Here is a 72,089-nt window from a genome sequence, read left to right as displayed (position 1 = left end):
ATTATTCAGTAGGAATAGACGGGAATAAACAGATGCGAACACAGAATTCTGGCGGTAATTGAGAAAACGTGATCAACACATCCGTTCACTGACCCGCGAGAGGTAACATTGTCTTTTTCCCAACGAAGCTATTTTGTTGCTATATGGTTATAAATGCCTATTATTTCGCATCTGATAATTCATATTTAGATATTTACTAGAATTTATTGAGCTATACCATAAGCAACGTAATAACCATTAGTATGACGGTTGGGAAAATATTATCTCAGAACTGATATTTAGATTTATTCCACAAAAATGATCACATTTTTTTACATTAATTCCGCCAAAATGATCATAGATATTTTTTTAGATTTATTCCGCCAAAATGATCACACATTTTTTTACATTAATTCCGCCAAAATGATCATAGATATTTTTTAGATTTATTCCGCCAAAATGATCACATATTTTTTTAGATTTATTCCGCCAAAATGATCACATATTTTTTAGATTTATTCCGCCAAAATGATCACATATTTTTTAGATTTATTCCGCCAAAATGATCACATATTTTTTTAGATTTATTCCGCCAAAATGATCACATATTTTTTTAGATTTATTCCGCCAAAATGATCACATATTTTTTTAGATTTATTCCGCCAAAATGATCACATATTTTTTTAAGATTTATTCCGCCAAAATGATCACATATTTTTTTAGATTTATTCCGCCAAAATGATCACATATTTTTTAGATTTATTCCGCCAAAATGATCACATATTTTTTAGATTTATTCCGCCAAAATGATCACATATTTTTTAGATTTATTCCGCCAAAATGATCACATATTTTTTAGATTTATTCCGCCAAAATGATCACATATTTTTTAGATTTATTCCGCCAAAATGATCACATATTTTTTAAGATTTATTCCGCCAAAATGATCACATATTTTTTTAGATTTATTCCGCCAAAATTATCACATATTTTTTAGATTTATTCCGCCAAAATGATCACATATTTTTTAGATTTATTCCGCCAAAATGATCACATATTTTTTAGATTTATTCCGCCAAAATGACCACATATTTTTTTAGATTTATTCCGCCAAAATGATCACATATTTTTAGATTTATTCCGCCAAAATGATCACATATTTTTTAGATTTATTCCGCCAAAATGATCACAATTTTTTTAGATTTATTCCGCCAAAATGATCACATATTTTTTAGATTTATTCCGCCAAAATGATCACATATTTTTTAGATTTATTCCGCCAAAATGATCACATATTTTTTAGATTTATTCCGCCAAAATGATCACATATTTTTAGATTTATTCCGCCAAAATGATCACATATTTTTTTAGATTTATTCCGCCAAAATGATAACATATTTTTTAGATTTATTCCGCCAAAATGATCACATATTTTTTAGATTTATTCCGCCAAAATGATCACATATTTTTTAGATTTATTCCGCCAAAATGATCACATATTTTTTAGATTTATTCCGCCAAAATGATCACATATTTTTTTAGATTCATTCCGCCAAAATGATCACATATTTTTTTAGATTTATTGCGCAAAAAGGATTACGGATCTTACTTTTTTGCTTGTCTCCCATACGACCGAATTTTCATTCGACCGAATCCTACAATTTCGTGTGGATTGTAAATAAATGTTTCCACAATTTTTTCCAATGCATTTCCCACTTCTTTCAATGTATTTCAATAAGTTAAACCAATTATTTTAGGTCTACCCAACATACTTTCGGAATCGGCGCCAATCAGCTAAAATTAAAGGATATATATATATCCTTTAATTTTAGCTGATTTGATGTAAATTTACTAGGAACTTTGATTAATTTATTCGATTGAATGGCATACCGCACGCCCAATATTTATTTGTTACACTATTATTCATATTATTATTCGGTTAAATGGGACCCCGCCAACGTCGTGCTATTTTTATAAATATATTGGCTATATATTGATTCGGTCGAATGGGAATTCGGTTGTATGGGAGACCACCTACTTTTTTAGCTTTATTCCGAAAAAATGATCACCGATTTCACTTTGATATACGTGATATACGTGTTAATCAATCAAAGTTTATTTCAATAACATATGTACATGTATAAATGATAAGTAGTTGAATTTGATAAAGCCTTCATACTCTGAGGAACCAATAAAGAAGCGGCCAATGTAATCGAATACGTTAATGGATAATACTATTTCTATATAACTTTCTTCTGAAAAAGTCCGATGGAAGGGCTCACTACAAAGAATGTTGGTCGAAGTAGTCTTCCCACCTCGAAGACTAATTCCCCTTAGAAAAAGTGTGTCGGGACGTAGTGGTAGGGTTGCGGCAACGAAAGGCTAAAGGTGCGCGCTTCATTTGCCGCCCTGTGTGGACGGGTGGAGGTCGAGGCTGTCGGACGGGAGTAATTGTCCACTCAAATCCATTTACTTCCAGTAAGGGCGAAAGTGGTGCTGGGAAAGAGTCGTCTTCGGGGCCACATGACGATTTCGTTCCATTCGAAATGCGAAGCGCGGAGGAGAACTGCAGCGGGCCCAGAGAAAGGAACCAGCTGCCCCGTCTTCGTTCTAAAGATAGGAAAGAGGATAAAAAATAAATAAATATTGGATTCGCGCGGGCCACCGGCGAAGGCACAACTTTCTCCGGTGTGTACACGCGACACGCACAAGTAACCCCGGCGCGTATCAATCAACTTCAAAAAAGGCCACTTTGTAACTTTAAAAAACTAAATTGCTCGCCTTAAAAGATATAATTGGCTTTTCAAGTACACTTATAATGTTAATAAAAATTGAAAGCCGTAATCGTGTTTTACTAGACTTTTCGTTATACGTAAAATTTAAAAACAACAATATTAAATTATTGAAATCAGAAGCAAATCGGAAAAATAAAAATTCAAACATAAATTACTTTTTAAGGGTTTTTAATGTTTTTAACTATTTATCGATATAAAGTGTCTAATATCAGTAAACATACTACAAAACATTAATAGTGTGACATTGTTAATCAGTTTAAACTAGTCTAGAGGTTTAGTTTTACTTTTATATTCGAAAAAATGAGTCGAAAATGCCGCTTTATTTAAATTTGCAAACAATATATTAGACTAATCATGGAATTAAAACTTTTTTCTTTTTTTGGAAAAATACGGAAAATTATCCGACTTGCAACATTACAGTCTATTCCAAGTCAATTTTTAAAATAAATAAAAATTCAAAGCAGTAATCACGTTAAAATTACATCTTTCCGTTTTTACTATACATAAAGTAAAAATTGAACTCTTATTAAGTTATTATAAACAGAAAATATATAATATATTTCTTTTATCCTATTTTGATAATGTTATTAGCTTGTAACATGTACTTTCACTTGTCTAAAGTCAATTTGGAAGTCTATCCTGCGAAGGTTTCATTTCAGTAGCCTGCCTACATCTCATAAGATATACGTTATTAACTTGTACCTTAATTCAATTTATGATGATGTAATGAACGTCGAAGTAAATTGAGAGTATACGTTGGGTGCTATTAAAGGAAAACTTTGATTTTGAGCGGCTCAACGCTAAATGGAAAATGGCAAGTTGATAAGAGAGCTGAATCTAATATCGGGGAGAAATATTGATCTGCGTATACCTGTCTGCGGAATTCAATTTAAGGATAAAAAGTAATTGGAATTGGTGGAGTAGAAACTTGGGATACGAAAAAACAGCGATTATTTATTATTGATCTGTTTTTACGCCGTTGATAATGCAAAAAAGATTGATTTTACACTAGTGCGTATAAAATATAAAAATAGGTTGTTAGCTGGATTGGATACACACAGAAGCTATGTAGGTTTTGCAATTAAATTTCCAAGCTGTTGGTGACTGTTCCTTCCCTAAAAGCGATAACAGACCGATGAATGAATATTTATGGTCCCTTTGGAAATACAAATCCCTTTTGTAACAGGGAGGAAACCATTATCTGGATTTCACGGGAGCAAACGAAAGCGAAATCTACGAAAGTATTTTAAGATAACATTATAAAATACTATTTCCTATTATTATCCCTAAGTAGAGATAAATACCCTAGATAATACGATTTTGCTAAAACTATTGACGTTCGTATATTTTCGTTTATTGTATGCCAAACCGGAAAAAACTAAATAATATTTCTAGAAATATTTTAAAAATTCTAGAAATATACAAACCTTATATAGGCCTATTTAAAAAAACTTTCTATATATATTTTAAAGAGTGTTTTCTAGTTATTTTACGGCAAAACTCGAAAGAGAACACTATAATGGCGTTTGCAAGTTCTCTCTCCCCATTCTCTTTGGTTTCCCCTTTCCTTGCTGAGTTTAACGGTAATAGTAGGGTGAATTACAGAAACGAATCGAAAAGTAAATCCCAATTCGAATTTCAATTTGGTTAATCGAAAAATCGAATATTATTCGTTTGATCTCCATTAATCGATTTTTAAGAGGCGATTATTCGAATTTCCGATTAACCGTTTTAATCTAAAAGATAATCGTTTTAAAATTATTATTCGTTTTCAAAGATCATTGAAAAGTTTAGAAGTTTAATTAAAATCTTTGGCCTCTTTGCTTTTGGAATCAGAATTAATTAATTAATTAATTAATTGGAGTTATGCCGATCCACCCGATCACGAATCACCACAAACTTCATCCTCATCGTCCGACATTTCGCCGTAAACATTAAAATCACTCTCCCGCGAATCAGGTCTAGGCGTAGCCATTTTCATATTAAAATTTCAGTAATTTCTTGCGAAAATGCTTTAAGTTTAAAAATAATCGATTCGAAACAATCGAACACTATTCGAAAATTCTGTAGGGAGCTGTGGGCTCATGTGGCTTGAAGGGCTTGAAGAAATTGTCTTTGGGGTGGATTTCGAATTTAATTTTGAAGTATTTAATTTCTTCCGCTAATGGCGGTTGTTTTTATAGGAGAGCTACTAAACCGAGTATACCGGACTGAAAACAATATACACGGCTGCGTATCCAGGGCCGGATTAACACTATTGGGGGCCCTGTGCAAAGTAGAATTTCGGGCCCCTAAAAAAATTAAAATCTTACTTTGGTGCTGTATGAATTTAGTCTGAGATAAATTTTGCGAATGAACTTAAAAAAAATATTTAAATAATAATATTGAAAACAAATTGAAAACATATTTATTTCGAAGTCGGGGGCCCCTGTGCCATGGCACACTTGGCACATGCCTTAATACGGCCCTGTGTGTATCTTGCCTCGAAATAAGGAAAACGTCAAGTTCTGATGAACTAAAAATATTTATTTTAAAAATGGTTACATTTAAAACTTTGTCCTTTTGGGACCAATAAATTCCAAAATCTGCTTTGGCAAAGGACCTTTTTATTTTGGGCGTATGGGTTGAGGTTTTTTGTCGTCAACTAACTACGCACTCGTGGACAGAGAATGAGATATTTATAGGGGAGAGTACCTATTGTTGGACCTAGTGACGTAGTACGTCTGGTGGGCCAGGGTGGAAACGAAAATTTTCTTCGTGTGTGTGGTTTTTTCCCGATGGCTCGGCCATTTCTCTCTACCAAGGAGTGCGCCGTACTTTTTACAGTGGGTTATTTCGCCAGGGTTTTTCTGGACGTTAATAAAAAGTACACACAACGGATATTATTTCCAAAAAAAACTAAAGACAATTTATACACTGTAATGATAGTTTAAAATATTTTTTTTTACATTAATTACACAATATTACCGCGTACTTAAACTAACTTAGAATTAACTAACCTAATTCAAACACGAAGAAAATGAAGTCGCACGTTATTTTCTACAGGGCTTTCGACGACCCTCCTACTCATTTTAAAACGGCCATTGGTAATTGTCTTTACAAGTCACTAGTTAACTTAGCTGATTATTATTATCTTACTAGAGATATGTGGTGATAATGTGGTTTAAGAAAGATGTTGAAAAAAGCGTCACATTATTGTATACAAGGTGTTTCCGATAAGTATGTCGTAAACTCTAGGGCGTGTTCTAATTAGAAAATATCTAATGATGTGTCCTTAAGTGCCTCTTTTCAAAGGCGTGAACTCGCAATAAAAACTACCCCAAAAACCGGTACACAGCTGACCAACGATTTTCTTCCTTGAACCAAATTTTTTCCATAAATTCATCGGTTGTTTTTTATCGGTAAAATAAGAAAATTGTAACAAGTGACAAAAGTTTATTAATTGACTTTTAGAAGTAAAATAAGTCTTACAAGCTATTTAAAAGTATTGATACTGTTCCAAATAAAGTTAAAATTAGATTTTGGTCAGATATTTGTCACATTTTTTTTAATTTTAATGCATAATGGGGAAATGTTCATTGATTGATTTTATATGTATATGTATATACATATAAGCACACGTGGGTCACCGTGTGAAAAACGTATCAAACACAATGTCTAAATTAAATATAAAGGAAAATGTCAATAAATTGAGTTTATATGAGAATATAAATAATATTCCTAAAGGTGTGTTTAAAACAGCATAGTAGAAAGTACAAATACAAATGAAAATATCAATTGATCGAGTTTACATCTACTTATAACGTGGAAAAATAACGCGTTCTTAATAAACTTTTCAACGTTGTTGCCACAAAGAATGATCGATAAAACGGCTATAAATTGGGATCCAATTGGAAATAAGACACATCCAGTTTGAATCCAATTCCGTTTGGATTAAATATTTTTTATCAAATGAGAATACATTGTAATTGTATCAAATATGGCACATTTTGGATTCAAATTTCCAACAAACTTTAATTAAAATCTGCAATTTTTTTATAAAGTTTTGGATTCAAATTTGACCCTCCATTTTCGTAAGATTAAGTTAATTAAAACCAAACATATTTTCAATGGAGAAATTATAAAAAAAAACAAAGCTAAGAACTGTGATTTATTTGTATTAAAAATATGACCTTTACTAAATATATCTAATATTTAGACTGTCGGTGACTTTATTTGTTTGGCTTTTCAAGGTCACGCAGCTCTAGACATAGCACGCGTATTCCTTGACTGAAAATTATTCCGTAAGGTACCCCGAGGAGCTTTACGTTGGAAATTAGTTTTAATTACCGTTAAAAGAAGGTTTTTATTGCTCTGTCTTTAAAACAGGGCTTAATGAGAATTGTTAGACGCTAGAATTTCGTGGAAACAGATCAAATTCCTCCAGGGATGAATACCCAGTAATTATCCTGTTTTATTACTTTTTCTAACTTTAAAGTACGCGTGACCCAAGAAAAAATATGCTAATTATAGACAGCGGTCAAAGGTTATCGAGGATAAGACAGAGACTAGTTGACGTTGCTGTGACGACGAAAACAGGTGTTTCTCGGAAATTTATACGTCTCTTCGTGCTAATTTTAGCCTAAAGCCATTTCCAATTAATCCTTATATTCTATTAATTAGTTTTGGATTAATTCAGTTTATCGGTATCATTTCTAGCGGTGAGTTAAAAGGGAATAAGGATTTGGCATAATAATTACAGAGTAAAGGAGTATTTAAACAAAACTGATTAATCATTCCTTTAATTCAAATAGAGATTGGTAATTTTTAAAACGAATATAAACAAGAAAATAATATTTTATATTTAGGTACTTGGATAAAATATATTTGATGTATTATCGATTCGAATTTAAAATTCAAGTCGAGTTTACCAAATTACTCGCGCATTTTACTTGTTTACTAATAGTTTTATCACGTACTATTGAGGCGAAAAAAATTCTATATATTTGGAGAAAAACAGTTCTCTTTTCTGATAAAAGGAAAACTAGAGAATGAATGGAGAGGCTCCTTAGAGTCCTTAGAAATAAGTATTTTCTATCCCTGAGGCTTTCGGAACCTTTTCTTTGGCAGCGCCGAAGAAGAGCTGCCACGTCGTCGACTCAATTTACAAAACAGCGTTTTCGGTTTGCTAAACACCTTTCCCAGTTCGCCAAGCTAATCTATAAGGATTGGTTTTACTTCCTCCTACCACCTTTTTTTTCGCTAGTACGAAACTTTCTACAGTTAAATCTGGTACAAAAGATTGCTGAAGAATTCGAAAACTTTACTCAATCCCAGCTATCCATACACTGTCAATACATATTGGTATCGATAATATAAATTTGCCGGATTATTTCCGTTAATCCCAGCGCCGTTTCTATAAATGGGAGTTGTCAGAAGTATTTTAATTAGTTTCAGCCTGGTGGTGCTCTTATCCCTGAACAGTGGTGCGCGGCAGTTGGAACACTTCTACAGGCGCGTGACCTACTTTTGGTCTACTAACTTTCTTTTCGCGATATAAAGAAAATTACAATGTTCGACCAACCAAAAATGGATTTATTACAGTTTGAGTATAAACGATCGTTGCGAAACTTTTGTTTTATGATTAGGAAAAAGAGCCGAGTGGTTGTCAAAAGATCCGAAATGAGAATTAAAGGCGGGTATCGAAAACGGAGCGTGGCCCGAAGCGATGTCTTGATGGACTAAAACACAGACGAAATCGAAGCAATGGCCAGAAACAGTGTCAAAAGTTTACTTCGAACCCGCATACCATCCGTGGGACCTGGCCGTCGTCGGAAAAATGAAAGAAACGTGTCAGAAATCGGACGTGGAGCTCAATCGGAGAAAACACAGCCTCCCCGAAAAGAAAAACCACGAAGAAATAAAACTTGTCAACTATTTCACAAACATCCGGACCAAATTCCAGGTTCATTTCTCGGTGCTTATATGATTGTGACACTGCGCGAAAATAGCTAAAAATGGAATCATAAACCCAATCCCACCTTCACCCGGGAAAGAAATTGGAGTTCCAGAAATATATCCAGGCCGAGGTTCTATTAGAGCGAGCTATTTCCAGAAGAAAAAACTCGCTCACGCGAACTTGATATATTTTAGATTTAAGAGTGGAGGGATGTATAGCCCGCTTTCATAACTCACCGTTAGAGTGGGTATGAAAAGAATAAAAGATAAAAGAAACTAAAGGAACTATGGGATAAAAAAGGCGGCCAACTGTGTATCCAAAATATAAAATATTGAAGCGCTGTTAAGTCACTCCGACTCTGAGAAACTATATTTTCTTAGTATTTGCCGAACGAAACTAGCCGCTTTACAAAGCGGTCCAGAAATGGAAAGGTTCTGGTAAGTTTCTTCTATGAGAATAACAAGCTCTTCACGCGCTTCTACTTTAGTTTCACCTGTTTGCGCTTCACGTTTCGAAAGAAACAACTCGCTCTTATTCATATTAAAGGCAATTTGGTAATCTTTCAGACTACAAAAGTATAAAATTGTCAGATAAAATATTAATAAAATTATCAGATTAAATATTGATAAAATTACATGTTACAAAATATTGATAAAATTTCATGTTATAAAATATTGATAAAATTACATGTTATAAAATATTGATAAAATTACATGTTATAAAATATTGATAAAATTATCATATTAAATATTGATAAAATTATCAGATTAAATATTAATAAAATTATCAGAATAAATATTGATAAGATTATCAGATTAGATATTTATAAAATTATCAGATTAAATATTAATAAAATTATCAGATTAAATATTGATAAAATTATCAGATAATATTTTGATAAAATTACCATATTATAAAATATTGATAAAATTACATGTTATAAAATATTGATAAAATTACATGTTATAAAATATTGATAAAATTACATGTTATAAAATATTGATAAAATTACATGTTATAAAATATTGATAAAATTACATGTTATAAAATATTGATAAAATTACATGTTATAAAATATTGATAAAATTACATGTTATAAAATATTGATAAAATTACATGTTATAAAATATTGATAAAATTACATGTTATAAAATATTGATAAAATTACATGTTATAAAATATTGATAAAATTACATGTTATAAAATATTGATAAAATTACATGTTATAAAATATTGATAAAATTACATGTTATAAAATATTGATAAAATTACATGTTATAAAATATTGATAAAATTACATGTTATAAAATATTGATAAAATTACATGTTATAAAATATTGATAAAATTACATGTTATAAAATATTGATAAAATTACATGTTATAAAATATTGATAAAATTACATGTTATAAAATATTGATAAAATTACATGTTATAAAATATTGATAAAATTACATGTTATAAAATATTGATAAAATTACATGTTATAAAATATTGATAAAATTACATGTTATAAAATATTGATAAAATTACATGTTATAAAATATTGATAAAATTACATGTTATAAAATATTGATAAAATTACATGTTATAAAATATTGATAAAATTACATGTTATAAAATATTGATAAAATTATCACATGAAATATTGATCAAATTATCAGATTAAGTAGTTATTAAATTATTAGATTAAATTTTGATAAAATTATCAGATTAAATAATAATAAAATTATAAGATTAAATATAAATAAAATTATAAGATTAAATATAAATAAAATTATAAGATTAAATATAAATAAAATTATCATATTAAATATTTATAAAGTTATCAGATTAAATATTTATAAAGTTATCATAATAAATATTTATAAAATTATCAGATTAAATATTAATAAAATTATCATATTAAATATTTATAAAGTTATCAGATTAAATATTTATAAAGTTATCATAATAAATATTTATAGAATTATCAGATTAAATATTAATACAATTATCAGATTAAATATTGATAAAATTATCAGATTAAATATTAATAAAATTATCAGATTAAATATTAATAAAATTATCAGATTAAATATTAATAAAATTATCAGATTAAATATTAATAAAATTATCCAAATTTATAAATAAAGATAAAATTATCAGATTATATATTAATAAAGTTATCAGATAAAATATTGATAAAACTATCAGATTAAATATTAATAACAGTATCAGATAAAATATTGATAAAACTATCAGATTAAATATTAATAACAGTATCATATTAAATATTTATTACATTATCAGACTAAAAATTTTAGCATCACCCTGTAATTTAAAACGGAAGTGATCCGAAACTGAATCAGATAAAAATAATTAATTTCGAACAATTTACTGTCTAAATTCGCATTTGGCATATTCAACTACAACTACACAAATCCAAAGCATGAATTTCGGTAGAGCTAGGAAGACAAGAGACTCGAGTTCTGAACAACAAGAAGACGATCCCAGGAAAGAAGAAAAGAGAGTTAAAGAAATTGAGAGAGAGAGAGAGCGGGAGCGGGCTGTTTGAAAGAACGAGATAAGATGGAAAACTCCGGGACTCGCTGTGCCATTTATCAACCCCTTACCCTTCCTTATTGGAGGACAGAACACCAAAGACGGAGAAAATCCGAGCCATCCCATCCAACTTTCTCTCCCTGTCTCGCTTTGTAATAGCGGCAAGATTCCCATTCTCCGCTAGCCACTGTAGTCTACCGCGCTTATAGAAGTATACGCGGCAAACGGACCGTGAAAGCTAAAAGGACAATTGTAGCAGAAATGAAAAGGATTTCGAGTCGGATGAAGGGCGGACCCACCAACGGCGAAATCTCTCCTTCTCAGTGTACAGGCGGAGCGAAGACTTTTCTCGGGCCAAGAGACAGCGCGGGCTTCGAAACAAAAGACCTCCTTTACTCTCTTCCTCGACAAATCTTCCGCGGAAGCAACAGTACAACAGTTTGATCCTCGACCTAACTAACCTCAATCTTCGTCCGCGCAGACATCACCCGTTTCCCACTGTAGTCGCGAATACGGTGTAACCTTCGTATCAACAGCTCGTTAGGAAGCCGAAGATTTGGAACAGTCCACTCGCTCCGTTATCTTTCGCGTTTGGATATTTTATCCGAAACTTGCACCTTGAAATTGTCGCGGACATTATTCGCGACCGAAAATTATCGCAACGTCCCCTTTGGTTGATCAAATACGCGAATAGGTAGAATAGTCCATAAAGAAAAAGGATAAAAAAGCTAAACCCTAAACAATTTTTAAGAAATTTAAAAACATACAAATAGTTCATACCAATAGGTCTTCGAGCAAACATAAAGACCAAATAGATTTTCAAGTGAAAAACTAAGTAAAATAAAATAAAATAGCCAGAAATTCCAACGGTAGGAGCTATTTGTAAGTTTTGAAATTTCTTCAAATTTGTTTAGGGTTTAGCTTTTTTATTCTTTTTCATTATGGACTTTTCTACTTATACGCATATTTTATTACTTTTTGCAATGCAGTCCTACTCGACATTCGTACGTCTTACGACGAGTAATGTAAAACTTAACCACAAACTAAATCGGTTTAAAATTTTCCGTATTTTTCAGCAAAAAATAAAAAAAATTAATTCCATGATTAGTCTAATATATTGTTTGCAAATTTAAGTAAAGCGGCATTTTATCCTCTTTTTTTCGGATCTAAAAGTAAAACTAAACCTCTAGACTAGTTTAAACTGATTAACAATGTAACACTATGAATATTTTGTAGTATGTTTACTGATATTAGACATTTTATATCGATAAATAGTTAAAAACATTAAAAACCATTAAAAAGTAGCTTATTTTTAATTTTTTTTTCCGGATTGCGGAAAATTTTCCTCATTTTATTTTTCCGGAAAATTAACAACACTAGTTTAAAATAATATTGTTTAATTTTAAGGTAGCTTTGAAACGTTTTAATGTAAGGTCACCGCGTGTAAAGTATATCTTTTACTGTCAGTATTTTTAAGTTAGTTTCAAGGAATTTTAACCTAACACACGCAAGACACGTAGAAAAAACGTAACACACGCAAGACACGTAGCAAAAAGTCCACGTAGCAAAAACGTAACACACGCAAGACGCGTAGCAAAAACCTAACACACGCAAGACACGTAGCAAAAACGTATCACACGCAAGACGCGTAGCAAAAAGTCCACGTAGCAAAAACGTAACACACGCAAGACACGTAGCAAAAAGTCCTCGTAGCAAAAACGTAACACACGTAGCAAAAAGTTCTCGTAGCAAAAACGTAACACACGCAAGACACGTAGCAAAAAGTCCACGTAGCAAAAAGTCCACGTAGCAAAAACCTAACACACGCAAGACACGTAGCAAAAAGTCCACGTAGCAAAAACGTAACACACGCAAGACGCGTAGCAAAAAGTCCTCGTAGCAAAACCTAACACACGCAAGACACGTAGCAAAAAGTTCACATAGCAAAAACGTAACACACGCGCGCGTAGCAAAAAGTCCACGTAGCAAAAACGTAACACACGCAAGACGCGTAGCAAAAAGTACTCGTAGCAAAAACGTAACACACGCAAGACGCGTAGCAAAAACCTAACACACGCAAGACACGTAGCAAAAACGTATCACACGCAAGACGCGTAGCCAAAAGTCATCGTAGCAAAAACGTAACACACGCAAGACGCGTAGCCAAAAGTCATCGTAGCAAAAACGTAACACACGCAAGACGCGTAGCAAAATGTCCTCGTAGCAAAAACGTAACACACGTAGCAAAATGTCCTCGTAGCAAAAACGTAACACACGCAAGACACGTAGCAAAAAGTCCACGTAGCAAAAACGTAACACACGCAAGACACGTAGCAAAAACGTAACACACGCAATACGCGTAGCAAAAAGTCCACGTAGCAAAAACGTAACACACGCAAAACACGTAGCAAAACGTCCACGTAGCAAAAACGTAACACACGCAAGACACGTAGCAAAAAGTCCTCGTAGCAAAAACGTAACACACGCAATACGCGTAGCAAAAAGTCCACGTAGCAAAAACGTAACACACGCAAGACACGTAGCAAAAAGTCCTCGTAGCAAAAACGTAACACACGTAGCAAAAAGTCCTCGTAGCAAAAACGTAACACACGCAAGACATGTAGCAAAAAGTCCACGTAGCAAAAACCTAACACACGCAAGACACGTAGCAAAAAGTCCACGTAGCAAAAACGTAACACACGCAAGACGCGTAGCAAAAAGTCCTCGTAGCAAAAACCTAACACACGCATGTCACGTAGCAAAAAGTCCACGTAGCAAAAACGTAACACACGCAAGACGCGTAGCAAAAACCTAACACACGCAAGACACGTAGCAAAAACGTATCACACGCAAGACACGTAGCAAAAAGTCCACGTAGCAAAAACGTAGCACCCGGAACACGCGTAGCAAAAAGTCCTGAACTACATAAAAATCCCAACTGAACCTCCCCTTCTACGAAGTCCCTTTCTTTCACACTAACTCCCCTTCTACGAATTTCACCCTAACCCGTTAAAAAAGTGTAAAGGTCGGGACAGGCGCAAGAAACTCAAGAGTGGAGATAAGGGAAGCAAAAGAATGGAAGTCGAGAAATAAATTGGAAGCCGAGACCAGCCGACAAATAGATAAGAGAAGCAAAGAGGCGAAAGTCCAACGTCGAGTAAAATAAAAATAAAAATGAATTAGATTAATGACCATGTCAGGTATTTGGAATTAGACGCGTTTAGTTGGAAATCAGGCCCTGAACATTGAGTTAAAATTTCAAAGCTCTATAGCTAACCGTTCTCGAGTTCTTAGGAACATGACATACAAATAAATAAATAAATAAGGACAAACTTTAAGACTTATAGTTATAGATGATACTTTCATTTTAATATAATTTTTGAATCGTTTGTTTATATTTTGATAAGTTTATCTAAAAAAAAACGTTCTTATGACTTTTTAAATTCGTTTCGGTCTCGAATACGGCCAATATCAAATTTAAATAATATAAACGTGATTAATATTCGAATGCAAACTTAACAGATGTTGGAACTAATATATATATCTAATTTATCATAGTGTGCGCGTGAGCTGCCCGCTGAATAGAGTTATCCCGTGCACGATTCCACTCGCGGACTAGCGTGTTTGGAAGGGTTCGCCTATTTCTTAGTAATTCTATCATCCGTTGTATTCAAGACTGTTGTTGGATTGAAGATATACGCGTGTTTCCATTCCTCTCAGCTTAACAATTGATATTCCCGGTTCCGTGTTTTGTAGAATCTACATGCCTTGTATTGCTCTTGAGCGTGTACCAAGTTTCTGAAAGCATTGTACCATTATCTTTATTCCGAAGTCTAGGAAAACGAACTATATCGAGGCAAAGGTCATGAGGCCCATCAGTCTGATGTTATTCCTAAAATTTACGGTTACTGCCTTTGGGAAGTACAAAGAAACGATTTCGGCTTCAATGGGAAATGCTATTGTCTCTATGGAATGTGGTGTGGGAAAGTTAGCCTCATGACCAAGGTATGGTCGAAGTGGTTGATACGGTTTACCTGGGCGCCTCATTCTAAAAGGCATAGAATAACATACGTAATGAAGCCTCCAACGGTCGAGACGTAACTACTATAGAGTGCTAGCAGTTGATGTGTTTTTAAAAGTTAGTGACGTCACAGCCGTAGCTTCCGTAATGGTTGTCATGAAAACTCGCGTTTTTTATCAATAGACGTTTAACATTGGTGACGTCGCAGGGTTTCAAGCTGCTGGCACTCTATAAGTATAGTCATAGCGTAACATAATCGCAACTCTGTTTAGATCGAGCCATCGTACGTACAAATTATAAATACAAAAATTGCAATTTTTTTCAAACGGTTAGTTTTCTCGGAACATTTTATTTAAGTTAATGAAATTTACCAAACTTAAAAAACCGAAATACGAAATCTTGCTAAGCATATCTGTATATTACAAAACTAATATTAATATTTTAACTTAAAGGAAAAGTTCAGGTTGGGTAAGATTTGGATTTATTTGAAAGATCATTTTTAAATAAACTCAAAAATATCAGTCGTAAAATTGTATCTTTTTTTAATGACGAGAAATTAATTTTTAAACGAGCCAAATTTACCCGCCAAGCAATCTGCCATTTTGTTTCGCGGTGACGTTTTAGGACTTTAATAACGCGATGTTCGCGCTATAACAGCGCTCTGTTCCCCGCGCGCGCTTGCTACGCGTGCGGTCTGCGGAGGGAAGGCGAAAGAAAATGGCAGCTCGCTTGGCGGGTAAATTTCGCTCGTTTAAAAATTAATTTCTCGTCATTAAAAAAAGATACAATTTTACGACTGATATTTTTGAGTTTATTTAAACATGATCTTACAAATAGATCCAAGTTTTACCCAACCTGGACTTTTCCTTTAACTATTTGGACAGTGTAAAATAAAATACCTTTCGAAATAATAAAAAGAGCTTAGGCCTAAACTCAAAACAGGTGGCTCCGATTTGTCTTACGGAAAAAGCCCATCACATTACTACGAAAACCCATATAGGACGGAGGGCCCAAAAAAAAAACTTTGATAAGCCAAAGTATTGCCTACGCGATTGTACTCATCGCGATAGGCACTACAGCGAAGCTACGCGGGACTGAGACAAATAACATCGAAACGTGCTTTTCCCTACGAAGATTTGAAGTTAACAACATGTTTTAGCAACTCTTAGGCTTTCTCGAGATCTGGAAGTCTGAAAGGTGTATAACCCGGAAGAAAACACGCGTTCCAAGCCATTAGAGAAGAAAGAAAATAATAGAGCTTCGAAAAGGGAATAATTTGCGCCTCTCAGCCCGGCATGATTGACGGGCTTTTAGTACCCGCGAAAGAAAGAATATTTTAGTTCGTTTCGAGATTTTCTTTGAAAAATGGTGAAAATGACTGTTCTAGAGCGCGATGGCTATTACGAAAACAACTTTTGGGGTCCATCGAGGAAAATACGCGTTTGGGAGTGCTCGCCTCTTGGGTTAAGCGTTCACCGAAATAGGAACCAGTGACCAAACGAAAAAATCTTGAACCCATTTGGCGGGTTGTCGTGCAAAGAGAATGTTCGCGATAAAGGCCGGAGACACGGCTCGCTTATCGTCCACACACGAACGATAAAGGAGTTAGCCGCTATTATCCGCGTAACTGTAACGAAGGGTACGGTCTGCGTTGTCGGTGTCCATAAGACATATGCCTCGCGAGAAACAAACTTTATTTTTATTGTCTCCGTCAGGGGGCGGTGTAGACGTTTGTGACCTAAATGGAGTTTATCACCTTAAACGCTACTTGTAAAAGGTCAAAAGAAAATTAACGCTTTGAATAGCTGCTATATAGAAGAAAAAATATCTATCGACTTTTTTCGTAACGCAACGGACTTGAATGGTTTTGGTAGATAAAAAATAGGAGTAAGACGACCCCTATTCTCGAGATAAGCCCCCATTCGGGCTATTCTTAAAGAAAAGCAATTTTCAGGTTGTTATAGGACACACGGAAATCGTTCGATTTGAAAGGCGAGGGCTATGCATTTAAATATGTAACCAAAAACGTATGACCGAAGTACCGCACTTCATCTTCAGCTTATGTTAAACACGCGTAACATACTTTTTAGTGAGTGTAGGTAGTGGTTGGCTCGCGTGTGCTTTGAAGGGCTTACCACCACCCACCGACGCGTTGTAACCCGACCACTGAATTAATGGCTTTAAACGTCGCGTGATGACTTAGGCCTAGCTGATTATTATTATTATGACTAAAGAAAATACTTCACGAAACTGGACTGATCGATATGGTTTTAAAAGCAGTATATTGTTCTATTCTATTCACTCTTTTTTCATATCTCCTATTTGCAATGACCAAATTAGTCACTTAATAGATATATCAATCATTAACTTAGCATGAAAAGAGTTTTTTCCGGTTTTTACCAGTTTTTCCCACATGTCCTGGCAAAAACCGGTTTTTGCCAACCCTGATTTAATCGGTATAAACCGGCTTTTAAAAGCTTCGGTTGGAAAAGGTTTTATCAGAGCCTAATAAAAGGTTTTTTTCAGACGGCGCTTAGTATCAAACCCTGGTAATTAAAATCGGGAAAATTGAGAATTTCTACAAAAATACTTAATTTAACTTTAGATCGTTTACATCGAGAGGTTAAAAAGATGTGACTAGTTTAAAAGAAACTAAAGCCAACTTAAAGGAGAACAGTCACAACCCTAAAATTGGTTAAAAACTATTTAAATGGATAGAGGACGTCCGAAAATGGTTACACAAAAAATTTCATGTTAATATTTCCAGTATTTGATTTGTTATTAGCAAACAAATTTCGTGTTTTATTCCCCCGACTCGAGATTCTCAAACCGCTTGGTTGAACCTACCTGCAGCGCCATCTCGTGAACGAAATATTAATTTCCCTGGTTTTATCGTTTTTCGGCCGGAACTGCCGTCTGCTACGACATTCTCCTTGGCTTTTTAACCTAGTAAAATTGGTAGATTGTAGTTAATCGTGTTTTTAATATGCCTTACACGCCACCCTTTCTCAAATTTTTGCCGCTTCATTCTTTTGGCGCTGCGATTTCTGAAATTTTTGGAGCCGTTTGATTTAGGTTGCGGAAAAAGTAGCTAAGCTTTTTAAATACTTTTCCAATAACTATAAAATTTCAGGGACATAATTATTAATATATTTTCTATCTTTCTGGAAACAAACCTCGTAAATTTTGGTTTTGGTGACAGTTCTCCTTTAAAGGCCCACACAAATTTTACTAGTTTCGGGTTGAATTTTTTCAAATAATTCTGTACGCAACAGAAACTAGATACTCGCTCAGTTACGGAAATTTCTGGAATTGGCATCGCAATCATGTCAAAAAATAGGTTATCAAAGTGAACCACACAAAAATTGTCGGAAATCCGTAATCACAGTCCAGATTATTTTTCTATCCTTAACGACTTAATTATAAATTGAACGATTTAACTAAATACATCTAAACACACTCCGACAGGGGTGAGACCCCAGCCATTTCCAGAGTTGGCCAATTGAAGCTGAGTTGGCAAGTTTAAAAATAAAATTAGAATGTATGTATTTCCAATTTGTGATATTTTCTTATCTAATACCTTTAAAAATATTTCGTTAAAATATATCTAAAGCCATTTTTTGTGTTGCACAGACCTAAATACCAGATTCCCATAGTATAAATTCAGTTACTTTCCAGCTTTAATGTCCTATATAATTTCTATCCCGACTAAATTTCAAACTGTGTTTAAGTTCATTATTTTCCATGAACATTAGCTTTCATGAAACTGATTTTTTCATGACCTGATATTGGTATCATTCGATTGGTCTCAACGTGCTCTTACCAAATATCGCTAAATTAACCTTCAAATCTAAACCAAACGGCGTATAAGACTAAAAAAGTAATTTTGTCTTATACATGCAAATTTGGGAGGGGCTCGAAATTAGTTTTTTAATCTTATACGCCTCTTGGTTCAGATTTGAAGGTTAATTTAGCGATATTTGGTAAGAGCACGTTGAGACCAAACGAATGATACCAATATCAGGTCATATCAATTTTCAAGGTCAGCGGAAGTGACGTCACGTGGTTCGTATTTCCGGAAAGACCCCACTTTGACCCGTAAGACAAACAGTTCTTTGTTACAAATCACAAACCTAATTAAAAAATACCTTGACCCATCGTGTACCTTATCACATGCTTATTTTGTCATGAGCTCTTAGACTAACAGGGCCGTGGGAAGAACACGAAAGAGACAGCTACCAAAAGACCCATATTTTCTGGATGCGCTACGTAATAGTGCCATCTATCGGTGACCAAAATTAGAATTTGGAAAAACGGACGCGGTAGCTTAGGCCTAATAATGTCGATAGCCCTAGAGTAACGTGGAGTTGAAGTCACGTGTCATTTTTTTGCTTTTGGTGGGAAGATGGCGCTATAACGTAGCGCATCCAGAAAAAACGCGTTGTCTGCTAGTTGTCACTTCCGTATCAGTCCCTCGTAGAATTGTGGATCTATACTTATGATGCCGACGATAAGTTGTTTAAGAAAACAAATACCGTTTTATTATCATGTCAATTCATGTAAGCTTTCTAATTTCAACCAATATGGCTGAAAGTTGGCAATTTTTTCATTTTGAGTTGGCAAAAATTTAACTTCCCCCAATCCGAAGCCCTTGGCAGCCGAGGGGCAGATCACTCTTCTTTCGGCTGCATATTTAAGTGGATTTAATCCGATTAATTGTATTAAATCATATTAATTGCGATTAAATTTTTAAACCGATTTCATCACGATTTATCCTTTTAATTTTGATTTAATCACGATATAATCTTTTAATCAAGATTTGATCGATTTTATCGCGATTTAATTTTTTAATATATTTATTTTTTAATCGATTTTATCGCGATTTAATTTTTAAATATATTTATTTTTTAATCGCGATTAAATCAATTTAATCGTAATTTAATCAGTTTAATCGTAATTCAATCAGCTTAATCGTAATTTAATCGGCTTAATCACTAACTCGATTTAATCGTGATTTAATCATCATAATCGTAATTTAATCAGCTTAATCACTAACTCGATTTAATCGTGATTTAATCATCATAATCGTAATTTAATCAGTTTAATCGTAATTCAATCAGCTTAATCGTAATTTAATCAGCTTAATCACTAACTCGATTTAATCGTGATTTAATCGTGATTTAATCATCATAATCGTAATTTAATCAGTTTAATCGTAATTCAATCAGCTTAATCGTAATTTAATCGGATTAATCACTAACTCGATTTAATCGTGATTTAATTCATTTAATCATCTTAATCATGATTTAATCGGATGCAAACATAATCATCTTAGTGAACTACCCCTCGTTCGTTACGCCCCTGCCGAAAATGTAAATAAATATAATAATTTGAACGGTTTTAGAAATAATGACGAAATAATTTTTAGGGTTACTCCCAGGAGCCCCCTCACCCACTGACCTTCGTCTAATTATTAATAGGACCATTTCGGCTAGCCTAAAACGCACTTGCCATTTTTCCCCGATATATTACGCGATTTTCTAAAAATATTCAGTGGCACCAAAACGGTCCAAGCTCTAAAAAATCAAATCACCCCGCTATTTCATTGATTCCCTAAAACGTTCGACTTCCTACGCTAATGAAGTACACACCGGTGACGTTTTTCCTTCCCCCCTCTCGTGCCTTGGGGAAAATTAAACCAAATTCGGCTACCCCAAATATAAATAAATACATTCTTGATTTCAGTGTAAAAAAATAATGAAAATTACGGATGTTTCTTAGTTTATAAAGGCCCATTTTCCAGGGTTAGCAAAAAACCGGCTTTTTTAAAAATTGGAAAATCCAGCATGGATAAATCCAGCTGTAACCGGTGGTTTAAACCAGTTAAAACTATTAATAAAAATTCAAATTGCTTATATCAAGCCCTCATTGCTCAAATTTCCCGATTTAAAAATAACGTTTTTGCGCGTGACAGTACCTTTACATTGTGAGGTATAGCAGACTTATTTACCCGCTTTTATACCCTAACATGGCAGCGTATTTTCACGCGCAAAATTAATTTTAAGATACAATAATTGCTTATATGTTAGCTCTCATTACTCGCGACAAAAAGTGAAGGTTAAGTTTTGTCAACGTTTCTAATTAATTTCTCATTTTTTTTTATAAAAAAAAGTAGTTTTAACCATGGATTTTAAACCAGTCTGGCTGGCTCTTGCCAGCCCTGCCATTTTCACACTCGCTGGTAGCGGATAAAAATCATCAAAATTCGCATCCGCCACTCGCAAGCGTGAAAATAAAGCTAAAATATCTGTTTGAAACAGATCGACGCGGAAAGTGAAAAAGTGTGTAGCGGAAGCGGATTTTGTCGATTTTTACCCGCTACCAGCGAGCATGAAAATGGGGCTTAATATCATTAACGCTTTGGAAAAAAATATTTACTACAGCATTAAAATGTTTTAAAAAAACCCCAAATAAATAGAAAATCATCCGGTCGTCTAAGAGGATTTTTATTTAATTAGGAAATTTATCATTTTCCTGTTCCAAATAGCGTCGCGTAAACGGGTACTTAAAGCGTGGCAATTTCATAACATAATTCACAAGCTGGCGCCCTCTCTTGGCATTTATTACCCTGGACGGCTCTTCCAACCTTCCGGACTAAGTATTTCCGAATAGCTCGCCTTAATTTCCATAAATACGAAGCCTTTGCTTCCTAAAGACTGCCGCAATAAAGACGCTGTGGGTGGAGACATCGTTTGGAATATTATTTCTCATTATTATAATATCGTCCGTACCTTCGGGGCGACGCGTAGCGGGCGGGAGCGAAAAAATTGATAAACAAAAAAAAAGTATAGAGAGCGATCTCGCTTCTCCACTCCACCACCAGGGAACGCTGCGAGTTTACGCGGAACGTGCGTGGTCAAAGGTAGGAAACCTTTAAACTCTACGGAAAGTTCGGAGTAGAGAAGCGAGCCGATAGTTCCGGCTAAATAAGGAAGAGGGTACGGTTGTTGTAGACGCTAACGCGTATGAGGTAGGAAAGATACGAGGGGAAGCCGATTCTTCAGGGGCAGGGTATAGAAAGGCGAGTGGAGCCCCCATTTCCGCCCCCTCTCTCGCTCGGGCTGGCTCTCTTTATCCAGCGCTCTCGAGTCTATCGTGGCACGGCGAAAGCGAAACCGAGCTCCTAGTTGGCCAAAGCCATAAAGAGAATCGAAGTTGAGACTGGAATGAGGCGACGTAGGAACTAGTTGGTCGAGAGGAATCGGAAGCGGCGGTCGTCCCTTCGAGTAGCTGCGGACCTTCCCGAGAACGCGACCAAAATGAGCAAGCTAAAGATTCCAACAACTTCAAACGTCATTGTTTTCACGAACGATAAATATGTCCGGAATAGAGGAATTACAAATTGACCGAATTTACGAGCGTTTTGTTTTCTCGGTGAGTGTTTTTCGATTTAATCTGGGTTTATATCGGGAATTATTAGATTGTTTGGATTGAGGGGGTAGTCTAATTCGATGTTTAAATCACTTAAAAAAATCATTCGGAAATCACTAGGCGTAATCGGTGTACAAGCCAGTAGCTCTGATTGTACTAAATAAGATTACAGGTGTACAGAATTAAAAGTAGTTAAAATGACTACGCATTTTATGAGCGTTTCGTTTTCTCGGTGAGTGTTTTTCGATTTAGTCTGGGTTTATATCGGGAATATCTAAATTGTTTTGATTCGATGTATAAATCACTTAAGAAAATCATTCGGAAATCACTACCCGTAATCGGTGTACAAGCCTGTAGCATTCGCATACTCTGTACTACCAAAAGTGTACAGAATTTAAAGTAGTGGTTAGCCACTCGGGAAACACCGATATGTTGCGATAATTAAGTAAACAAATTCTGTAAAATCTCTGAAATACACGGAATGTTTATAACTCCATCAAAAGTCAAAATTTAGGCCAGAGATTCCAACAGTAGACCGGTTTCGCCCTTAATTTGGGGCTCATCAGTATTGTGTAGGAACTCTGGCTATCCTCGGAAATCTGCCGATATCAGTAAAACTAATAAGGGCACTCTGAATGTTTATTTGTTTATAACTGGTTTTACGAATTTGGACATTGTTTGAATATTTATCAGGTATTGCCTTACTCTAAATAAATTTTTGATAGAAGAAACACAAAGCAAAGCGAGAAAGACGGACGAAATAATCTTCAAGACATTTAATTTTAATTTGGCTTAAAATATATTCAGTTATCTTTCATTCATGAATTTAAATTTTTCGTTACTGGAAATTACCTAATACCCGTAAAATGTCAATTTTCTTCCTCGAACTAAAGAAAGATAAAACAATTGTTCTTTCAAATGAAGCCAAGCTGAAAGTGTATTTTGAATTAAGAAAAATAAACCAGAAGAAACAAAGAATCAACATACGGAATAGCAAAAGTAAATAGGGGATACTATTTTGGATTTGGATCCGCTAGTGCGATGAGCTATTTGAGGAGCAGATTATTTTTCGAGGGGCAGGTCACTTCCATTTTGGGTGTGTCTTAATCATAGTTAAATGATTAAATCAGGGTAATCAAGATTAAAAAATTTAATCGAGATTATAAAATCTAATCACGATTTAATCAATATAATCTCAATTTAAACGTGATTTAATTATTCTAATCATGATCTAATCTTTTTAATCAGGATTTAATCTTTTTAATCAGATTTAATCATTTCAATCATATTTAATCATTCAATCATGATTAAATCAGATGTAAACATTCTAACCATGATTAAACGTGATTTAAGCATTCTAATCTTGATCTAATCTTTTTATTCATGATCTAATATTTTTAATCAGGATTAAATCATTTAAACATGATTAAATCATATTTAAACATTCTAAACATGATTTAAAGTGATGTAATCAACATAATCGTGATTTAATCGAATTTAATTAAAGTAATCACGGTTAAATTGGATTTAATCTTTCGAGGGGTGCGTCGTTAATCAAGGAAGTGACCTGCCCCTCGTTATTTTTCGGTTCCATCAAAACATAATACGCCACTTTAAAAAGTAGTTCGTTTCTTTTTGAGGTTTTATATTAAGGCAAAACGAAATTTATAAGTGTGTATACAATTACAATCTACCATTAATTTACGCCATTACGTTTTTTGGTTGTATCAAATAACTATCCAGAAGCCTACTAGAATAGCGCAATTGTTACTCAAAGTACGGCAATTATACTGCCTGTTAAAAAAAGTAGCTCTTTTCTCAACAGATGTCACTAGCGTCAAAATCAGAACAAGATGCTTAAGCTACATTTTGACCGCCAATTCGGGCCATAAAGTACCGCTCACGTTGACTGGCTCGTTTTTAAATTTGACAATAACTTAAATTAAAGTAATTTTTACAAAACATTTTATATGGGATATATAATATAGATTAAAGTGGAGTATAAGTTGTATAATTATAATACTCTACAATGGTTCTCAGACGACGTTTTTATTTCGCTATTTTGAATTTTAGCTTCCTCTGCCATTTATAGATGGCACCACGCTCTCCAGTAAAGTCGTTTTTTCGAAGAAACGGCTATATTCATTATCATCTCTAATAAATTTGACAATAACTTAAATTGAAGTAATTTTTACAATACATTTTATATGGGATATATAATATAGATTAAAGTGGAGTATAAGTTGTACAATGCAGGGCCGGCTTGGTGTTTTGCGGGGCCTGGTGCGAAAGCCAATATCGGGGCCCCTCTTTTTAGACGATTTTTAATGAATACTATTTTTTTGTTAAAGAAACTACAGAATCATATTGCATTAAATATTTATTAAGATATGAAATCGATGACATTTTGAATTGTTTTAACGTGCGTACTATAATTCCAATTTCGCAAGGCCCCTAATTTTTTTGTGAACCGCGGGGCCTTGCGCACTGGCACCTTGCGCACACCCATCCAAGCCGGCCCTGCTACAATGCTTCTCAGACGACGTTATTGTTTCGCTATTTTGAATTTTAGCTTCCTTAGTCATTAATAGATCACACCACGCTCTCCAGTAAAGTAATTTTTTTCGAAGAATCAGATAGATACATTGCAATCTCTAATAACAAGGGCAATGATAGAGTCGACACTTCAGATAGATACATTGCCATCTCTAATAACAAGGGCCTCTTACAGGTGGCAATGATAGAGCCGACACTTGTTAAGTCAATGTGACTCAAGAACAATATACGGTTTAGAAAGGCCGAGTCTTCTCTAGAATCAAAATTAATTGACCTTTCTCATAACCAAACCTATTATCCCTGCCAAATCAACTCCTCAAAGAATGTCCTGGCTATGAAAGGTTTCCACGGTACTGGTTGGGAATGTCTCATTCCTTTGTTTCGACGAGAATTTTAAAGAATAGAGAAAGAGAGCCAGGGTAGACATTCGTATTTGTTTGCGAGGAATGAGGAACAACCTGAAGAGTTTGATAATAATAAAATCGTCCGGAGCCAGCGACAAACAGTCGAAGCGCGATAAATTGGAGGAGACTCGCGAAAAACAAAGCGAGAAGGCGTCGGCTGACATCAAAGGGGAGAACCGCGAATGTCGGCAACTTCCCGCGGAAGGATTCTCGTTTCCGCGCCCCGTGAAATTTACGTCGTTTACACCTTTCGTATCGAACCAACCGGAAGAAACAGCACTTTCTCGGCGCTTAGCTTTCGCGGACACTTTCCCCTTGTAACCGCGGACTCGGAACATAAACCGGGAGAGTAGATCGCACCCTCTCCTCAACTCGCGGCTTATTACCCGGCTAATAAAGTGACTTTTCCTTTTATAGTAGTTCCCATCGAAAACTTACGTTTCTTCCAAATATTTGACTTTACTTTATTTTTTGCTCTTTTAATTAAATATTTGGACGTTTTCTTCATTTGTTTCTAAGGTCCGTTCCAAGGTCGTCTTTATCGAAATTTATGGTTAAATCAAAAGTAAATTATATATATCTTAAGAGAGAAGTATCAATCCTATACCGCTAATGTGATTTAATTTAAACTTATACTTTCACCGCGGATTAAGATGCTCTGGGGAAAAAATAGTGCGAAGTAAAATACAAAATATAGCGCTTTACTAAAACCTGTCATCGGGAAAATATGGTTTTTAAATACAGGGTTGGCAAAAAACTGGATTTTTCTAGAAAAATCCTCTGGTATGGTTTTTTGCTGGTTAAGTCCGGGTTTTAGAAGATTAAACCGGATTTTTCCAAAAATAATAATATGCGTTTTTTAACTTATTTCTAGCCCTTTTAAGCACGTAAAACTAGTGAATCGTCGTCTGCTTATAGTTCCTATCTCTAGACCGCCTGAGAGAACGTTTCGGGAATTTTCGCGCTCGTTTTACACTTAGTTGAAATTAGGCTTAGCTCACTACTTCTCTTTCAGAGATTTTAGTTCTCAGTATTTTATTAGTATGCCAGTGACATCATAATGCCTATTTTACTGAAATGATAAAGCAATTGCGCCCAGGGTATAAGCGACTGAATAGAAAAGATTTGTCCGGGAAATTGTTGGATGAAGTGGCCGAAATATTACGAAAATCCGGATTTTCTTTAGTGGTTTAAACCGGTTTTAACCAGGTGGATTAATCTGGACTGGTATCCACTTTGCCAACCCTGTTTAAATAAGTTAATGACTTCGAACAGCGGAGAAATACACACGGTATGTTTGAGAAGCAATACAAGTTTCTGGTTAAATATACTTAACTATTTCTCACACCAAAATCAAATAATAAAATGGGATATTCTTCGTCCATCAATAAATTTTTTATAATTATATAATTAATTAGTTAAATTATTAATTAATTTGTATAATTTTTAGGTGAAAATAACTAAATGAAATTCAACGCTAATACCATATTAAAAAAGCCCCACGACCGAAAACAAAAAAACCTACAAAAGTGATTTGAGAGTAAATGAGATGGCGAGCAGAATTGTCCCAGAAATAGTATTCAATAACATCCCAGGATACTCCTAGAAACGAATTGACAAGAGCGCGCGACAAGTAATCATTCCGGAGGGAAACCTAAGTGCTTCACACCCCCTTCGCCGCTACCAAAATCAGCATATACTGGGCTAGAACGTAGAAGTGGTGGGTTCACGGGGAAAATGGGATTTTAATGAGATATTGAAAATCTTAGGGACGCCATTTAAAATGGAAAATGCGGCGTGGATCGAAGGAAGGTCGTGTCTGACATTCGACCGCTCTCGCCGAATTATAATTAAATACTTATCGATTCCTCATTAGGCCGACCGTTCATTTTAAAGCGAGTGAGAGCTCCGAAGAATGCCCCAAGCTTGGATGCTTTTCCGTTTTACAATAACAAAAAACGTCAAGTATCGCCCCCTATCGTTGCAACAGCGTGAAATATTTTAATATTTATCTGAGGTATTTAGTGTAGGGCAAAGATGCCAATGCTAATTTTGCTAGTTTATTGACTACATCAGTGTCGCTTTCAATCGATGTTAAAATTTTTGTTTTATGTGAGACTTGGTTCAACGAAAATTCATCTGACCTCTATTCAAACTTTAATTTCACTCGAGGGGTAAGACAGTCTCAGATAATCTGTACACCGAGTTCGTGCATTTAGCACTGGCAAAGGTACGGCAGTGTACACCGAGTTCGCAGAGTGTCTTACCCTTCGATTTCACTGGATATGGTCGAAAAAATCGAGGTGTTGGTTTTTATTTAAAAAAGAACATTAACTTTGAAATTATTGATGACGCTTGCCTCTTATCGGATAATTGTGAAATCTTTACCATTAAAGTTGATAAAATTTACATTTCGGTGATATATAAAACGGGAAATAATTACGAAGCCTTTTTTAACGACTTTGAATTTGCCCTCAACAAATTGGAAATCCTACTATAGTGAGTTGCAGGCTAAGAAAGACAAAATATATAGTACAATCGGCGCAAGGATGCCTCAGATCGTTTCCGGTCATTCCACCGCGCGAAATTTGAATTTGGCCATTTTACGGTCAAATTCGAATTTTGCTCTTTTTGTCGTCTTTTAGCGCCATCTAGAGACCGAAATTGGAATCTTTATTTTTTAATTTCATAATTGTGGTGGCGAGCAAATTTAAAAGATAAGGCATTCCTATCATTCTTAAATTTAAAATAGGATGTATAATTATTTATTTTTGTAAATTTATTTCTACGTCTTACCAGTTAAATCAATAGTTACCACGCTTTCTATGGGGTAACGTTGTCTTAATGAGCTATAGACGTTTAAAATTATATTTTTCTCTTTACTTGTTAACAATAAACCTTTATCATGCTTTTTATAGTAACCTCTTGGGCTATTTAAAATATTTGGAGCTTCAATTATCGAACCTTCTTTAGCTGTATTCAGTAATTAAATTCGTGACAACATGAAATTAAAAAATAGATTCCAATTTCGGTTCCTAGATGGCGCGAAAAAACGATGAAACTCACGATATTTGAAATTGACCGTAAAGTGGTCAAATTTAAATTACGCGCGGTCGACTGGCCGGAAATGATTTGAGGTATCCTTGCGCCAACTGTACTATATATTTTGTCTTTCTTAGCCTGCAACTCACTATAGTACCAAAATTGTTGGAGACTTTAACATTAATATGTTGGAAACATCTTCTAATTCCTCTCGTCTCCTAGACTTAACCAGGAGTTTTGGGCTTCTGCACTATGTCACCCAACCAACCAGAGTAACGGAGGAATCCTCTACTCTAATAGACAATTTTTTCTACAATTTAGATCTCAGTAGATGTCTTAAGTTCAATTAAATTGACGAATCATTTTCCTTTATTCGCAAAATTAAGATAAGAAATTTCTCGAAACATAATCTAAGTAAATTTTAATACCGTGTAAAAATTATGACTGGAGTGAAATTTTAATATCTAATGATATAAATAATGCTTTTGATATTTTTCTCGGCTCTATTTCTAAAATTTATTATGATAGTTTCCCTTATTATAACGTAAAAAAATATTGGTAATCATAAATGGATTTCTCCTTACATATTAACAGAAATCAAGTTAAAAAATACATTAAGTACACGTCATAAAAAATATCCAACTGATTTCAACAAAAATGCTTACATAAGGCAAAGAAACAGATGTAACAATTTCTTAAGAATCTCTAGAATTAAATATTATAAAGACTCTCTCCGGGCTACGATGACCTCTCTCCTAAAAATATATAATTAATTTCGCAATATATTCTTACCTCGCTGACCTTTCATTTACCCATCAGCTTTGAAAAAGGCCATAATTGGTCCTGTTTTTAAAAAAGCCGATAAAAATAATCCAATACATTATAGACCTATAGCTATATTATCCATTTTCGCGAAGATTTTTGAGAAATGTTTTTATTCTCCTATACTTAACCACTGTCCCTACCTAGTTTCCCACTGTCCCTACCTAGTTTCCCACTGTCCCTACTTAGTTTCCCACTGTCCCTACCTAGTTTCCCACTGTCCCTATCTAGTTTCCCACTGTCCCTATCTAGTTTCCCACTGTCCCTATCTAGTGGTTTGATGGGGTCACTGGAACCTCAGGGGTGTTCCATACTAGGCATTCTATAACCTACTGGGGAGGGTAGTTTGGAGTGGAATAAAAAGTCACTCTAGTCATCAGCTGTGCGAGGGTGGGTCTCGGGCAGCCCACGGTGTCGCCGACTGTTGGCCCATGATGAGGGTGTTTGTTTGCTATATGTGGGGCAGTCACGATGGCTGTCTCACTGGCCGAACGTTGTTTTGCAAGCGCACTTTTTGTCCCGGCCTGTTTAATAATAATAATAATAATAAACATAGACTTATGTATACTTAACTACTGTAAACATTTTATTTCATTTCGAACAATCAATTTGGCTTTCGTGATAAATCCAGTGTCGAAACAGCTTTAGCGCGGGTTTATAAAACAATTATTGACAACCTTGACTCGTAAACCACAAGCGTCTCTTGCCCAAACTATACTCCCTTGGTATTACTGGATTCAATCATAACTCTCAGAAAAAATATAATGGTCAGGTCTCTAGCAATCGTCCAATATTTAAAGGAGTGCCTCAGGGATCAATTCTTTCCTCCATTTTTTTTATATTTTCATAAATTTTAGCCGATGACACCCTAGTACTGGGTGCCGGAAGACTTAGACTCTCTTATCACTGATATAAATAAAAAATTTAATAAAGTCTATATCTGGCAAAAAAACAAACTACTGGAAGTAAATATTGATAAAACAGTATTCATGATTTTCTCGAATATAAATAAAGATCGATCATATAAAAAAATATATATTCCTGGGTCAGGGAAATTAAACGAAAGATTTATAGGAAAAATAGGAAATTTGAACGCGAATTATAAGAAAATATAGGGTACAAAATGCGTAAAATAAAGGAAATTATAGGAAACACCATAGGGAAAATAGAGGAAAATATAAAAATAGGCCAAATAAAGTAAAATATAGGCTACATATGTGTACACGACGACGAAAGGTTTTTGGGTTATTCTTGTGTATTATGACAACTATTGTTTGGTGGAAATTCAAAATAAAATTGAAAATCAAAAAAAGTATAAAATGAATGAAAACTGGTGAAATTATAGGAAAATATAGGAAAAAAGGTAAAATTATAGGAAAATATAGGAAATGACGTAAAATTATAGGAAAATATAGGAAATAACGTAAAATTATAGGAATTTATAGTAAGGTATTGAAAATATAGGAACACATAGTATATATAGGAAGTCTGGTCACCCTGTATAAAAACTTAGGACTATGGTTTGAGACCCATCTTAGCTGGTCATACCATTTTAATATACTCGCCAATAAAATTGCATATAATATATATCTAGAAGAAATCGTCCAATTTTAAATAGCAAAATTCGATAGCAACTATATTACTCTCTGATATACTCGCACCTATGCTTTGTAGTCTCGATTCGGGGAAACACTACCCAAACTAATATAAACAAATTATTACTCCTTCAAAAAAAGAGTCATTTGAATTATAGATAAACAAACTTATTTGGCATATATTTTTCCATTCTTTGTAAAATATTACATCCCCAGACTAGGAGATATTTATGATTCTTTTTGCTAATTTATATATATATATATATATAAATCCCTCAACTCATATTTTTATAATATCTTCATGCAAAGTAAAGTTTTCATACATTTAACTCGTAGAAAATATATTCTACATGTCCCCTACGGCACTAAATTGTTTAATAATTTAAACCCTCCGTCGGCGATTGGCATCGACCAATTGAAATCTTTAGCGCGTTTTTTGTTAAAGACATTATAAAGACACTGGCTCTTGTTTTTTTCTTTATTTCTGTTATGTATACTTTATAACTTAATTTATTTAACAACAAGTTGTAGCCTATGATTGCGTGTGGCATAAAAGTCGGTATGTCGACTCCTCCCTCAAAATGTAAAATAACCATATTATGTGTTATAGGATTAATCAATTTTACTACTACCCAAAACCACTTCCTACCTGAAAACATTTCGGTAGTACTCAATTTTATAACTAGCCAAAATTGACCAAAAATATGATAAGATTCGTAATTATGCCACTTTTGCAAATTGTTTTTGTGTCAAAAATCCCTTACCACTACCCAAAATGACTTCCAAACTGGAAATATTTGGATAGTACTCAATTTTAGAACTACCCAAATACGGCAGAACTGCACACTAAAATAGACTCTTGTGTAGGGAAGTTGGTTTAAACTTAGCTAATATTTTGAAAAAGAGTTAAGGGCCGGTGTTAGCGAAGTCCCTGCGATTTCTTAGCTTAAACGACTTAGAAATGTCTTGAAATTCTTTTAAGAAAAAATACTTAATCTACTACAATCTATGTTTATAAAAAATAAAGGTATGTAAATTTTACAGTTTATTTTGTCAATCTAAAATATGTTTATCATAATTTAACAAATACAAGCCTCGGTTATAAGATTAATAATATGTTACATATTTTTCACTTCCCCGTTGCAAAGTAGGCTTCGGAAATCACAATGAATCGGACGTATTTCACCTTGAGTAGAACTCACCTGCCGTAAACGACAGCTATTCAGCCATCGAAGTACTACGCTGGAGACGTTTAAATGGCGAAAGTTTCAAATTATATACGGCATTAAGAAAAACCCTAAGGCGCTCTCTAAGATTTGTATCCATTGCGCAAACTATTTACTATATTTAAATGAATTACACTATAGGTGGATATTTGTAAGTTGGCCACGTGAAATCGACAAAGGAATTTCCAAAGTTTGCTTATACCTGTAGGGTAAATGTTATCTATTAATTAATTAATCTCGTTGAGAGCGTACATAAATTTGCAGCGGTGTTGAAGCCCGAGGGTAAAGCAAATTTAAGTCTCATAAGTCTAATGCGCTGTGGAATAAAACTTCGTTAAATTCCCAAGTTTAATAATTAACAATTAACTTCCTTTACTATTTTATTTTATTTTTATTACGTTATATGTAAATACTAAAATAAGCGTAATGAAATTAAATTTAAAGTGTATTACTTAACGTAAATGTTTTCACGTTTAATGAAACGCACTCTTAAGTTATTTATACGATTAATTGTAAAATCAAGTCGGCTTTTAAGGAGAAACTTGGCAATTCCGAACAAAAGTAGAAATTCTTTAAAATACGCCTATTTACAACAGGGTTGGCAAGAACAAGCCAGACTGGTTTAATCCACCCTGTTTGAAACCAGTTTTAACAACCAATAAAATCCATGGATAAAACCACATTTTTTTACTTAAAAAATATTAAGAAATGAATTAGAAATATTGAAAAAACTAACACTTAACTGTAACTTTTTGTCGTAAGTAATGAGAGCTAGATATATGCAATTAGGCGATCTTAAAATTCATTTTGCACGTGAAAGTACGCCGCCATGTTAGGGTATAAAAGCGGGTAAATAAGTCTGCTAGACCTCACAATGTAAAGGCACTGTCACGCGCAAAAACGATATTTTGAAATCTGGCAATTTGAGCATTTTCGAAGTAATTAGGGCTAGATATAAGCAATTGGAGCAGTTTTCTATTAATGGTTTTAGCTGGTTTAAACCACCGGTTACATCTGGTTTTTTTCTATACTGGATTTCAAATTTTTAAAAACCGTTTTATTGCCAACCCTGGTTTACATAAAGCACGAACGTCAAATATTTACAAGACGAGGCAAAGAAATAAATTATTTCTACGAAATAAGAATTCTTGATGAATCTCCGCAAAAATTGTGCTCCATATTACGTTAAAGCAAACGGAACACGAGTAACCCGAGACGAGCTTTCTCATTTGGTATTCCGCCAGAGCTACTAGTGATTTTTTTAAACCGACTTTCGAGGAAAAGGAAAGAAAAGAGAGAGGAAACCGAAAATAAGAAATAAACGAGGGAAAAGGAGAAAACGACTATTACACTTGCCGACTGAGAGCTAAAGTCAAGTAAAGCCCTAATCACAAGAACCAACATTTTCGCGAAACTTTGTTGGCAGTGTGTATGGAGATAGACATTTGTACAACCGTGTTGGCTAGACAAAACTCCAACCAAGATGCTCATTGTGAATGAAGGAAATATTTGAAATACCGTGTTGGCTAGACAAAACTCTAACCAAGATGATCAGTGGGAATGGAGGACATATTTGAAAAACCGTGTTGGCTAGACAAAACTCCAACCAAGATGCTCAGTGTGAATGAAGGAAATATTTGAAATACCGTGTTGGCTAGACAAAACTCTAACCAAGATTATCAGTGGGAATGGAGGACATATTTGAAAAACCGTGTTGGCTAGACAAAACTCTAACCAAGATGATCAGTGGGAATGGAGGACATATTTGAAAAACCGTGTTGGCTAGACAAAACTCCAACCAAGATGCTCAGTGTGAATGGAGGAAATATTTGAAAAACCGTGTTGGCTAGACAAAACTCTAATCAAGATGTTTAGTGTGAATGGAGGAAATATTTGAAAAACCGTGTTGGCTAGACAAAACTCCAACCAAGATGCTCAGTGTGAATGGAGGACATATTTGAAAAACCGTGTTGGCTAGACAAAACTCTAACCAAGATGTTCAGTGTGAATGGAGGACATATTTGAAAAACCGTGTTGGCTAGACAAAACTCTAATCAAGATGTTTAGTGTGAATGGAGGAAATATTTGAAAAACCGTGTTGGCTAGACAAAACTCTAACCAAGATGCTCAGTGGGAATGGAGGATATATTTGAAAAACCGTGTTGGCTAGACAAAACTCTAACCAAGATGTTCAGTGAGAATGGACCAAATATTTGAAAAACCGTGTTGGCTAGACAAAACTCTAACCAAGATGCTCAGTGGGAATGGAGGATATATTTGAAAAACCGTTTTGGCTAGACAAAACTCTAACCAAGATGTTCAGTGTGAATGGAAGAAATACTTGAAAAACCGTGTTGGCTAGACATATTTGTACAGTCGTGTTGGCTAGGCAAAACGCTAACAGAGTTGCTCCGTGTGAGTGGAGAAAAATGTGTTGGCTAGACAAAACGCTTTCATTGGTCAAATCACAGACCACCTACCCCAAGAGGGGTTCTTTTATGTCTCGAATGTGATGCGGTTTTTTTAAGAGCACGCCATCTCACGGCAAGTAGAGGAAGTTTAGAAGGTACAAAGACAAGCGCGTGCGATAATGAAAAAGGTATTGTAGAAGATGGCTCGTACTATTTTCTGTTTTCTGTAGAGAAAAGCAGTATTACTTTGGAACCACCTTTTTGCGGAGGTTGACGCAAGTGCTTCTTGGGGTAGGTGGTCCGTGGTCAAATTTAGAAAGACGGCGAACTTTATGACCGAGGCTTAGATTTAAATATTTAAATCGAATATTTTTCCTACACATTAAACAAAACTAAATTAAAATATTAAACTTAGACACTTTAATTAATGTAAATTGACATATTTATTTTAATAATTGAGGGAAATTTACTTCACCGGCTAACGCGAAACATCTCAACCACTTTTGGTGTGAGCCAAAAAAAAGCTCATCAATAAAATTTAACCAAAATGTTGGCTCTTTCGAGTAGGCCCTAAATCTTAAAGGATTGTTTAATTTCTATTAAAAATAAAACAAATTTACGAACCAAAGATATAAAAAAGTAATCATTAAAGTTATAATTTTCTTACGATTAAGTGAAACAAGATCGCGGATTTTTAAATTGAGTAGTTTTGAATTGGATTCGATACACTTGACTTTTGCTCTCGGCTAGCCAATAATTTCCTTTCAAAAAAAAACAGCCACGGGCTGAACAAAAATGGGGCTAAAAGGACGAAAACTCCAGTTTGTTTCAAGGATGGAGGGCTCTTAAGATAACAATAGAAGGCCCCCTCAACCACGCCATGTCTTTGTTTCCCCAAAAACCTTCTTCTTTCGAGTTTGAATGGATTAAAACGGTTGAAGATATAGGTACGAATATTTTATCCTTTCATTAGCTTAGCATCGGGTTCTCCTTTTTTAAAAGGACGCAACTCGTTTTTCTGGCCTTCGCATTTCGTTTTGCTTCTAATCCTAAATAAATTTACGGCTCGATTGTTTTTTCTTTCTATCGAATTGTTTTTTCTTTCTTTCGAATTGTTTTTAATCAAATTTATTGTTTAAAGAAATGAAACGGCTGAGATTGTATAGTGGAAATTAAAGGGGAACGACCAAGCTTTTCCAAATATGGCCTTATTTCCGTATCAAAAGATTAACAAGACGTTCAATATACTAAAACGTACTTTTTTGTCATGAAAAATTAGCTTTTGGCCCAAAAAGTTGGAACGAAAAATAATGCCAGGTGTTTGGGTTTGAATTTTCGCCGCCATCTTAGGGGCTGATGCCAGAGCCCCTAACCCCGTATGAGCGATTTGCGAACTATCCTAACTTTTAAAATCGCGCAATTTAGGCTTAGGTCTCTTATAACTGGAACGCGCCGCGCGTGAAAAACAAATTTTTTGCGTTTTCAGCAGCGCGCGCTTTTACGTTGTTTTTCCGTCTCACCGACTTCTCACCAGGTGTCGCGGCGGACGCGGGCTTTTCGATTTCCCGAAATTTCTTTATTTTAATAAAAATTAACCACTCAATATTTTTTGATGCGGTTTTAGTTTTTAATGGGCTATAGGGCGATCTAACTGGTTAAAGCTTGACCGTTTCCCTTTAAGGTTAACGTTTCTTCAGGGCTATTACTGAACCATAAGTAACATAGTTAACATAAGTATGACACTTCCTATTCACCCATTCCATTTTTTTTAAAGATAGTCTGTTTCACCAATGACAACGTAAACTATTACGTACCGACGAACTGACAACTCTTCGCGAACTGATCCTAATATTTGGAGGATGCCTTGAAAATCGCCGATGGTCCTGGCCGGCAGCCTTTTCGACGGACCAGCCAAGGCCTATTGAAAATTGAAATTCTTTCAAAAGTGTAAATAACGCTGAATTTCGGAAAATAATGATGAATTTTTGAATCGGAACATAAAAATAACTATTATAAACACTGGCTCCATTTCAGAAGTTAGTTATTTTCGAATTTCAAACCTAAACGCGTGTACGCTCGTATTTCTCAGAATTTATAGCCCAGTGTACCGGTAAGATTTAAACCACACAACCGGAGGTCTATCATCAGAATGCCCTACGCCAGCGTCCACAAGCCCGGACAGGTGACAAAACCAGCATGGGTAGCAGAACCCTACTACTGATGGTCGCACCCTCGACGCAAGCCGCTCATCCCAGCAAAAGGCGCAGCAATGGGTCGACAAGCTCGCCACTTCGCGCACAGCAGTGGGATAGTGAACGGATGCTCTAGCAACGCCGGCCGACAACCCACCTAGAAAGGCAGGGAGTCAAGCCCTTTGGAAAGAGCTCCTAAAGGGGAACGGCGAGCACACAGCAGCCCAAGTAACCCGGCATAGCTGGCACCGGATATCCCGGTGGACCCCAAAAGGCCGGGAAACAGGGCCGCCGTGCCCTCATACGGAGGCCCGCAACAGGCTACCCAATCCGCCGAGGCGGCCAGTTTGCCTGGACCCTCTCCGTTATCATGAGCCGAAGTTCAGTATCCAGCCCACACCTGACCGAAGTCGGAGGTGGAGATAGGACCATTTGGACGGAGCTAACATCTCCCAGTGCGCCACCGCCCTTACGGGTTACAAGAGCCGGACCCCGACTCCCTGGTAAAGCCACCAGTTATTGCACACTCCGACCCCTTGAGGGCCGCCAACGGAAACAGTAGGAAAGGACGAGTTTCCTGTTCGGAAACTTCCTATTTCGCAATCACTCGACGACAGACTATCATTCACCGAATTCGTTCGGTGCCATACTTATGTTTATTATGTTACTTATGCTGAACCTCTATATTTAATCAACCATAAGTAACATAACACGAATTAGTATGACACTGAACGGATTCGGTTAATAATAGTCTGTGATAGTGACGACGTAATCGGACGTTTCGGAAGAGGATACTCCTCACACCCGACTTCCTTCGTTGGTCAAATTAGTGCCATGTTAATGTGATGGCGATAAATACGAGTGAAAGCGCTTTTAGGTCTCGAGAAGTTCCAATTGCATAGCCTATTATTATTTCGCCATTATAAATAAATTAACTAGGACGTCTCAAAACCCGGAGTCGGCATTCTTGACAAAGACTTGAGCGGAGCTTGGGCGCTACGATAATCGTGAATTACGGAGTTGTCGAAGAGTTGTATAACTTTAGTAATGGCGTATTAATGTTAATTGAACATTAATACCAAAAGAAAACTAAACGAATTTTATTAAGCTACTAACAGTTTATTAGTACAAATAGTACAATTACAACATTAGTAATTTAAATCTTTCTAGTTCTTTTTTTTTGGCGGATAAGCCGCTCTTATTGTTTACTTTTAAAAGCCGGTCCACTCTTTATTTTTCGCTTAAATTATATCCTGAACGGCAGTGCCTTGTCCCCCCTTCTCTCGCGGCGAAGGTCTCCCTCTCTTCCGGACGTTACCGCGAATTTCCCTCTGCGACACACACACATACCCACACACACACACACACACACACACACACAGCCAACTTTCCCATTGAAGTCACCACAGTGAGAGCTCCACTCACTCCCTTCGCTCAATAATCAGCTAGGCTAATACCCTTGGCACCTCCTTAGGCCCAAGTCATCTAGCGACTTAAAATGCCTTAAACAGGTGGCCGGGTTACAACGCGTAGGATGGTGGTGGTAAGCCCTTCGTGGCACTCGAGCCAACAGCTCCCTACACTCACCATTACAAATTTTTACTCCAAGCTAAATAAAAATCAATATGAAAAAATAAATAATAAGAAGCTATTTATCGGATTATTTGGTTTCTATATCGAATTTCAGGCTGCTAAACCGGGGGCTATATCTCGGTAATTCATTTAGCCTTGGTTTTCGGCAGCTCCCTCAACCCCTTATCCAATCATCTCCTTCGAGGTTACCAGAGATTGGCTCCCACAAAGAGGATAAAAGATCGGCTACCATACCTTTATCGATTACATAATTCTCCTTAATACTTCCCCCGAGGACGCCAAAAAGAAACCAATTCGAGGTAGCCACGTTCGCATCTATCAACCGCTCAATTTACCCCGTTCGTGCGCGTGCCCTTTCCGCGGGTCAACACTCGTGGTGCCTCGTAGCGCGATCGGACAACGTGGCTAGAATCACAGTCGAAAGGTCGTGAATCATGGAAGCTAGTGGACCTCCCCGCGCGAGCTTTTTAGGCGGCAACCAATCAAGATGGGAAGGGTAAAGGAACGCTTCTCGGATATAGTCAATAAGCTATTAACCGGGTCTTAGCCTTATCCCCCAAGAATGACGAAACAAAAGAGGCCGTTTTTCTTCCGAGACCGCGCGATGGAATAATGCACGGCGGAAGACGTTTTTATTAGATGACCTTCTTTCGACCCCGTACGCGAAGAGCGCCATACCGCGGATTAGCCGGAAAAGAAGACGAGATTGAGACTAAACAGACCTATATTTGCCAATACGGAAAACTGTTGATTAAGTTAATAATAACACTGGTTAAACAGAGGGGGGGTTCCTCCCCTCCTACGCATTGTAACCCGGCCACCTGAACTAATGGCTTTAAAAGGCTAAGGTGGTGCCTTGGGTATTAGCCTAGCTAATTATTATTATTATTATCTTTCGGATATGATTTTGGAGTTTCAATATATTCTGAATTTGGTTTTAAAGCAACTGTCGGCTCTATCATTGCCACCTGTATTATGATAAGGCCCTTGTTATTAGAGATGGCAATTAATATAGCCGTTTCTTCGAAAAAACGACTTTACTGGAGAGCGTGGTGCCATCTATTAATGGCAGAGGAAGCTAAAATTCAAAATAGTGAAACGATAACGTAGTCAGTGAACCATTGTAGAGAATTATAATTAGACAACTTATACTCTACTTAGTAGACTTTAACCTAAATTATGTATCCAATATAAAATATATTGAAACAAATTATTAAAATTTAAGTTATTATCAAATTTACAAACGAGCCAATCAACGTTAGGGGTATTTTTATATTTAAATTTCAATTTTTTTATTGGGAAACCTTTTTTTTGTCTTATATTGGTTGAGGGCTAAGTCATTAATGACTTGTAAGCCCGGTTTTTCATAGGGTTTGCGAGTTGAAAAGCTTAATAAAAAATATTGTGGTTCATAAATTTAACAAAAATAAAAACATATATATATACAGAATTAAAAAGATTCACCGTAACAAGCGCAGTCAGTCAGTTCATTGAATTATTATCCCGTCTTTTGGTTCAAAATGTAGCTTAAGCATCTTGTTTTGATGTCGTCGCTAGCGACATCTGTCGAGCCGACACTTGCTTTAAAGCATACCTTCACCGATGACTTTGGATGTGTTGATTTTCGTCCATATTTTGTCCGACCCCTCGATCCGAAGCAATTTTATGTTAATGAAAAATTTGCTTAACAATAACATAAATTTAACACAAAATTTTTATATTTACTTCGTAACTATAGTGTAGCGGTTCCCAATTTTGTTTTTGATATGGAACCCTAAATTATCCACCAAATTATGGCGGAACCCCAACTCATTTTTTTACATATCTTAAAAGACTCTTGACACAAACTAAATCTCGGAACCCCTGTGACCCTTCCGGGAACCGCCATAATTGTGTACTGTACTAAAACTCTGCGATTTGGTGGTTAAAGGCCTAGGTTTTCTTCTGCCTGTCACCCTTTAAATTAACTTTCTTTCCAAACAAATACCCTGGTGGTAGGCCAACGTACTATGCTGTTGGCCTACCACCAGGGTATTTGTTTGGAAGGAAAGTAAATTTAAATGGAGACAGGCAGAAGAAAACCTAGGCCTATAACACTTTCGCCTCGCAACAAGAGGAGCCGGGTTCTATCCCAGCTTGTTAAATGGTTTTTTCCGAGCTCTTCAATTTATCCTTTTCGTAAAAGCCTTATTGAGGTTAACGGTAAAAGCAAAAGCGACATAAGACCCTAAAGTGGGTCAACTCTACCTTTGAGCTCTTTAAAATATTTACCGAGAGCTAGTCTCACAATAGACTACAAGGCCTACTAGATGGAATAGTACTAGCAACTTTATATTTAGTCTATGGTCTCAGTCTGGCGCGATTTGATCTCTTCGATTTACTCGTCCGTAGACATACGTTCTAAAAAGCCTCACTCGGCGGCGCTGAAGTGGATAAAATTTCAAATTGTGATGACGTATTTTTAACCCTCTCTCCCACTCCCTCTTTTTACATCGCGACCAGCTCTCATTAAACGTTACACCGTACCATAAGTCTATAATATTATTCCATAAGATTGGCACTTTGGGGAATACTTTACTGAGAGCTAATAACGGAGTGACGTCATCACCAGAAGAAAACCTCCCCCTAGCGAGGCGCTGTCAAGGCTACGTGTAACGCGTTAGCAAGCGGACGCAAAACCGCGACGAAGCCCGTAATGCAGTCTGTCTTGCGAATAGCTCTCAGTAAAACTTTTGCATGTGAAGAATTGGAAGTGTGACACTAATGAACAATATTATACACTTATGACCGTACTGACACACTATTTTGGTAATAGTTAGTGTCGGGACCTGTTAGCTCGCGTGGCACGAAGGGCTTGATAGCACCCTCCTACGCGGCAAAAACCCGGCCACCTAAATAAATGGCAATAAAAGTCGCTAGATGACTTGGGTATTAGCCTACATTGTTGCTAATAAACTTTGAATCATTTTTGTACAAAAATAATGGTTTCAGGTAATAGAATTAGCTTCTGATACCACCTTGGCATTCTACTTTTTCTTCACAAAACTGAAACATAGATAGCGATCATCTGTTCAGTAGTGACAATCAGTTGGGAACCGGTGTTTGGCACTTTTGCTTGATTTTTGTCTGATGAGATCGCGTCTTCACCGGCTTTTGAACGTTTTCTAAAACACGATGGCGATATTTACGTCACGACATCCAAAAACAATATCTTCTTGTTGGTTTTTCGAATTGTTATCAAATTGGCATCATGACGTCAACACTCGAAACGAGAAAAGGCGCGCAATAGGCGCTTAAATAAAACATCTTCCCAGAAATTGCCAAGAAGTAATATTTCCGACAGCCAGGACTCATAAGTTATTATTTATATAGTGCTCGGTGAAATATTAGAAAGCTGGAAACTTTCTCGAACGTAACATCGGTTTTATGCTAAGCCTTAACATGCCAAAAAAGTTACCAGGTTAAAAGGAAACCCTTGTTGCATACCGTTACTGCCAAAGTAATATGTTTAGTTCTAAAGGAATGAGTTTTCATCTTTTTCCAAAAAATAATTTTACACGAAATTAATTAACTCTGCCTCCATGAGAAGCAGATTGCCCGGTATTATAAAAATATTACATATAATTTTAATTATTTATACCATAAGAGGATGATAATAATAATAATAATATTATTTTCCTATACTTAGTTTTAAAAACATTATATATGTTACCTTAAAATATATTATCGAAAATAAACATTAGTATGTTCCTTATACACGTGAGCCGACGCGTTTCTTATCTGACGCAAAATTCTCATGAGGGCAAAAACGCGTCTCCAATTGACTTAAATATGACTTTGTGGCTAGCCATTCTAACCGTTTAACCGACCGACCGGAAATAGCTCCTTCCCAAAAGAATTTGGAGAGGGGAGTAGAAACCGAGTATCTTTTATTGAAGCGTCCGTAGAAAATGATGACATCGATTTCTCACTGATGTTTCTGATGAGCGTTACTGAACCACGAAACACTTTAGGTTTTTGCATCCCTGCAGTCACATCTGTGGGGTGGCGGAGTGGTTAGCACTTTCGCCTCGCAGAAAGAGAAGCCCAGGTTGTGGCACTGGGTGAAAACTTGGAACAACTCCTTCCGCGTTGGGTTTGCAAGTTATCCTCTTCGGTTTCCCCTTTCCAAACTTGTTGAGGTTAACGGTAATAGTGAGTGTAGGGAGCTGTTTGATCAAGGGCGTATTTAAGGGGGGGTTTTGGGGGTTCAAACCCCCCCCCGAAATGCTGATTGACCGGGGGGGGGTGCCTAATAAAAATCAGTGAAACTTCCGTCAGCACCCCCCCCCCCTTGAAATTTTCCCTCAAAACCCCCCCTGAAATAAAATCCTGGATACGCCCTTGTGTTTGATCGCGTGGCATGAAGAGCTTGCAACAATCCTCCTACGCATTGTAACCCGGTCACCTGAATAAATAGCTTTAAAAGTCGCTTGATGACTTAGGCCTAAGGTGGTGCCAAGCTGATGATTATTATTATTATCATTGCATAAACCAACGGTTCCCAAAAGGTGTTTCGTGGAACCCTGGGGTTCAGTGGAAGGGTCACAGGGGTTCCGATAATTCGCAGCGCGGCCATCTTTGTTTGTGTCAAGAGTCTTTTAAGATAAGTAAAATAAAGAGTTGGGGTTCCGCCAGAATTAGGTGGATAATTTATTGTTCCATAGCAAACAAAAATTGGGAACCGCTGGCATAAACTATGAAATATAAGTAACTGTACATATTTTATCAAATGGTATACGAACAGAATTTTGACCTACGTTAAATTCCTACAATAAAATTACTCGAATACCCACAGTTGTCTTGTAACTATGTTACCTAGGAGCAACAAACACAGCACCTTACACAAGGAGAACGCATCCCGTCAACAGTCGTGCATTTTCTTGCGTACAGTTTTGGGTATTGGTTAGACGCTTTAGCGCCTGCTGCCGTCGGAAGGGGAATATTAATAATTTTTCATCCCCCTTTCCGTGAAACGTGCAGCGTAAAGGGTCGTCCAATGGAATTTGTACACAACACTGCGTTAGCGTGTTTAAAGGCTAGCTGCGTTCTCCTGGTGTTTGTTGCTTCTAGATGTTACTAAATTTTTTTTTTACTGAAGCGCATACTGGACGCCACAAAACCGCGATCCACTATAGTATACAGTTGATCACAATTTTAAGGTAACATCATTGCCACCTCCTAAAACGTTTGAGCCCCGTGAGTTTGGGAAACTGATGCCTGGGGCGCGTCAAAATTCTGAGAAGGAATTCTTCTCCTGAGAAGAGTTCTTCGTGAGAATTTTTCTCCCCGTGAGAACTTGCTAAAATGCGTCAAAAGTAAAAACATTCTTCTAAAGATAGCGGCTTACGATAATGCCACGAACGTTGTAAACTAAGCCTTTGACAATAAATATTATTTTTACACGAATTCACGACAATATATGAAGGAAGAAAACATTTTATTTATAATTTAAAAGGAAATATTTCATTATAAATTAACTTAACATTCGGTTTTCTCTTAAATTTATTCTCATCCACAAAAATATCATACTGTTTATTTTCTTCAGCATCAAGTAAACTGATTAGAAGATTAGCTGCCATTTTTATTTTTAAAACCCCCCTTTTTGACCGAGTGAGAATGCTCGGAGGCACTCTCACTCTTCTCAAGGGAAATCGTGAGAAGAGATGACGTCACCTCCTGTGAGAAGGACCGTCAACATTTTGAGAAGTGAGAATTCTCACTATCAAGGGAAGAATTCTTAGAATTTTGACGCGCCCCTGTTGAACTCCCGCCTTCTACAGTTCTGTAAAGATAAAAAATGCGTCTTGAGCACCGAAATATCGATATAATCGTATTAAAAATCGGACGAGCAAAACAATATTAAACGTATGGTCGCGGTTGAATTATAACGCGTCATTAATAAGAAAAAGCAATGGCCAATTTGGACGTAGATCATCAAATAAGAACTAGAAAGATAAAAAATATTAAGTATAATGATATGCTTTATCGGAATTTTCGTATGCCCTCCGAGAAACAGTATAATTTCGGTCGGACCTAGCCGAGATCAAAGAGAAGACTTAATAGGGCCAAGTAATAGCCTCAGAGACCTCCCGTTTCCTCAGGGCGGGCACCTCTCCCCCCTTTCTTATCCGGATACGCATCATCCGCGAATTCCTTCGAGTCAAATATCGCTTTGATGTCTAACTTTGGTGGGTAATTTCCAACCGGGGCTTAATGGATTCTCAGCTGACGACGTCTTTATTAGTTTCCCTTCGTCTCTCACGCAATTAGTCCGCGCCAATTGGATTCTCCCAATACGGATATGTATTACAAATACAATGTTCAAAGCGTTACTACGATAGAGATATTAACCCTACGAGCCTATAAGGATTTATTGATTTTCACGAGAAAGAGACACCCCTGATGTGTATACGAAGTCAACGGACTTGCTAATCTGTGTAAGCACATCTCCGCCAAAATATACAGGAACACCATAGTGTTTGTCGAAATTTGGATGGGATATAAATCATATAATTTAAAATTTATATTAATATTGTGATACAATTTTGAATTTTTAATCAACTTTGGCCGTGATTAGAGGGTTGATAATGACTGCATTGATTAGAAGTATATATTTTCCAGCTTATCACTAGGAAAATTAATGTTACACGTGGTCTATAATTTTGGACCAATATCGAATCGTGGAGATTAGATTAAGCACCCGACTTTATTATCTGTAACTTCTAGGCTTCTGGACAGTTAGTCAAGTAAGATTGGCAGTGCTGGCAATATATCCTGAAGTTTGCGTACGGGGCTTTGCTCACCACCCGACATTATTATCTGTAACTTCTAGTCTTCTAAACAGTTAGTCAAGTAAGCTTGGCAGTGCTGGCGATATATCCTGAAGTTTGCGTACGGAGCTTTGCTCGCCACCCGACTTTATTATCTGTAACTTCTAGTCTTCTAAACAGTTAGTCAAGTAAGCTTGGCAGTGCTGGCGATATATCCTGAAGTTTGCGTACGGTGCTTTGCTCGCCACCCGACTTTATTATCTGTAACTTCTAGTCTTCTAAACAGTTAGTCAAGTAAGCTTGGCAGTGCTGGCAATATATCCTGAAGTTTGCGTACGGGGCTTTGCTCGCCACCCGACTTTATTATCTGTAACTTCTAGGCTTCTAGACAGTTAGTCAAGTAAGCTTGGCAGTGCTGGCAATATATCCTGAAGTTTGCGTACGGGGCTTTGCTCGCCTCCCGACTTTATTATCTGTAACTTCTAGGCTTCTAGACAGTTAGTCAAGTAAGCTTGGCAGTGCTGGCAATATATCCTGAAGTTTGCGTACGGGGCTTTGCTCGCCACCCGACTTTATTATCTGTAACTTCTAGTCTTCTAAACAGTTAGTCAAGTAAGCTTAGCAGTGCTGGCGAGATATCCTGAAGTTTGCGTACGGGGCTTTGCTCGCCACCCGACTTTAGTATCTGTAACTTCTAGGCTTCTAGACAGTTAGTCAAGTAACCTTGGTAGTTACGGCGATAGATCCGGAAGTTCGCGTTACGTGGCTTTACTTGCGCTGTTTCTGGGGAACGTCATAGTTAAGATTGGGGAAAAACATTTATTGATCTATTTTTCACCTACTAGCCCCTGTAGATATGCCCTCTCTACGGTACACCGGTGCTCAGGGTAAAGTGAGCTACCGAGTTATATTTACTTCCCAAACTTATCTTTTTAATCCAGGGGCTAGTTGAATTAGATGAGCGGTAATAGGCAGCCTTAAGGCCCGTCCACGCTATGAGGAAATCTAAGTTCGCACGCGTGCTTCACACGCTTCTAAGGCGGATGCACACATACGGTCGCGAGCGAGTTTCTCGCGAAATATTCGCGCACGATTCTCTCGGTTTCGCGCGACAACCATACACACGTGGCTTCGTCCGTCGCGTGCGCTAAGCAGAAATCTGGATTCATATATTTCATACCGAACAAATTCATTTCTACAAAAATGGAATTCCATGAGTTCGTTTTTGACATCTTGATGGTAGAATAATTTATGATTTATGTTATATAGACGTTTTCTAGTAATTTAAGTTATTTTTACATTTTCTAATAATTTAATTTCTTTTTACATTTTCTATTAATTTAATTTCTTTATACATTTTCTGTTAATTTAATTTCTTTTTACATTTTCTATTAATTTAATTTCTTTTTACATTTTCTATTAATTTCTATTAATTTAAGTTATTTTTACATTTTCTAATAATTTAATTTCTTTTTACATTTTCTATTAATTTAAGTTATTTTTACATTTTCTAATAATTTAATTTCTTTTTACATTTTCTATTAATTTAATTTCTTTTTACATTTTCTATTAATTTAAGTTATTTTTACATTTTCTAATAATTTAATTTCTTTTTACATTTTCTATTAATTTAATTTCTTTTTACGTTTGTTTTCGATAAAAACCGACATAACCACTACACGTGCTTAGCTCCAAACAACCATGAAACAACGAAAGAAAAGATTGCATCATGAACGCGACCATTCTATTGGCTAGCTCGGGTGAGACGAGCGAGGCTCGCGCGTGAAAATAGAATGAAATCCTATTCCCGGCGACGCTTCGCATGCTCGCTGGCGAGACCGATATTTTTCCACGGCGCATGCGTTCCCGCGACATTTGCGAGCGAAACTCGCTCGCGACCGTATGTGTGCATCCGCCTTTACGCGACTCGTCCACACATCAAACATTTGTTTATACGCAATAGACGCAAGTCGTAGCGATCTCGCGTGAAATCTTTGGCTAGTCAAACATTTTTGCACGGTACGCGTCCAATCATCCAATTACAGCGCTCCACAATGACGTCACTATTTTGGGTGTCAACCACGGATCCAAAATGGCGCCGGTTTGCAGTATGCTAAGAAGTTAGTGTTGCAAAGTTCGGGGAACCCTTTTACTTCATTAATTAAATTTTCCTCATTAATTGCAATTTTTGTCCATCTTTATATTACACGATAGTAAAACAGCCAAAAAGCAGACGTCTATACATTCCAGAGAGGATTAGTAACGTCAAAAAGTACCACGTGAGCCTAGGCTAGACGCTTATTGGGTGAAATTTACCGAGCTAAAATCGAACGAATTTAAGTGTGGACGAGTTGCGAAACCAACATGCTATTCTCGCGTTTCAAGCGAAGAAGCGACCCGCGCAAAAAAAGGATAGTGTGGACGGTTATTTAGAAACGATATATTTTCAAAATAATTAAGGGTAGTCCAATGAAATGTTTCCCTAATTGAAGCCTTTCTAAGATCATACCTTATAATTAAAACTTTTAAGACATTAGAAACAGAAATAACATTTGAAGATTAGGGCTCCGATTGCAGTCTTAGTTAAAAGGGAATCTTTATTAATTCACAGGAAACGGAGGGCAAACGTAACGGGATATCAGGAATGCTTCAATCGAGAAAATCTCGCTGAGACCCTTATTAAGAATTTAGAAGCGTTGTTCCTTTTCGCAAGCTCCAATAAACAAGCGATTCGATTAAAAGTTTCTAGATAAATAAAAATTAAATTAAAATAACCAATGAAACTTTCCGGGCTAAGAGCTGGCGAAACGAAGCGTAGCACGGACAGGATAATGCCATTTTTATAATTACGAAAGAGCAAGTACTTCATTGAAGAACGGGGGTTAAGCCCATTTAACTAGTGATGAGAGAACTTGCAAACTCAAAACAGGAGCTGTTCCGAATAGAGCGTTCTATAAAATCGGTGTGTTGTGCTTTCCCCCTTCTGAGTTCGGAGGAGGTGAAGGTTTGGCCGCTTTTTCGTATGAGATAAAAATATTTATCTGGCAAACCCGTAAGAAATTGAGAGCAGTTGATTTTTAGGAGTGGCGTAGTTACTTGCCTAGGCTTCACTAATTTCCGTCTTTCCTCGCCGTTTTTCTTATTTTAAATGATTTTTGTAATAAATGTATTATGGAAAATAAGCAAAATACTAGTCTCAAATCCACGGGTTTAAAAAGAAACTTAGATCATGAAAATATTCTGAACCCCAAACATACTTCAACACCTAGGGTCCCTCCTACAACTCCTAAAAGGTTCGTCTCTAAAATATTCATATAAAGACAGGACATAAGCCGAATTCTCTTAAACCAAAGAATAACAAAGTTGTTAGTCCTTCTGAACTAGCTCTATAGCCTGTATGAAGGGTTTGGCCGGTTTTGGGCCGATTTTATAGAACGCTCTATTTTCAACCAAATTTTTGCTATTGTTTAAGAAGTAGAGAAAACGTATTTCTGGGTAATATATACGCACACAATGGGGCCTTGTAATTAAGGTTTCGGGGACACTCTCTACCAATGCCACTTGAACAGTCCCGAAAGAGGACGCTTAATTATAGCAAAGTCGCCTCTGGGTAAACCAAACGAACGTCACATATACTATACACGGTTCCGTAAAATTCAACCTTACGTTTGTAAAATCATTACCATTTAAGGGGCAAACTTTACCCAATTTCCATTTGGGACCGCGCTATCCGTATATACTGTTTAGGGCGTCGGCTGGTAAACATACCGGCGCCAGAGGGCAGAACGTGGCTATCACGCTTATATAGGCGGATTGAAAGCTAATGAGTAAGAAAACATGACTGCTTAATAAGCTATAACAACCAGTGATTTATTGATTTGATTTCATGAAATCCCAACCCATTCAGCGATTCGCTAGTAAATATTCAGCCATAGATCATGGACGTGCAAACTACTCTGTATGTAGCCCTTGTAAGGGCTGGTGTTCTAAAGGGGGCAAAACGCCGCTATGGGAAGCATTGACGCGAAAACAATTGTGCGATGCTTAGTTTCCACAAGTATGCGCAACGGCGCGAACTTCAACTTTGGTACCTAGGAAATGTTTAACGCACGTAAAAAATTCTTTATGACGTGTCATTACGGAAACTAACAAGTAGAGTACCCGAGGTGTTTATTGCCGATTTTGTTCAAAGTCGGGCGTAATGTAGACCCATGGATAGTAGATTTTAGAGGATCGGTAAAAAGCCTGGTTTTTAGCCCCCGTAAACCAATCACACTAAGGGAGTCGTCCAAGGTTATTTGAAAAAAAAAACAAGTATCGCTAAGAGTGGACGATACTGTCCGAAAAAAACAAAAAAGATAAACACGAAGTACATTTTTACGCCAAAAGGTATTTTTCACGTTTTTACCTCTCCGAGGGGACAAAGTCCCCTAGGAGGGGTTATACAACGACCGTGTCTGTCTGTGGGTCTGTGGGTGGGTCTGTGGGTGTGTCTGTCTGTCAGGACTGCGAACGCGTTCGCATTTTCGGTGCAAAGTGTAATCACTGCGTACGCAGTTTCTCAAAGGGTTGGCAAAACCACCGTGTGACGGTGAGCGTTAACGGATGCATTTGCGGTTTGGTTTGGATGGTGTTTTTTCGCTCACCGTCGTGACGGTTTGGTGTATTACGGTTTTTGTAATGTTTATGCGTAGGTTGTGAGTGTTGAATTTGTTGTGTTTGTGTTCTGATGGATGTGCATGTTGAGTCTGTTGTGTTTATATGGGCGTTTTCTCTCCAACTTCTTCTTAATGACTTTGGGACGGACCGAGTGCTGAGTGTAATGCTACCTCTCAACGTCCAATGGCAGGGTTTCCACCAGTTGTACACGGTATTCGTCTTAGTATCAATTTGCGATCGCATCGGGCGGGATTTGAACCCGAGACCTCCTGATTGACAGGCGGACGTTCTACCATAGAACCACCGACACTTGTTACGCCTTATTGAAAATTAGACCTTCAGCTTTATCGGAAGCGTATTTAATAGAGTACGAAATTTTGGTTTAATTGAAATAGAATTTAAATTGAAATTATTGCATCGAAGAAATTCTAATTTAGCGTTTCTCTATTGATTAAAAACAAATGCGCCACCCAGGTTTCGAACCCAGACCATTCGGCTTGGCAGTCGAGCGCTCTACCACAGAACCACCGATAGCTGCTTAGATTCACTGAAATTAAGACAGGCATCGTAAGCATAATAGGTAATAAAGTCTTTTTTTATTAATGAATTTATGAAGGCCTAATCTGGTATTTTTTAAAGGTTAAATCTTGTTTTAGCGCAGTCAGCCGAGATTAGAGGGTTAAAGGGTAGACCCTGTGGGTGGTCCACTTTCTTAACGACCTATATATAGTTCTGTTAATTCAAAGGAGATAATTTAACGTTAATTGCTTTAAAAGCTGGCGGTTAGTCAAGTGGCTCTCTGTGCTTTGTTGATGGTAAGGTTTTTGCTTCTTGTAAATACATTTGGTGTGGATATTTGGATATCTACGATTTCTAACGCAGTCAATGATTTCTTGGGTGTGCGAGTCATTATATGATATTGGAAATTGGACGGCATTGGTCTTTTTCATGTGGTATGCGTCACAACGTCAACAGGAAGTGAACGAGTCGTCCACTACCAGATATCTACGGTATCTTCATCAAGGGCGAGTGTTGAAATAAAATGAGCGTTAAAGATGCGGCAAGTATTTCGTAAGCGAGTAATTCCAAAAAGCCTCTGTAGATATTTCATTAAAATTTGCTTCGTATTATATTTAACTGATAAACTTGTTCTGTAAAAGGGTTTAATTCAATTGTGCATTGTTATAGTACGTCTAACTTACTGTTGTAACTACTTAACTTATGATAATCTGAATAAATTAAAATTGGTCGTTTCGTCTCAATTATTTTAATTATAATTAAAATTTTATACCGGGCGGGTTAGAAATGGGTTAATATTTTTAACAAATAACTCTAAATTGCGGAGATATATCTTTAAGGGTTATCTCGAGAAATTAATACCACTAGGGACAATTCTTCCGAGGAGAGGTATATTTTGGCTTGCCAACTTGTTATAGATTAAATATGATATACTAAATATCAGTTGATAGTTTTTATTGAATTAAAAAACAAAATTAAAAATTACTAAAATATAAAGCGCAAAAAATTTCGTAACAATGTCAACCGCGTTAGATTGCCATTTTGAAATTTTAAGATCACGTGGTACAAACGACCTTGCAAGACTCCCTCGGAGTCTCTCGAGCTGATTGATACGCGGGGAGAAATAAAATGCACTGTGGAAGGGTATCGAAAACCTGTCCTCTTAATTTACTGTCCATGGTAGACCTATATGAGATATGAAATTTCCCAAAAGGAGACGTTGCACTACCCATTCGATTTGCCATGCCAACCGAAAATGTTTTTGACCACTCAAAACAAAAATAAGATCTTTTCCTTATTTTACACAAAAAATGTTACAATTTTACCCCAAAAATGTTCCAATTTACCCATTTACCCAAACTTGATGAAATTTACCTAAATGTGGTCCAAATTACCTATTTCATTATTTTAAAATTTAAAAAAAATCGTCTACATTACGCCCAACTTTGAACAAATTCGGCAATAAACATCTCGGGTACTCGCCTTGTAAGTTTAAATCTTAGTTTTCACTAGTGCGCGTATTAATATATTTTTATTTACGCGCATAAAAAATATTTTATGACGTGTCATAGCGGAAACTAAGTTTAAAGCTTAGTTTCCTCTAGCGCGTGTAAAGGCTGGTTTACACGGGCAGTGTTTTCCCGGTTTTCTCTATTTTCTAGTTTTACCGATTTTTCACACGGACCATATTTCTCGGATTTTTTTACCGTCGAGAGTGCTGCCGGTAAACTTAATGGCTTTGAGCTCGACCAATCAGCGATAATTACTCGGTTACGTGATATAAAGAGCGAATTTGAAAGTCTTTAAAAGTAGGCCCGGCTTACGAATTTTTGCGTCTATAACGCTCGCTGATTGGCCGAGCCCAACACGCCTGAAAATAATGTCGTCGGTTTTCTCGTTATAGCTATGGCTGCATAAAGATTAAAACTGGCTAAATCATGATTACATTTCTAATCTTTATTATTAGGACACATTGTAACCCAGTGATTTGCCCTCGCGCGTGACTCAAATTTGGGACGTAAAGAAAAAATTATTACGCGCGCTTTTTGCATTTCCAAAATTAAAAACCAACCTTAAGGAAATTGTTGCGTTTATTAAGTGAATCGTAGTTGAATTTTAATTGGTTTCTTTAGCTGTCCAGGCGATTCTGTTAACCGACCAACCACGAATATTTCGTTCAGTGATCCCGACTTGACTACGAATGAGCGGAAGCTGAAGGAGAGAGGGTTTATTGAAGCGTCTATTGATTTACGTAAGCCTCGGTCCCAAATATACGGCCTTGTTATTACGAACTCGGCCCATTGAGAAATTAGGGCACGTACCAAAGATATATAGGCTTCTGGAACACCGCATTCCGAATTAAAATTCCCAATTTCCCTCAAATTTCGCAAAAAAAGTTACGAACCAAAACAAATCTACAAAGTTCGTCAGGTTCGTCTGTTAGCGAGCGAACTTTGGAAAGGTAGTTATTCGGCCCCTACTATTCCTTTAGCGTATAAAAGTAGTATGCCTCAAATTATTTTAACCGTCATTGTAGAAGTGTTTTCGATCTTACAAAAAGAAATGAAAAAGAGGCTGTAGAAATTGGTGGAATTCTATTTCACTAATCCAATTCCCAACTTCCATTACAAACCGCGAGGGAAATACCCTGAGTGAGATAATAAAACGAAAAAGCGTCATAAAACGAAATTTAACCTACAGGGGTGTGTGAAATATTTGGTGACTTTCATATAATTCAATCGAATACTAGAACGCATATTCGATTCGTCCACTCGAATAGAGATTGAAAAATAGTTTATAAATATTCTTCGATTGCTGAAATTCAAAGCTTTCTAAAATAAAAATTTAATATTAATACAAAGTTATCAAAATAATTTACTAGTATAATGTGTAGTATAACATTTTCATGTTTTCATTGAATTAATCAACTATTTGGAATATTATTATGTATTCGATTTACAATTTGGTATTAATAATACCCGAGACTTTTAATGCCTTTAAGCCCTTCATGCCACGCGAGCCAACAGCTCCCTACACTTACTATTACCAGGAATCCATACCTCTACTTGGAATGTTGATCGCGGCAGATTTTCGTCTCGATGTGGCTGACGGGTTAACAAACAACAACGTGAGAGGGGAGCGCGCGCAAAGGGGATATTTTCTCTCGTAGGCGGGGCCAACGCCGTCAGAGTGATCTTACCATACTCGTTACGGCAGGATTAGCATATAACCCTTAACCTCTACAAGTTCTATCAGAACAGTGGCTCAGTCTTCTGCCATGAAAATATTCGGCCTAATTATTCGACGTTTTAAAACAATAAAAAAATATTTCATATTCGATTAGAACCCCAAAATGTGTTTTGTGATTCTAAGATTGTGGTAGTCATTTGGAAAGCGAAGATAGAACTGGTACTTTTGAAAAGATGGCATATAACATATCAGTTTTAAACACACGGGTGTGGCGAAGACACCTGATGGTGCTTAACTACTGTTGAGGACACCTGATGGTGCTTAACTACTGTTGAGAACCTATGATTGTACTAAAGTAGAGTTGAGGACACCAGATTGTGTTCAAATACTGTTGATGGTATACTGTTTATTTTCTTGTAAAAGATGTTCAATGCATTTATTGGTAAATAGTATGTGGCATAGATAAAATAACTTCGTATATAGATAGAAAACTTCATGCTGTAGAAGTGACGCTAGAATTTTGGCCGACATCTGGTGGCGGCACCCGAATAATATTATTTGGTGAAGTTCGCACTACACGAAGTCCGTACTAAGACCTTGGTGTAACGCAATCCCAATTGCAAAGGCTTAAGGGAGCTATATGTATTAAGAGTACTTTTTCTTGAACGGAGAGCAAATTTAAAAAAATGGCACTAAAGAAATAGCATTCAGTAAAGATTTCAAGTTTGTTTTAAACGCTATTTCTGGTATATTTGAAGACATTTACCTTGCAAAATACGTTTATTCACAAAACTCCGACCTCAAATTCCTCAATACGTTCTACGCTCTTGAGAACACAGCCAACTGGCGCAGTCACTAGATGTCAGGGCAATCTCGTGAGAGTCAGTTGGCCCCATTGAAGTTTCCTATTTATATACGAAGTTATTTTATCAATGGTATGTGGGTAAGACACGGTTTGAAACTTGATGCTTTCCTTTTTCACAGTGAAATAATATTTAATAGAATTAATGCTTCATTAAATGTATGTATGAAATTAAGTGATCTATGTGAGACATTATTAATTTTATTAGATTAAAATTAGTTGAAATTTATTGCCTGCCACTAATGTGAAGTAAGAACTTGAAATGGCTTAAAAAAGTTAGTATTTTCTTACTCATATTTTCCCACTTAAAGAAATATTTAATGAAACACGGTTACGTAAGTATCTCCACCACCGTCATTCATCATCCGTTACATTAAAAGATCATGGCAACCTTTTTTAAAAGATTTTACAACCAAGACATAAATCGGATAATTTTTCTACTTAAATTAACACGATAATTTTTCCGCGCCAGATTTTTTTTATTTGTGGGTGCTCTTATTGGAAAATTGCGCCTTTAAAATTGGAAGAGGACTAAGGTCATCTTTTGATCAGATAATGAAGCTACTCGTTATTAATGGTAAATGCCGACCACTTTAGTTGTCTCGGGTAACATTGATTTCGAGTATAACAAAAATGTTATTTTCCATTAAAATTACTTCACCGCATGTTTTCATAAATTCATTCAAAAATAATTTAAACCTTTCATAATAACTATCAATATTCTAGTATACAATGGAAATCAATATTTTATATTGCCAATAGATATGGAATTCGCGTCAATGACACTGGCTAATTGGGGCAAAAATTATTCAATGAAATGATGAAATTAAGACTATTTTATGGCGGATCCAGTACATTTATGAAAACTTTATTTTTTGTTTCAGAAATAACCAAGCGAGCCCGGTGAAGTACCATGGCAGACGTCTTCGCCGTAGGACTTCACGCTTTCACCTATGAAGATTCCTCGTCAGCCCTTCCAAAGGACATGATATCCCACAAAAACGGCACACACGCGGCCACCGAGTTAGGAGGGGGTCCAGTGGGTCTTCTCAACCTGTTATCGGTCATCGGCACCAGCCTGTCGATCGTGGGCGTGGTACTGTCCTTCATAACCTACAGTCTATTTTCGGATCTACGCAGTCTTAGCGGCACGGCCCTCTTAAACCTTCTAGCGGCTCTGTTCATGAGCCATCTTCTGTCGATCATTGGCGTGGAGCGCACTCAAGACCATTCCCTCTGCTTCACCCTGTCCGTTTTGTTGCACTACTTGTGGTTGGCCATCCACGCTTGGCTTTTCGCCATGGCCTACGACATGCGTCGAACGTTTCGTGACAACATTAACTTGCAACCTTCCTTGGCGCAGGAAGACCAGAAATCCTTCGTTCGGTGTGCCCTGTTCGCCTGGGGCGTTCCGGCCTTGTGCGCGACGCTCGCCGCCTTGATCCACCTGCACACGGATTGGGACTCCAGCCCGTTAGTGAGCGAGACTTGTTGGGTGGTAGGAAAGAATTCAATGCTCCTGGCCTTCGTCTTTCCCGCCGCTTTCTTCGCGCTGTCCGACGTGTACTTCTTTATCCAGTCGGCGATCGTAGTCCGCTACACCGCCAGTTTACAGGTCAATCGCCGCACCAGGGATAAGATGAAGAAACGTCGCTACTTGCAGCTTTTCCTCTACGTAAAGATCTTGGTGCTGTTGACTGTGACGTGGACTAACGGTCTGATAGCCCAAATTAGCGGCAACTACTATTTCTGGTTCGCTTTCGTGATTCTCGCCTCGACGCAGGGTTTCTTCGTCGCGCTGTTCTACAGCTGCAACTCGCAAGTCTTTAGACTCTACAGCAAATCCTTGAAGTCCGGTAAGTCGGCCAAGCCCGTCGGCTACGGGTCTTCCGAACTTTCGCGATCCACCAGCTTGACCATGTTAACTTGGGTACCCACCCCTGACGCGGTTTAAGGCAAAATGATAGTCATTCTTTTAAAGGGGTATTTTTGAGAATTAAGGAGCTTTTGAGAGCATTATCGGAAGGAGAATTAACGAAAATTCTAAAGAAGGTGGCTAGAGGACAGTGCTCGATAGATCGAAAATGTTACTCAATGTTATAAATTTTAAATGGTACTACTATATAGGTACTCGTAAAACATATCGAAAAAGTCGCTAGTTCTTGTCATAAAAATATCTGTTTGTAAATAAAATATACGCATATTTCCAATAGAATCACAGAATAATGAAAAATGCTCCGAGAGAAAAAATATTAATGTTATCTCCATCAAAACCTTGCAGCTTTGTAAATAAAAATAGTCGAAAAGGAAAATGAGAATATATTTAAAAAAAATTGTTACCAAGATAAATCTTTTACATGTATACTGTTGTTTGTACCTAAAAAAATCATATCACGCAAATTATGAATAACATCAACATAAAAATGAATAAGAACGTTATAAATTCTACGTTATTTCTTCACGATTTTAATATTTATTAAAAAACACTGAAATATTGTCGCATTGTGTGAAATAAAAATAAAATATTGTTATTATCGGTCTAAAAATCTAACTTATTTTAAATTCATGGTCAGGAATTCCTCAAAAGCAGACGCTATTAGTTTTACCTCATCGTCATTCGTAAATTTGACATTATAAATAATGATATTTGCATTTTAATATCGTTTTTTCATCGTTTGCTTATATTTAGATAAGTTTTTCTTAAAGAAAAAAACGTTCTTATGACTTTTTAATTTGTCTGTAGCAGACGCTAGATCATAGTATAGGCGCTACCTCGGAGAAGCTAGCGACAATACGCCACCTAGACTGTTAATACGTCAGGGGCGTAGGAACGTTTTTGAGATGGGGGGTACATTGCGAGCTTTATAAAGGAAATAATTGTTATATCTACACTTTAAATACATCCGGGTACTCGCATAACGTATTTGGGTTAGCGAGAGTCCTTCAACTAATAAATAAGCCTAGGGGATAAAATAAGCAATGTATTTACAGAGATATTGCCAGAGTATCATATTATTTATTTTAAACGCTTAAAAAATTAAACTCCTAACTAATAATAATAATCAGCTAGGCTAATACCCAAGGCACCACCTTAGGCCTAAGTCATAAAGCCATTAATTCAGGTGGTATCAAGCCTTTCAAGCCACGCGAGCCAACAGCTCTCTACACTTACTATTACCGTTAACCTCAACACGTTTTTATGGAAGGGGAAACCTAACCATTACTAAATAGCTAAGCAACCATAAAACTAGAACACTTTTCGCGACATATATGGAAAAATCAATACTTGTTCAAAGCTAAAGTGAGTGCATTCGTTATTCTACCATACTCTAACAGTTCATCTAATAGTGGTGACGATAACAGGGGAGACGAAGATTACGGGAAACAGCGTTTCTAGCAGGAAGAATCATGAAATATACTTAGGCGCTCGGTGTGACATTATGGTCGTAGTGCCGGGGCCAAGTTGAGGATGTGGTCGAATCCGAGTGATGTCACTGAAGGTTTCGTAACAACAAGACCATCATTTGCAGATTTGGGAGTCGAATACAATGGTGAATCGTAAACAATGTTGTCGATGGAGCTGCTAGGTACCGAGGCTTCTATTCGTAGAATCGATTAAATCTTGAACCATGACAATTCGCTGGTATGTGTAAATGCTTAATGGCCAAAGTTCGCTGAGTCGATAATATTTGTATCAATCAACTCCCGATCTTAGCCGGGAGTAGTGGCGTACTCCTGTACTCCCTTGCATCTGGGAGGCAGAGTTTGTGGATGGCCGTGTGAAGACGACTACCAATCCCCCAACGGCTGGTCCCCACGTATCCCCCCGTTGGCGTGGCCGTTACACTTATCTCACCCTGATTAATCAGTTATTGTGCGCTGGTGTCTAAGGCCTTTGGTCGACACCGATTTGTGTCTATCAAAAAAAAACTCCCGATCTTATACACTCTTTTATCAAGGAGGATAGGAAGGGAGGTGAAGTAGGAGGGATGAACGCGCCAGCATCCTTGTAAGAAGTTTAGCGCGCGCTCGGCGGGAAAATTTCGGAAAAATGGCGGCAACACGTAGCGTAGCGGCCGCAATCTTGCCGCAATTTTTCCGAAATTTTCCCGCTAGACTTCTTACAAGGATGCTGGCGCGTTCATCCCTCCTACTTCGCCTCCCTTCCTATCCTCCTTGCTTTTATATACTTATTTGTGAGAGCTGCCATTTTATTACAGGTCTGATTTCAAATAGTGCGTGCAAGGCCGCTTCAAGCGGTCAAGTGCACGTGACATATCGAGCTGATGAGCACGTGCAGGCGCCCTTGCCTGTACTATTTTAAATTATGCCTGTAATTAAATGGCCGACTTCGTAAAAGAGTGTATATTAACTGATTTTAATTTTTTTTAATTTTAAGAATTTTTCAAAAACCGATTTTATTTTTGCTCGCGTCCGAGCGCGCACTTTTTATAGCTCGAGCTTCTATCTCCGAAAATACCACTAACCGTTTTATTACGACTGTACTAAATATGAATGCACTCCATCTTGTAATATATTTGAACGCAAAAACATTTTGATAACAATAAAATAATATGCACTCAAATGTTTACAAAAATTAGACTTTTACTATTATACATATTCCAAAAATATCTCGGCAACCTCTTAACGGTTTGGAAACTATTGATAATTAAAGAAACAAAAAAATCCCAAAATATCTGACGAGCAGATACCTTTCGAAAAGGACAATTAGAATTTCTACATTGTATTTAATGATTTAGCGTAAAAGATAGTACTGGCCCATATTTTTCGTTATAGAGCGAAGCGAGTGAGGTGCTCCACAATATATGATATTATAAAAGTGGAAATTTTACTTCAATTTGAACCAAAAATCGAAAGTTGAATTAGAATTCGTTCTTACTTTGTTGTTAAAAGTTTTAAACGACAAATTTATCTTTTTCATAATGGTTGTAAAAACCAATTTACAATATTTCAGGGGGGGACAAACACAGGTGTTGTCCCCTAGTAGAAAATTTAGGAGGGGACATTGTCCCCTTGTCCGGGTTGCTACGCCGCTGTAATACGTTACCTGTATAGTTTTCAACGGCAACCAAAAGAGGGCGTAGCGATAGCTTTTGGTAGCGAATAAGTTACATGACGTAGTGCATAACCATGAGTTCGTCTACAACGAAAAAGCAGTTGATTAATCAAATGTCTAGTTACGGCCGATATATACTAGAATAAAATTAATCAGCAATTCGCTAGGAAGTATTGATGCACAAATTTTAAAGCCTGGGCGTGCGAGGTTCTCTTTATATAATCCTTGCCGTTTGGGTGCAAAAACACCGCGAAAAATTAGTGTAATGCTTATTTTCCACTAGCATACGTTTCGTTGCTTCGTTTCCACAACCGAGCGTATGAAGTGGATTAAAAACTATTATTAAAATACGAAAAGACATTAGTTTGTGCCAAAGTTTATAAATGTGCCGTTACGCGTGCTAGTGGAAACTAAGCATTAAGCCTAAATGAGATTTTTTGCACCCAAAAAATGAAAACCAGCCTAGTTGCGTCGCTTTGACATGAATATGGATTAAAGTTGGCTTTTCGGCTAGCTAGGCTACTCTGGCTACGAAGGGGATAAAGCTAAAGGAGAGATAATCTTTTAGAGCTACACTTTTCAGGAACCGAATGTGAAAAGTTGTTAGAGGTGCAGTTCCCGACAGCTTTGGGCAGACGAATAGTTTTCACTTAATTCTGGTAAAAGGATTATAGAAGATCATATCTTTCTCGCGGTAGATAAAAGCTTTCGAGCCTATAAGTGCTAGTCGAGTTGCTAGTTCAGTCTAACGTAGGAGAAAAGTTAAGTTTGCGTACGCCCAACGTTGCCAAAGGTATCACTTTCTTTTGTCGAAAGCGAACGAGCCCGGAGAGAAGAATGGCTCAAAGAAAATGATCAACTTTCCACGAAGTTCCTTCATTAATTTCTTCTAATGAATTTCCCCCGGCGGTTATCTCGGGAACTAAAGGTGCGGAAGGATGTCCCGAGGGATTGTCGGGAACTTTACTTTCGCGCGGATGAAGACAACGCGCGTCTTTCTCCGTTTCAATGAGCCGCGAATCGGTCGTTGGCACAATTAATCTTTCGGCCCAAAACCTATTCTTAACACGTAGCTATACGAAGATCCCCTGAACAATTACACGCCTGTCATTCTTATTGATGAAAGCTTCCACCGAAATCGGGCACTTAAACCAAAGCGACCCGCGTTACCGACGGGAGCTAGATCCCGAATTCATGAATTTTCAAGTAGGCTTAGAGCGAATGAAGGATAAACCATTAAAAGGAAAAGCTTTAAAATTGCTTCGCACTTACGAAAGCGCTTAAGATTGATTACCAAGCTTACGTTTTATTTATTAACATTAAATATAAAATTACCCTTTCATTTTTACCTACCGAATAATAAAACTCGTTACATATCTGGCCTATTTTAAATGTACTTTTGACCTTGAAGTCCCCTTAAACACGCCCTAGTTGGTATTTGTCAAAAAAATTTACGCTTCAATAAAACTCTCTATTAGCCCTTCCTCCCGTTCAAGGTCGTGATCAATAGTGGAAACTAAGCATTTAGTTTAATTTCCACTAGGGCACCATATTATTATTTCACGAGCGTGAAAACATTTGTAAGTTCTAATGTTGAGAAACGCGCCGTTACGCGAGCTAGTGGAAACTAAGCATTAGGCCTTAAGCTTGTTTTCCACTAGCACGCGTCATAATGTTATTTTCTTTACGCGCGTAAAAACGTTTGAACGTTTCAAAGCTGAGAAACGCGTCGTTGCGCGCGCCAGTGGAAAACAAGCTTAAGCCTCTAACTAGCGCGCGTAGAAGCGCGTCATTTAACGTTGGGATGTACAATCGTAAAGAAAAATATCAGGAATACATACGTCAAACTAGGAATGGTTTTCCTGCCGTATTCCCTATGGTAAGATCTCGGGGACCGTTTTCGGTGACGTGTATGAGAAAAAATTCCCCTCCTCGCGCGCGTCTCCCCTCCCGTTTTTACTGTAGTTTTGTTGTCAATTATACTGGGTAACTCTGGGTAGTTCAGGATATTTTTGTTAGGAGATTTTTAAGCCAATGAAACTCGTAAGAAAAAACACGTATGCTGTGACGCCAAAATTACGTAAAACAAGTCGGCCCAGGCCTTAATATTAGTTCCACATCGGCTTATTCGGGTGGGCATACCCATACACCCTTGGTAGACACAGTGTGTCAGAATTTATAGCCCGGTGTACCTAGTAACAAAGACCATACCACCGGAGGACTATCATCATAGTGCCCTACACCAGCGTCCCCAAGCCCGGACAGGTGACAAATCCAGCATGGGTAGCAGAACCCCACTACTGATGGTCACACCCTCGACGCAAGCCACTCAACCCAGCAGAAGGTGCAGCAATGGGTGGACCAATCCCCACTTCGCACACAGCAGTGGGATTAAGAGTGGATGCTATAGCAACTCCAGCCAACACCCTACCTACGTAGGTAAGAAGTCAAACCCTTTGGAGAGAGCTCCTAAAGGGGAACGACGAGCACACAGAAGCCCAAGTAACCCAGCACAGCTGGCACCGGATATCCCGGTGGACCCCAAAAGGCCGGGAAACAGGACGGCCGTGCCCGCATATGGAGGCCCACCGCCCCACAGCAGGCTACCCAATCCGCCGAGGCGGCCAGTTTGCCTGGACCCTCTCCGTTAGCCTGAACCGAAGCTCAGTATCCAGCCCAAACCTGACCGAAGTCGGATGTGGAGATAGGACCATTTGATCAGAGCTAACATCTCCCAGTGCGCCACCGCCCTTATGGGTTACAAGAGCCGGACCCCGACTCCCCGGTAAAGCCACCAGTTATTGCACACTCTAACCCATTTAGGGCCATCTTGGTAGACACAGGTAGGCCAACTAATATGGCTATTGAGGCCATGTGATTTCCTATCGTTTGATATATAAATTGCCATCCTAAGTTAAAGAGTGGATTCCGCCCACCCTCAGGATACGCAGGTGGGTAAACCAATACAAAAGCGTTAGACATATAAAATACCATCCTAAGTTGAAGGATTAAAACTTGGGCGCCACCCACCCCCAGGGTACGTGGGTGGGCAAAGTAATACAAAGCTGTTGAGGCCATGTGATTTCCTATCTTTTGTTATATAATTTACCATCCTATGTTCAAGAGTGGCCACCACCCACCCTCAGGATACCCGGGTGGGCAAACCAATACAAAACCTGTTGAGGCCATGTGATTTCCTATCGTTTGATATATAATTTACCATCCTATCGGGGGTGAATTAACCATTGGGCAGAGTAGGCACGTGCCTAGGGCGGAATTTTTCTAGGGGCGCCAAAACTCTGATAAAGCCCCACGGTCCAAGTACTTGGCTTGCCCCTACTTAGTTGACCAGCCCGTTAGACAATGCCCAGGGGCGAAAAATGTTTCTGTGCCAAAAGGGTTAATCCGCCCCTGCATCCTATGTTAAAGAGTGGCCACTGCCCACCCTCAGGATACCCTGGTGGGCAACCCAATACAAAAACTGTTGAGGCCATGTGATTTCCTATCGTTAGATATACGGAACGTCTCATAGGTGAAATAGGTAAGCAAAACACGACGAACATAATTCTTTTAAATTATTATTATTCTTAAACTGGGTTTCAAATGTGTTTTCTTAGGAAATTTATATTAAACATTTGGGTAGTTTAGGCACCAAAAGTCATGTAAATTTGGAAATTCATTAAAAAAAACATTAATTTAATTTAGTAGAATATGTCATTCTCAAATTTTATATTATATCGGTGATTAAATTGGTATTTTCTTAGAGCAGATATTTAATATGGATTATTAACAACTGCATAAATCATATAATTTCAATCATGTATTTATGTACTAAGAATATGGTTTCGATAAGAAAGTGCCACACTTATTTATTACTTCTGACCACACACGGTTTCGATAAGAAAAATTGCCAAAATCCAGGCGGTGCCACCGTCGCGATGCGACGCGCTAGAACTAAATTCAACTTTCACCTAAGAAGAATCTATTTCCGTTTGATTAATCGATGATAGATCCTTCTTAGGTGAAAGTTGAACATGGATCTATCAACTGCAGCTATAGCCAGTGCAAGTTTTTATCATATAAATATTCTTGTTTTTTTCTTTGAGTAAACAGTAAACACGATAAAGAAAATCTTTACGCCCTGGAACTAGCATTTTGTAAAAATATTTTCGTTTAAAGAAGGCTAGTTCCGGGGCCATTGTTCAATGGCAAAAGTTCAAGCTATAATTCGACGAGGGTAGGGTGGCTCGGTTGGTATAGACGTCGGTTTTGGAGATTACGCGGCCAGCCGCTATCTGTGTTCGAGTCTCGGTGCCGCCAATAAAATAATTTATATAATTATTTTTCGCAGCTCCATCCAAAGAGTATAAAAACTACGTAACCTAGAGATATAATGACGGTCGAAAGCAGTAAAGGAAGTTGTAGCAACCGGGGGGGAAGGTACTCAGTGAATTTGCACTTCAAATTTCGGTACCGCAGCGCCACTACGGCAGTTTTTAGTACAATAAATAATAATACCGGAGAAAAATGGCAGTTACGGTGTTGTGGAGGTGCTAAATTTGGCATTTTGGATATTTAATTGTCTAATATCTGTCAATTCAAAAAAGTGACAGTAATTGGTTACTGTTTCGTGATTTTTTTAGTTAGAATTTGTGGATTCGTTGTTTCGGTGTTTATTTTCAAAAATTGAAGAATAAGGCGTTTGTTTTCTAACCTTGCCAAGTCCTAAAGGTAGCCAAGTCCTTAAGGAATTTTCAAGAATGTTGAACTAAATCAAAATGATTGCCACTTAAAACTGCCATAGTGGCGCTGCGGTACCGAAATTTGAAGTGCAAATTCACTGAGTGCCTTCCCCCCGGTTGCTACAACTTCCTTTACTGCTTTCGGCCGTCATTATATCTCTAGGTTACGTAGTTTTTATACTCTTTGCTCCATCTACCCAAGGACAGTAGATACAGGGACGAGAAAGTGTATTGGCGGCCTCTGTTGGAATAAATCACCTAAAACGACCTAAACGCAACGAGAGTTAGTTGTAAACAAAAAAAATGGCGGTCACCTAATTTTAGCGGGGCTTGACGAGGCTTAAGTGTTCAAAACAAATGGGCATTTTTTTATTTACGCTCGTAGTTTTATTTTTAATTTAACATCAAAATGGTAAAAACTAACTACAATAATACTGTCCATGGTGAACCACGTCTTAACAATGGCCGCGGTTTGTTTACATTACATCTAACTCCCCGTGAATATGAAGACGTTTAAAATCGATTTTTTTTTTCCTACTGTCTCGTCCCTGTATCTACTGTCCTTGATCTACCGTGTCGTCGCTTTCCACGCCAAACAAACAAACTAACAAACACTTAACGACATTCCGTCCATAGCAATAGTGTCAATTCGAATATATATATTCGATGTGAAACTAAAAACGGTCCCCTAGATAGAAACGGAAATCCGCCGATATAATGATTCCAAGTTCGAGTTTTGTATTCCTGAAAATACTTTATGACTTTCGCTAGTGGAAATTAAGCTTTAGAGCTTGGTGTTCACTAACGCGCGTTATAATGTAAAAGGTTCGAACGTCCATAACTTAGCGACGTACAAAGACAAATACATTATTACGCGCTAGTGGAAACTAAGGCAAATTATATTTGAAATTATATTTGAAAATCAGCCCTTATTTCAAGCAACGCTTTAGGCTGAAGCTGCAAGGACCATATAAAGAGTAGCTGGCACCTAGGAGCAACAAACACAAGGAGAACGCAGCTAGCCTTTCAACACGCTAACGCAGTGTTGTGTACAAATTTCATTGTACGAAATGTTAGGCTAAACGTTTTACGGGCAGGGGGGGAAGGTAATTTCTGTATTTTCCCCTTCCGTCTAACCAATGAAAAATGTACGCAAGAAAATCCACGACTTTTGACGGGTTTTCCTTGTGTTTGTTGCTACTAGCTGGCACGTCCAAGTGCTATATATTCATTCTTACTAGTCTGTTTTTAAAATTTATAACTGTAATTAATGAATCTCACACCAGGATCTCCTTACGTGGGTTGCAGTGTAGCCGTCGTTCCCCTTTATGATAGAATTTTAGCTCGATACGTGAGGGGAGGGGTAAAAACGTCACCGATATGTGCTTCTGAGGACGTCAGATTTAGGGAACCAATAAGATACTGCAGGCTGCGTGAGGGGGACTGGAAGCAACGCTAAAAATCGCATCAACGTGCCCAATCCTAGATTATGATAACCTTTCACCATCAACTACAAGACGGGGAGCAGGTGGCTTCACATATCCTATTAAATCGATTGAAGTAAACGCGTGTATATCAACAATCATAACAAAACGAGTAAAAACTTTGCAATAAAGGCAATTTGTACAGAGAAAAATAGGATAGATCGACATTCGAAACACGCGCGGGAAATCTAATGAGAGGGCCTACCGTGTCCGTCCTTTTCATGGTCGAGTTATAGTCCATTCGGTTTCAGTCCCCGATTCCGCGTAGTGAAGCCCCAATTGGACTGAGTTTACCCTTACAGTCAACCTCGGACGATACTGTCAACTTAACTGGACGTGGACACTGTAAGAGAAGAAAAGAACGCCAGGGAACTCATTAAACTTAAGGAGGTCAGTGTACCACGCCCAAAACACGAGAGCGACCAAAATGGCAGCAATGAGTAATCTCGAAGGACTCGTGGCCTACAATGAAAGAGGCGAAAAGCGTCGATCGTTATATCATAAGTAACATAATATTAACAAGTATGACACTTCATTTTCTTCCGACGCTACTTTGTTTAACGATAGTCTGTTTCGCCAATGACCTTGACGTGACTAAGGACGAATTTCTCCACGAGCTGTTTTTTTAAGCTTAAAGGGGAACGGTCAATTTTTAACCAGTTAGATAGCCTTATAGCCCGTTAAAAACTAAAAACTAAAATTTATGGCGAAAACCGCATGAAATATTTATTAAGCGGTTATTTTTTAATAAATAAAGAAATTTCGGGAAATTACAAAGCGCGCGTCTAATGCGACACCTGGTGAGAAATCGGTGAGACACTCCTTGCTTGATTAAAATTGAACAACAATATAAAAGCGCACGTTGCTGAAGACGCGAAAAATTTGTTTTGCACGCGCGGCGCGTACCAGTTATACGAGACCTAAGCCTAAATTGCGCGATTTCAAAAGTTAGGCTAGTTCGCAAATCGCTCACTAAGGTCGTACTGGCGGTGGCGATATACCTTAAGATAGCGGCGAAAATTCAAACCCAAATACTTGGCGTTATTTTGCGTTTCAACTTTTCGGGCTAAAAACTATTTGTTCAAAACAAAATAGGGTACGTGTACATGTACTTATTGAACGTCTTGTTGATCTTTTGATACGCAAAGAAGGCGATATTTGGAAAAGCTTGGCCGTTCCCCTTTAAGGTAAGGAACTCGCTTCCGATAGCCTATTAAAATAATAAGGCTTATTAATGGACTAGCCTTGCAATATCTTGGCCAACGGAGCAATCACTCCGAAATTGTTCAGCACTTGTCTTACTTACGTCGTTACGTTACTTATGGTTATATGTATATTCGCAGTTCGGAGGGTTCGTAATGTACAGCCGAGTAGACGACTAGCCGAGACGTTCAACACGCAATTTGGCGTGATGTAAGCCGGTCAAGAGAGCAGGGCTACCAGCGATTTTTTTTGAAATATTATAGGAATTATAAGAAATTTCATAGAAAATATAGGAATTTAAAGGAACATTTTAGCTAAAAATGGCAATTTATACGAACAATTTTGATGAAATAGGAAATTATAAGAGTATATTGAAATTATAGGAGCCCAACCGTTGATGTTTTCGGGAACACCGGACCTAAGCCAGGGCTAAGCTATATTTTGAATCAATTTTTCCCAAATGTTAAGGCTGTTTTATAATACATTATTTTTAAAATTATAGGAATTTATTAATAATAATAATAATAATAATAATAATAATAATAATAATAATAATAATCAGCTAGGTTAATACCCAAGGCTTGGATATAGCTATAGAAAAACTAGAAAATTTCGAAAAAATAGGAATTTATAGGAACAATTTTGAGAAAATAGGAAATTATAGGAGCATATTAAAATTATAGGAATTTATAGGAATTGTAGGAACTCTGGGAGCCCTGAGAGAGTCTAAAAAATCTTTCCGCAAAATTCTGTAACGCGCAGTACCGAGACATGTACCATTTTGGATTTCTAATAACTTGCGCGGGACGAATGGATCGTTTGGTAGAAAAAAAATAAGATATTTTGGACCACGTTGAAAAGATCAAATATCAATAGTGCGCGGGCTTGGAGAATGCCTATAGAAAATTGATGGTTTTTTCTCAATTTCTGCCATCAGTCATTGTCAAATCAGTCACACGCTGGAATGACTATATTTTTCACGAATAATATTTTTTGTTAGTACTACGTGACGGCGTAGGCTCGACTTTTAATATCGGCTATTTTCCGATAGGTTATTTGAGTATTAAATTTGCATTTAATTGGTATATTCTTTGAAAATTTACTAACGTAATACCATACGTAACGTAATATTTCGTAAGTATACCAAAAATTTCAAAGAGACCTTGTTTCACACGGAACTAAAATTTCTTAATTTTTATAATCCTTGTGCAATTAAAAAGGTTACCGTGGAAACGAAATCTAAAACTATAAATGTTCAAAATCAGAAACGAGGGAAAATAATTGTGTTTTTACAAAACCCGTTTCATTACGTTCATTATCCATCTATAAAGTTATAAAATTTACGTCTAAAGATTGTGATATTACTAAAATTAATGAAGAGCAAATATTTTCGTACCACAAAAAAAAAATGGGTTTATATAATTTATTGAACTTTGGAATTCTAATATAGAGGGCGCAAAGCCGCACAGTGCCTACCATAAAAAATACGAGAGTACTCTAACCTCTCAATAAAAATATCCTGGAATTTGTATCTAAAAAATATATCTGAAAATTTACCAGTCCTCGGTCAGTACAGACATAAGCTTATAAACCATAGGCTTATGGTACAGATAAAACACCTCTACAAGTAAAGGTCCCAATTGTTCGATTTTAGCCCGAACGTTTTTAACTCCAGTTCTCCTCATTTGAGGTAACTTTTCGAATCATTCGGGAAAATATGCTACGTCGTGTTAAGTTGTTTCTGATTGCAAAGGTAAGGATTGATTTATCCGACAAGAGATATTGTGAATTTTATTTAAAACATATCAAGTCTAGTTAGGCTAGAATGAAAATAATAATAATAATAATCAGCAGCGGCTAGGATAATACCCAAAGCATCCTAGGCTATTTTATGTCTTTAAGGCCGTTGGCCTGTTTACAATGCATAGTAGGAATCACAGGCGCAGGAACCGGGGAGAGTTCAATGCCCCTCATAAACAATTTGCTGGGGGAGGTAACTAATGTAATTACCCCCCCTAAACTTTATGCTCGGTTAAAATTAAATATTTATGAAGTAAAGGTAGGAACGGCTTAATAGAGCAAATATTAAACTACGGTCCTTGATTTTCTTAAGAAATATTGCTTTTATAAAAAAATAAACCTACTAAAATATCTTCTATTTTACTGTTTGTTATCAATTTAAGTTCATCTATAACATTAAAGTTCATCTATAACATTAAAGTTCATCTATAACATTAAAGTTCATCTATAACATTAAAGTTCATCTATAACAAATAAAAATATATGAATTTATTACGGACAACTCATGAGTTGTCCGTAATAAATTCATATATTTTTATTTAATACCACCATGACAAAAATCAGTTCTTTTATTCATCTATAACATTTCCAAATGAAAAAATACTAAATCTGGTCCGTTTCGGTTGTTAAATTTTTATTCTTGTCGCCTATTATAACTCTTAGTAGTACCAAAAGTTTATAATATATATATATATATATATATATATATATATATATAAAATTTTCCGTTAATTTTTTCGCATTTTATTTTTCCGGAAAATTAACAGCACTAATAAAAAAAGTACACTTTTAGTCCGAGAACATGCGAAAATAAACCATACTTCTGGTAGTACCGTCGAAACAATTTGGAAAATTCGAATCGCTGAAGTAGCAGTGACTTAGAGACGTCTGGTTGAACCAAAACCACGGACTGTTCTGGCAGGGTTAAAGAACATTTACAGTTCCAGAGAGAAGGAATTGGTAAGCCTGTGGGGCTGTGGAAAATAAAGCGTCCAGCGTGATTTATAGTTTCAATTTGGACGCCTTCAAATGGTCGCACCGCTTTACTTTATAGAAGGCAATTTTATCTCTCTCTCTCCGACCAAAGAAATTCAGCTGGCAAAAAAAGCTATATGGTTCAGAGTTGCCGGGTATAAGTGATGTCCCCAGCCCAAATTAAAATAAAAACTAGCACAAAAAGTATTTACATTTTTAATAAATAGCCCAATAAATATTTATTTAAAAAAATGTAATACATATTTATTTAAAAAAATCTAATAAATATTTATTGAAAAAAAGTCTAATAAATATTTATATTTTAAAAAATAGCCCAATAAATATTTATATTTTAAAAATTTGCCCAAAAAATATCTTAAAAAATTTGCCCAAAAAATATCTTAAAAAATTGCCCAAAAATATCTTTAAAAATTGATCAATAAATATCTTAAAAAATAGCCCAATAAATATTTATATTTTAAAAAATAGCCCAATAAATATTTAAAAAAATAGCCCAATAAATATTTATATTTTTAAAAATTGCCCAATAAATATTTAAAAAAATTGCCCAGTAAATATTTATATTTTTAAAAATTGCCCAGTAAATATTTATATTTTTAAAAATAGTCCACTTCTTTAAAGAAAGGGGCCTATTTCATAGCTTAATATTAAAGAAATAAAGTAGAAACTATTAGAGAAACCTTAACTCTCACACAAAAATTTACTATAATTATTATTATAATAAAATTATTATTATTATAAGTAACATTTATAATAAGTATGACAGTTCTTATTCTTCTTACGCAATTATTTTTAATGCTTGTTTGTTTCGCTTATGACAATAAATTTTATTGTATTTATAATTACTATCATAAGTAACATAATCATAATAATAAGTATGACACTTCCTATTCTTCGTGCGCAACTATTTTTAATGGTTGTCTCTTATAAATCTATAAATCATTACGTGGCTAAGGGCTGATAATTCTTCGGGAGTTGTCTCTGGTCTTTGGAAGAGAAATCACCACAGAAGCCTATTTGCCGGATCAGCCAAGGTTTATTGAAAATAAGCCATCAAACTAAAATGGAAGAGTGAGGTGTGGCGAGTTTCCTCTTACGAATCTTCCTATTACGAAATCACTCCGCGACAGACTATCACCAACCGAAATCGTTCAGCGGCATACTTATATGTATTATGTGACTTATGATATCATCAATAACAAGTATTTTCGCACAATTTTATTAATAATAAAATATTAAAAATATATTTAAGTTTTAATAAAAAAATAATATTAATCCTAGAAACCGGCCCCTCATAAATATTTTATTCCCGCACCATACTTTTAAAAATAGCCCAATCGGGCGGGAAAACCGCATAACAGGCAACTCTGACCAAGAAACAGAACCGCTAAGAAATGTTCGGCAAAGAAGCGAAACTTCCCGCGTGGGAGAGGGTCAAGGGGGAGGGGTAAGGCAGATAGGGGTAGCCAAGGGCTTATTATTTCCAATGGGCAGAGCGAAATGATTGCCTTTTCAGGACACGTCGCATTCTAGGGACCCATAAAAAAGCCCCAGATTGGCTGGCTCGGGCCGCGCCAATGACCACTTTCTTAACAATAACCTTCCATAATAATTCCCAGAAGAAGGTGGCGCTGCGAATCTTGCCCCGTCATAAAATCGAATTAAGGCTTTGGACGTAGAGTGCGCTCATTTAAGGGAACAATTTCGCTACGATTTCAGTGTTATTCACGAGCTCTTTATTTTTGCTTTTTGAATCGATCTCTTTTTTGGGTCAACTGGAACGCGTACGTAGGCCCGCCAGCCTTTTTCGAACGGAATCAAACGAGGGTGGGGTTGTCGGCGTGCGCGTCACACCAAGACGACCTAGTTTATGGTCTGACGTCTCTCCTTGGGGCACCATTATAGATAAAGGTATAATCTTTCTATAGATATAAACAAATGTTCGCGGCTAGTTTATCAAGTATCTATGGTGTAGTGGTTATCACGTCCGCCTAACACGCGGAAGGTCCCAGGTTCGAGCCCTGGTAGATACAGTTGTATTTTTTTAATTTCGGCTTAATTATAAATTAAATTTTTGGCGTTCAATATAAGCCGTGCTATTATTAGTTTAATTATGTAACATTCTCTTTTGGCCCACATTTGTAAAATTGATTTATAAAGAATATCTGTTTGCAAAGTTTTTAAGAATCTATGGTGTA

At 36.8% G+C, this 72,089-nt stretch overlaps 1 protein-coding gene across 1 annotated transcript; it reads left to right on the top strand.

Moving 5' to 3' along the window:
• Positions 1 to 22,537: 22,537 nt before the first annotated feature.
• LOC149924858 (adhesion G protein-coupled receptor E3-like) lies at positions 22,538 to 56,997 on the top strand. Its single transcript, XM_090160458.1, has 2 exons — positions 22,538 to 22,710; positions 55,474 to 56,997. The coding sequence occupies exon 2, from the start codon at positions 55,503 to 55,505 to the stop codon at positions 56,541 to 56,543; it is 1,041 nt and encodes a 346-aa protein (XP_090016584.1). The 5' UTR covers positions 22,538 to 22,710; positions 55,474 to 55,502; the 3' UTR covers positions 56,544 to 56,997.
• Positions 56,998 to 72,089: the final 15,092 nt, after the last annotated feature.

This window comes from Leiobunum rupestre, chromosome 10 (assembly GCF_980474605.1).
Source record: "Leiobunum rupestre chromosome 10, qqLeiRupe1.1.hap1, whole genome shotgun sequence".
NCBI classification, from domain to species: Eukaryota; Metazoa; Arthropoda; class Arachnida; order Opiliones; family Sclerosomatidae; genus Leiobunum; species Leiobunum rupestre.
The sequence above is the reverse complement of the archived record's forward strand: the minus strand, read 5'-3'. Positions and strand labels throughout refer to the sequence as shown.

Excerpts from the sequence above, each read along its gene's own strand:
- LOC149924858 (XM_090160458.1), top strand. The coding sequence starts at position 55,503 with ATGGCAGACGTCTTCGCCGTAGGACTTCACGCTTTCACCTATGAAGAT.